At 39.2% G+C, this 60,948-nt stretch overlaps 1 protein-coding gene across 4 annotated transcripts; it reads right to left on the bottom strand.

Moving 5' to 3' along the window:
- Window positions 1-1,521: 1,521 nt before the first annotated feature.
- LOC124118705 (trichohyalin-like) lies at window positions 1,522-19,354 on the bottom strand. Of its 4 annotated transcripts, none has more exons than XM_048394927.1 (10): window positions 19,162-19,354; window positions 12,060-13,160; window positions 10,026-10,100; window positions 9,591-9,625; window positions 8,723-9,412; window positions 8,602-8,626; window positions 8,229-8,263; window positions 7,616-7,649; window positions 5,762-5,893; window positions 1,522-3,309 (listed from the first exon to the last, which is right to left on the bottom strand). In XM_048394927.1, exons 2-10 carry the CDS (start codon window positions 13,036-13,038, stop codon window positions 3,269-3,271), a joined length of 2,046 nt encoding a protein of 681 aa, XP_048250884.1. In that variant the 5' UTR covers window positions 13,039-13,160; window positions 19,162-19,354; the 3' UTR covers window positions 1,522-3,268. The 4 variants fall into 4 exon arrangements, with proteins under 4 accessions (XP_048250884.1, XP_048250886.1, XP_048250883.1 ...); XM_048394929.1 differs by lacking the exon at window positions 19,162-19,354 and adding an exon at window positions 18,687-18,790 and having other exon boundaries at window positions 8,915-9,412; XM_048394926.1 differs by lacking the exon at window positions 19,162-19,354 and adding an exon at window positions 18,687-18,789.
- Window positions 19,355-60,948: the final 41,594 nt, after the last annotated feature.

The raw sequence follows: 60,948 nt of genomic DNA, 5'->3' as shown, positions 1-60,948 counted from the left end.
CCAACCAGCCAACCAATTACGTAGAGTGATGCTCATGATATCAGTCATCATTCAGCGGAATGTCTCCTCCAGGCTGTATTATTTACAAACCGACGTCACACACACACACTTTGTCATTGAAAACTCAAAGCCTCCAAAGATTATAGTAACTGCCAAAAAAGTGAAGGAAATATCATAATAGAAGACTGTGATTCTGCACAGTGGAATTTGATAAGTCATTGAGTATGCACAACATTAAGTCAACAATCTACACATTATGTCAACTGCAGCAAGAAATTGAAGGTTACTACTAATCAGTTGATCAAGAGTTCATAAAACAAGTGATTCTGCATTAGGGAATTTGATAACTCAGTAACTATGCTTGCTGAAAAAGGTGACTATGCCTGTCGTAAAAGGCGACTAACGGGATCCGGTTGTCAGGCTCGCTGACTTGGTTGATACATGTCATCGATCCCAATTGCGTGGATGGATGATCATGATATCAATCACTGGATTGTCTGGTCAAGATTCGATTATTTATACAGACCACCGTCATATAGCTGGAGTATTGCTGACTGCGGCGTTAAACAACAAACCAGCCAACCAACAAACCTTGAATATAGTTGAACGTCAGGCAAATTCTGTTCAAAACACTATGAACATATTTTATTAGGAGAAGCTATATGAACGATCAGCTCGCCATGGAACTAAAATAAACTCAACATTCTGTAAAATACACCACAAAATAAATTATAAGTGAATACAATCAGAAATTGAATCTGTAACTGTTTCTTGTTATTCCTTGGTAAGCTAACTCCGTGACATTAATGCTTCATATTTCATTAATCAAATATAATATGAACAGAAAGCAAATACATATCAAAGTGATTTTAACGACATATTGCTCAACTGATAAAAAATAATTGTCTTGAGTTTGCCATGTCAAGTTTTGGAGTGACGAAGCATTAAAACATGGTGAATGCATAACACTGCATTAAGATGTTTTACTTTCATCGAATTGTTCAACAGATTGTCGAAATATTCCTGTGAAGTTTTAATATACGACTTGTACACCACTCATTCCGGCTTCAGATTAAAAAGGCCTAGAGCCATCTGATGCTTTTATAACGAGGAACATAATGTACCTTGTGGCCACTGGGGCCACTTGAGGGGTGAATGTGGCCATGCTATCTGTATTATTATGTGGTTGGTTTGTGGTTTAACGCCGCACTCAGCAATATTCCAGCTGTATGACGGCGGTCTGTTAATAATCGAATCTGGTTCAGACAATCCAGTGTGTGATATCATAAGCATCGATCCACACAATTGGGATCGATGACATGCATCAACCAAGTCAGCGAGCCTGACCAGCTGATCCCGTTAGTCGCCTATACAACAAGTTCAGTCGCCTTTACGGCAAGTATTGGTTGCTGAAGAACATATGTGTCGCTGTGGCATCCAGGGGGTTTACACTCTGAAAAACGATAACGTTGACATAACAAGTGATACTGTAACTGATAATAAAATACAAAAAAACTCGCAGACGAGGACGAGTTCGTTTATTGTTATTAATGATTACACGGTCCTGTGGTTCAATACAGACGTAGGTGAACATTCGACTGAAGCACGAGCAACTATGAATGATTTACACTAATGAAAGTAGCCAATCACTGGCCTGAAATTCGATATCACAAATATGTTTCAAATTGGTTTCTCACCCACAGGTGTGTAAGAAAAGTCTATTCTACTCAACGTGAGTTTGGATATCACTTCGCAAAAACAGATCGGTTCAATTTAGTACATCTGTTCAAGTTATCCCAGCATAGTCTGAATGTAGCTTTATTCCTCAGGGGGCTGTCGGGTAGCCTAGTGGGTAAAGTGCTCCCTCGTCACACCGAAGACCCGGGTTCGATTCCCGACATTGGTACAATGTGTGAAACCCATTTCTGATGTCATCCGCCGTGATACTGCTGGAATATTGCTAAAAGCGGCGTAAAACCAAACTCACTCACTCTATTCCTGTTCATGTTAACTAAGACATCATATTTATTGCAATTTGAAGAAAAACTTTACATGACCAATAACAAATTAACCTGTCGAATGGTTAGCTACATATGCAGGTTTATTACGATATATGATCATATGTCCTCGTTGTCAACCCCTCGGTTTAGTCAATATCATGTGGCGATGAGCCCTGATAACATTGCCAGGTGCAAAACTGGAAGGTCTTCCTTTCTATACAGAAACAAGATGTGGTAAATGCAAGAGGGCATATTTTAGTTATCGCCCCGGGGCGAAATCCTGACATCTTGGCTTATCGTGGAAGGTGTGTCGCTGGACCATTTGATTGAAAACAAATGAAAACAACAAGAAACATGTTACCTCACAACTTCAAAGATCAATAACGTGTAAGGGGTATTGTTGATTGTATGGCTGTTGATTTTCACCGCAGTCTGACCACACGACCCACCAAGTCGCCTCTTACGACAAGCATCGGTTGCTGGGGACCTGCTCTCACCCACCATTCCCACGGGGATATGGAGATTAAACTGAGCTTAATAATGTTCAGCAAATATACCCAGCCCATATTACACAATTAAAATTGTGATAAGAAATAACTGGTGCATTGCCACATAAAACTCTAATAGCATATAAATAGATGCTAGTCAAGTGCAATAGTTATTCATGATTGGCGGGAATAAGTTCTTATACAGCATGTCAAAAAGTATAAATAACGATCACACTTGTTCATCTGAGGAACAGAAATGTTGGAGAATGAACCAACGAGTTTAACGATACTTTTAGCAACATTCCCGCGGTTGGCATTTTCATTTTACAAAATGGCCATGTTTGGATTCAAGGCCATGTTTGTATGTCGAGTACAAACTTTAAACACAAGGCAACCCAGACGCCTGATAGAGATTTGCAGTGATGGCGATAATCAACAGACTTTACGGTGCATAAAGACACCTTCAATGTAACATTCACAACTAACCAAACAACATTCTAGGAAGGTTGCCTTTTTAAGTAGAAGTATGTCTGAAACATGTAGCGAATGAAGCATGTACTTTGAAAAGTATAAAACCCATTTGATGATTCCTTTCTAAAAATGACCTTTGAAGTAACATGGATTATATTGAAATGTTCTGAACACGTCTGTCCGTCTTTTCATGTCAAGTCTTTGCGCCAAGGTAGCTAGCTACACGCATTGTAACTGATGTCTGTCTGGAGAATCCTGTCTGTAACCTTGGGTTGTCGTTCACACTGCTTCTTCTGTTTATTTCCTGTTCTACAGTCCATTAAAGAATTGTTGGATGTTCTCCATTAGACCTTAAATAAAGCAAAGTTGTGTGTGAAAGTAACAGAAACAAATGTTGACACACTGGTGATCATAATACTCCAAACGGGACACCTGTTTCCAAGATGAAACAGGACAGTTTCATGCACCAATCTGGTGTCAATAACTGTTAAAACTGAGTGTTCGGAAGGTATTAGAAATGAGTGTTCCGAAGTCAACTCAAACACATATCTACCTGTATACAGTAGCATCAATACTTACCCGTCCCCTTTGTTACTGAGTGTTCCAAAGGTAACTAGAACACATATATGTATACTATGTCATCAATACTTACCCGTCCCCTTTGTTACTGAATGTTACAAAGGTAACTAGAACACATATCCGTATACACTAACATCAATACTTACCCGTCCCCGTTGTGACCGAGTGTTCCAAAGGTAACTAGAACATATATCTGTATACCCTGATATCAATACTTACCTATCCCCTTTGTTACCGAGTGTCCAAAAGGTAACTAGAACACATATCTGTATACACTGACATCAATACTTACCCGTCCTCGTTGTTACCGTGTTTTCCAAAGGTAACTAGAACACATATATGTATACACTGACATCATTACTTGCCCGTCCTCGTTGTTACTGAATGTTCCAAAGGTAACAAGAACACATATATGTTTACACTGACATCAATAATTACCCGACCCCTTTGTTACTGAATGTTCCAAAGATAACTGGAACACACATATGTATATACTGACGTCAATACTTACCTATTCCCGTTCTTACCGAGTGTTCCAAAGGTAACTAGAGCACATATATGTATATTCTGACGTCAATAATTGCCCGTCCCCTTTGTTACTGAATGTTACAAAGGTAACTAGAACACATATATGTATACACTGGCATCAGTACTTACCCGTCCCCATTGTTACCGAGTGTTCCAAAGGTAACAAGAACACATATTTGTATACACTGACATCAATACTGACCCGTCCCCGTTGTTACAGAGTGTTCCAAAGGTAGCTAGAACACATATATGTATACACTGACGTCAATACTGACCCATCCTCGTTGTTACCGAGTGTTCCAAAGGTAGCTAGAACACATATATGTATATACTGACGTCAATAATTACCCGTCCCCTTTGTTACTGAATGTTCCAAAGGTAACCAGAACACGTATCTGTATACACTGATGTCAATACTTACGTATCCCCGTTGTTACTGAATGTTCCAAAGGTAAATAGAAGACATATCTGTATACACTGACATCAATACTTACCCGTCCCCGTTGTCTCAGAGTGTTCCATAGGTAACTAAAACACATATCTGTATACACTGACATCATTACTTGCCCGTTCTCGTTGTTACTGAATGTTCCAAAGGTAACTTGAACACATATCTGTATACACTGACATCAATACTTACCCGTCCGCGTTGTAACCGTGTGTTTCAAAGGTAGGTAAATAACATATCTGTATACACTGGCATCAATACTTACCCGTCCCCATTGTTACCAAGTGTTCCAAAGGTAACTAGAACACATATCTGTATACACTGACATCAATACTTACCCGTCCCCGTTGTTACCGAGTGTTACAAAGGTAACTAGAACACATATCTGTATACACTGACATCAATACTTACCCGTCCGCGTTGTAACCGTGTGTTCCAAAGGTAGGTAAATACCATATCTGTATACACTGACATCAATACTTACCCGTCCCCTTTGTTACTGAATGCTCTAAAGGTAACAAGAACACATATATGTATACACTGACATCAATACGTACCCGTCCCCGTTGTTACCGAATGTTCCAAAGGTAACTAGCACACATATCTGTATACACTGACATCAATACTTACCCGTCCGCGTTGTTACCGAATGTTCCAAAGGTAACTAGCACACATATCTGTATACACTGACATCAATACGTACCCGTCCCCGTTGTTACCGAGCGTTACAAAGGTGTCTAGAACACATATATGTACATACTGACGTCAATAATTACCCGTCCCCTTTGTTACTGAATGTTCCAAAGGTAACTAGAACACATACCTGTAAACAGTGACATCGATACTTACCCGTCCCCGTTGTTACAGAGTGTTCGAAAGGTAACTAGAACACATATCTGTATAAACTGGTATCAATATTTACCTGTCTCTGTTTTACTGAATGTTCAAAAGGCAACTAGAGCATATATATATGTATACACTGGCATCAATAATTACCCGTTACCGTTGTTACTGAGTTGGGGCGGTCGGCTAGCCTTGTGGTTAAAGCGTTCGCTCGTCACGCCAAAGACCCGGGTTCGATTCCCGACATGAGTACAATGTGTAAAGCCCATTTCCGGTGTCCCCCGCCGTGATATTGCTGGAATATTGCTAAAAGCGACGTAAAACCATACTCATTCACTCACCCTTACTGTGTTTTCCAAGGGTACGTAGAAGACGTATCGGTACACATTGACATAAGTATTTACCATTCCCTCTCCTGGCGGGTTGAGGATTAGGGTTGACATACACCAATCTCGGGGCAGCTGGAACTACCACCATCCCACCAGCAGCCATGTGAGGATTGACGACGACTTGATTGGGCTGCCCTCTGTATGCAGCTACAACAGACAGATGGTGATAGGGTTATCGTAATAGGCGACAGTCATGTCAAATGCTATTCCCTATGTTCCCTATTTTATGTGCACAGTTGACTTGCCGATGCATGTGGTTTTGACGGGAGCTCTCTGAGGAGGCAGGGCGCTTTCACCTTTTTGCGAACACCTGGTATCTTCACGATTTGTTTATGATTCATAAACACATGCTCATTGTTTGGGCGGAACCATACATTCGACTCTGCTTTTAGCGGAGATGTCTTCTGCGTTTTGAAATTGTTTTGTTTATTTACATGACAGAGCCCACGTTTACCTTACTATATTGTATAGCACACATATATAGAAAACAATTACATTAGTGCAATATCAATCACTGGATTGACTGGTCCAGAAACCCCTGTCATATAGCTGGAATATTGCTGAGTGCAAGGTTAAGCAACAAACCAACCAACCAACCAACCAACATTAGTGCAAGGACACACTATGTAAATATCTGACATTGACTAAAACCTACATGTAACTATCTCCACTGTCTTTGATGCTTATTTACATAACAGTGAATGATTTGAATATACCATCAATAAATGTATGTATAAAATATGTTGAGAGAACAATATCACATTGCATGGATTGATTGAAGAATGCAAGTGAATAAACCGTAACCAGTTACATGATATTTTATGTTCATTAAACATTGGTGGTGTTTCAAATAGCGTCAAATACTTTCACGTTAGAGTTTACACTGTAAATGATAGATTTTGATAAGGGCGATTTTTCTCATGGACTAAGATCCGAATTTTCTGCCTTGTTTCGTATGATTTAGCGTGATCTTGGCTTTGTCGGAAGTAGCCCACATACAAACCCACATCGCTGGTTGACCCAAGTAGATAGATCGTGCATACGAAGTGTTCCTGAAGTTTATGTCAATGCCAAACCTATTCCACGAGAAGTGATCCTTTTCGAACACCTTATCCCATATGGAATCTGTCCCGTTGGATAATCTTGAGTGGTTATTCTCATCCACTGGGAATTTATATTACCATGTCAGCCAAAAGACCTTGCTTACGTTGGTCAAAAACATATTTATATTCAATAAAGAAGACAGAAATCGTAATGGCAATTCCATAGTAAACGAAGAGCACTGGCAACCTGTCCGTCTAAGAGGCTGCAGTTCTATGAGTTGTGTCAATGTTCGAAATGGTTCGATCTCTGGTAGTCAATTTAGAGATCCTTCCACGGGGAATTGTTGGCGGTTGTGACTGTACACTAAGTCTTTGTGCAAATCGTTCAGCAAACGGTCCGAGGTATATACGATTTTACACCTTTTTCCAGGGCACTTCACAATACAACTTAACATATAAAGAGAACTATGTGTCTGTTAATTGTAATATTCATGTGTTCATGTGTCACTGGTAGCATTATTTGGCTATTTTAGGTGACAAAGATCTCACCTGGTGAATATACTCCTGAACGTTGTGTTCCTCATAATAAAGAAGTTGACGTCCATACATTCTCTTCCGTGTGTGAACTACTTCTAAATGCCTCTCAAAGACTATATGCTGTGTTATGAATGTAGGAGGTTAAATCGTACATTGGTGATGAGATGCTAGGAACTTAAGATAATCAATGTTTCTGATCATGTTGTGTTTGCAGTGGACTGTGTTATTTGTACTTATGGCTTCGTACTGTAGATCATTATTTATCTTTCCGAATTTCTACAATACATACCATTTTGTCTTTGTTCATTGCCTATTCTCTGCACCTGTAAGTATAAGAGCAAGATGACACATTTCTGCACATTTGGGAAATGTGCACTTGAATATGCACCTTAGACCTAACTTTCGGGGGCGGTGGGGTAGCCTAGTGGTTAAAGCGTTCGCTCATCACGCCGAGGACCCGGGTTCGATTCCCCACATGGGTACAATGTGTGAAGCCCATTCCAGGTGTCCCCCGCCGTGATATTGCTGGAATATTGCTTAAAGCGGCGTAAAAGCATAGGAAAGGTAGTCAAACATTCTTCGCGGGGACGATACAAGACAGTTGTTAGATTTTCGGAGAATCGTTCGTGTTTGGAAAATCTGAAGTAACATTATATTTTCAAAAATGTTGTTGTTTTTTACAATTTATCCAGCTTTCAATCATCACGCCAAACCCACCTGATTCTCCCTGCCCGTCCTTGGTTTTACATACGAAAGATGTTTTATTAGAAACACAATCACCATACAACGCTTGCCATGTCAGTTTAGAGTTATATCTTTACCATTTGTCACAAACATTATAAATATATAAGACTGTCACGAAGACGGTTCATCATTTCAATAGAAATCATGACTTTATTTACCTCAAACTGCATCTGTTCTCGTTCTCTTTGTTCCCCTGAAAACAAAAGAACATTAAGATTTAGATATTGAATTTATCTTTAAGTGATTGTATTTGTAATTATTATAACTCAGATATAAAACACTACCAATGGCACATATGCTGAACTGAGTTTATATTATTTACAAGTTGAACTATCACATAAAGAGTGCTATATAGAACACTATCAATGGCGTTTATTCTGAATTGAGTTTATATTATTTAAAAAGTTGAAATATCACATAAATAGTGCTATGTAACAATCACAAAAATCAAAAAGAACTGTAAATGTAAAATAAAATAGTTGGGTCACGTTTGATGTCCTCATGTACTATCTACTCTACTGTTCTACTTACTTTGCAGTTGTTCCTCCATGGCTGCCTGTTTTTCCTGCATGAGTCGTCGTTTTTCTTGTTCCTCCATGGCTGCCTGTTTTTCCTCCATGTGTCGTCGTGTTTCTTGTTCCTCCATGTCTGCCTGTCTTTCCTGCACGAGTCGTCGTGTTTCTTGTTCCTCCATGGCTGCCTGTTTTTCCTCCATGAGTCGTCGTGTTTCTTGTTCCTCCATGGCTGCCTGTTTTTCCTCCATGAGTCGTCGAGTTTCTTGTTCCTCCATGTCTGCCTGTCTTTCCTGCATGAGTCGTCGTGTTTCTTGTTCCTCCATGTCTGCCTGTCTTTCCTGCATGCGTCGTCGTGTTTCTTGTTCCTCCATGTCTGCCTGTTTTTCCTCCATGAGTCGTCGTGTTTCTTGTTCCTCCATGGCTGCCTGTTTTTCCTCCATGAGTCGTCGAGTTTCTTGTTCCTCCATGTCTGCCTGTCTTTCCTGCATGAGTCGTCGTGTTTCTTGTTCCTCCATGTCTGCCTGTCTTTCCTGCATGAGTCGTCGTGTTTCTTGTTCCTCCATGTCTGCCTGTCTTTCCTGCATGCGTCGTCGTGTTTCTTGTTCCTCCATGTCTGCCTGTTTTTCCTCCATGAGTCGTCGTGTTTCTTGTTCCTCCATGGCTGCCTGTTTTTCCTGCATGAGTCGTCGTGTTTCTTGTTCCTCCATGTCTGCCTGTTTTTCCTCAATGAGTCGTCGTGTTTCTTGTTCCTCCATGTCAGCCTGTTTTTCCTCAATGAGTCGTCGTGTTTCTTCCTCCCTCTCAGACTGCTCCTTCACTTCCTGTATCTGCCATGTAATGTTCTCAGTGTTAACATTGTTATATTATGTTTTATTTGAAGATTGTTCTTTGCTCTACAAACGACTGAAGGAATAAGGGTATTTGCCTTTTACACTAAGTTTTTTTTATATTGTTTATATTGATTCAGGAAATGATGCCAGAAAAATGTGACTCCCCCAAAAATACCTTTTTCTGCATTTCTTGATTTTCAGTTTCTTCATCTGAAATGAAATATGCAATCAAGAAGAAAATGTTGACGGTAGCTTTAAAGTTGTTGTTACTATGGAAATACATGGAGTATCGTAAACTGTGGTTGTCAAATCGTACACATTAAAAGAGGCAGCTTGGTAACTAAGATTAAAGCATTCGCTCGTCAAGCCGAATGTCAAGGTTTTCCACTCAGGTAAAATGTGTGAATCCCATTTCTTGTGTCCCCTGACAAGCTTGATTATTGACAAAAGCAGGTTAATACCTTAATCACTCACTCACATTCTGAAAAGTTGTTAACATAAGTGAATGACGTTTTTCGCTACATTTTGAAACTTCCACAGCAGGTATGTGTTTCTCCAATGTTTTGTTTGCTTCACATTTTGTACGATATTGTATACATTTACTCCGTACCTGGCTCCTTAACAGGGTTTCCAGCCACAGATCCAGCCTCATCCTTGTAGCAATCTGCATCATCGCCCTTGTTGTCTGAGAAATAAGTTTCATGTGATATGACCAAATCTTTTGTGTTTATGTAGGTAAATGTATTTAGCTTACTTTGCTTAGATCCGCTCCATAAAGGCAAAGATTATAACGGGATCGGGTGATCAGGTTTGCTGACATGGTTGATGCATGTCATCTAAAATGCGTAGATCGATGTTGATGATGTCAGTTAATGGAACGTCTGTCCCAGACTCGATTTTTTACAGACCTCAGAAATCTCCCCGTCAACAGTCTGCGCCCTTTGTGATCAGCCTCCCCTAATTTGGAACAGTTAGCCCTAAAATCCAGAGACTCTTAAAGAAACAGGTCAACATTGATGTAGATTTTAAGAGAAGTCATACCATTCAGAACACAATAATAGCGATAGGGTAACCACTATCCAGCCACAAGCTAGAACCATCAGAAGCAGTGTACCACATTCTGGGTAATTGTGGACAAGCTTACATAGGAGAAACATCCAGGCCCCTCAATACCCGAATTAAAGAAAATCAAAGCTCAGTCTCCACAAATGACTCTAAATGAGCTCTATCAGACCACACCCGTGACAACCCAAGCCACCGCATTCAGTGGGATAAAGTCAAGGCCCTCACCACTAATCTGAAAGACTACAAAATCAGAAAACTACAAGAAGCCATCAACATCAAAAGACTCCAACCGTCAATCAACCGTGACGAAGGCTATTACATTCCCCGGCGTACAATCAACTCATCAAAGACCCCAATCAGCCATTATCCTGTTGATTTATGCCCCTGATATATAACTACATATGATGTCTACTCTCCTGTATAAACATTGCATCCTACCTGTATATATACTTATCACCCACACTCTGTATATCACTTGCTTGATAACGGTGTTAGAACCTACATCAAAACTTCGCTCTCAATTGAAATAAAGAAGTTGTTCATTCATAAATTATTATCCTTACTTAGTACTCCAACTTCTAACTGCCTATCAAAGTACTAGTCTTGTTTGATTTATGGAAGGTTAGTCAATCAGGGAACTGTAGTCCTAGTCTTGTTTGGTTTATTGAAGGTTAGTCAATCAGGGGACTGTATTGCTAGTCTTGTTTGATTTATGGAAGGTTAGTCAATCAGGGAACTGTAGTCCTAGTCTTGTTTGGTTTATGGAAGGTTAGTCAATCAGGGAACTGTAGTCCTAGTCTTGTTTGGTTTATGGAAGGTTAGTCAATCAGGGTAGAGGGTCTTATTATTGTTTGGTTTATGGAAGGTTAGTCAATCAGGAACTGTAGTCCTAGTATTGTTTGGTTTATGGAAGGTTAGTAAATCAGGGAACTGTAGTCCTAGTCTTGTTTGGTTTATGGAAGGTTAGTCAATCAGGGTAGAGGGTCTTATTATTGTTTGGTTTATGGAAGGTTAGTCAATCAGGAACTGTAGTCCTAGTATTGTTTGGTTTATGGAAGGTTAGTAAATCAGGGAACTGTAGTCCTAGTCTTGTTTGGTTTATGGAAGGTTAGTCAATCAGGGTAGAGGGTCTTATTATTGTTTGGTTTATGGAAGGTTAGTCAATCAGGAACTGTAGTCCTAGTATTGTTTGGTTTATGGAAGGTTAGTCAATCAGGGAACTGTTGTCCTAGTCTTGTTTGGTTTATGGAAGGTTAGTCAATCAGGGAACAGTAGTCCTAGTCTTGTTTGGTTTATGGAAGGTTAGTCAATCAGGAACTGTTGTCCTAGTCTTGTTTGGTTTATGTAGTAGAATCATCAGCAATTTGTTGATAATACAATATATACGAAATTTACAGATTAACAGTATATTAACATACACCAGCCATATTGGTAAATGTAATGGATTCTATGTGGATCTTTGCAATTACATATTTCTCTTAGTGTCAGGTACATTATTCACAGAGCAAGCAAGTCATATGTTTACAGATGTTTGTATATATAACCATAAAAAGGCTTCATAGATTCAGTATGCGTTTACCTTTGTCTATGGGGTCATCTGGTTTTCGGAGATCAATGATGCAGTCTTTGATGATCTGCACAGCGCCATCTTGCTGTTCTCCGGAATTGTCTCTCTGTCTGATGTTCAGGTCGAGGAACTGAAGGCTTCCACCGAAGCCACCATCAGAGTAGATTTTAGAATTTTCGATGGTTTGTTCATTTTCCATGCCTCCGTGTACTTCCCCAACAACGGTAGCGTCCTTGACAGCACCACCTGCAACTCCAGTGACTTCCTTCAGTTTGTCATCTGCATCGGTGTCATCTCCGTCAGGCTGGCTTCTGCCGCCTGTGATACAGATGTCGCTATCAATCAAGGTCTGTTTGTTGCGCATTCCGCCTTTTACCACGCCAACTACAGTCGAGTTGTCAACATCTCCCCCAGTAACGCCTGAAATGTGCTCCACTCCAACATCAGAAGAATCAACATCTTCATCGGATGAAATACCCGTTACCTGCTTCATGCTGTCCTCTTTATCCACGCTGTCATCTCCACCTGTGACGCCTGTGATGTGTACATCATTGACAACGTTTGTCACGTGCTGCATATGGTCCTCTTCATTCACGCTGTCATCTCCGCCTGTGGCACCTGTGACGTGTACATCATTGACAAAGTTTGTCACGGGTTGCATTTTGTCAACTTCATCCAAGCTTTCATCTCCGCCAGGTACGGCTTTATTGTGTGCTCCATCGACATCGGCAGAATCATCATCAACTGAGACCAGTTCATCCCTGTCCCTTTTCTCCATGACTCCAGGATAACTGTCGGCGGGCTGAGCAGCACCATCAGTTCCAGACCTGCCAGAACCAGATGCCCTCCTCTCCCGCATCAGATTTCTAGAAGCTGTCATACTTTCTGCATGTTCCAAAGCGAAACCTTCAATGTCGCAATTGTGACGTTCACCTCTTATCCGCTCAAAATAATCTATATTCTCCTGCACCGTGTACACTTTATCTTCCATTGTTGATCCTTTATGGTTAAGGTTGCTGAGATATAAGGCTTTCAATGTACCTCACCCTTTTGCATATGCGTCGCTCCAGGTAGTTTGTTGACCGCCTTGTGATATAGGTTCCTTCGCGATGTCTGTCAAAATAAAAGGGTACGCATGAGTATTGTCAGTGTACTTTTGTTACATAGAATAAGTTTAGGTTTATGAAAGTAACCATTACAGGCACAATGTAGTTGATGTTCCATCACCTGGAACAAAGCGACAAGATCCTTTTCGTAATCAGCAGTCTTTGAGAACTTTGTACGACTCTGCCTATATCATAAGCATGTGTGTGCATGACGGGACCTAGATTGTAAAACTGCCCCCGCGTTTGCAAAAAGAACATATATATTTATTAATCGCCCTCGCATGGCAGGAGTACTGCTGTGTGGCATCAGGCAACAAACAAACACTTATTTTTTTATGCAGACTGTGTGAGTGGCGGGAGCTTCCTGTTGGAGAGGACATGTTTACCCGCGAACACCTGATGCCATCACTGATCACTAGTAGCCCATTCATGTAATGTCCATTGCTGCATTATCTTTTACCCTCATGGAATCCAAAAATGTATTCTCTGGCGTTAACGTTATAGAATTATGAATCACTACCAAATGGTGATGATACCAGGTGTTTACAAAAATGGTGAGCGTATCCTGCCCTGCTGGTGGCACACATGTATGAAAGCACGTCAGTATGTTCCGTCAATAAGACCACCGACCTTTACAGCTGAGTACCTGGTGATGAATTGTTTGACAGGCATTACTCAGAAGTTGACGGATGACTTACTTACTTACTTTCTTATAATGGAGATTTTACGTGCGCTTTCCGACTGCAGCGTATTTCGCACACGGGCCCGGCCGGGCCATTTAATGTGTTTCCGAAAAGGGGATAAAGTTGTTTGGCAATCCAGTAGGGTTTTTTGTGGTTGTTTATATAGAATTTTGGACATTTTGAGATTTGGAAAAAAAATGCCAAGAGTGTTTGGGGGGCGAACAAAGAAGACACAATTTATGGATAACAACTTCTTTAATGCTGTAAATGCAACGTTTCGGTATAGATCCTGATACCGTTGTCAAGCATCCGATCCGCCTGCTATGAACTCATTAAGCAATAATCACCACACCTATCCAAACATATCCTGTTTAATTGGCTTCATGTCCCATTGGCTTCGAGCTGTGTGTTCTCTGTCCATCATGTTGTTACAGTTTTATCCTTCTGTTGTCATTACTTACTCATGTTATCCCACTTATGTATGCAATGACTGAGTGAGTGAGTGAGTGAGTGAGTGAGTGAGTGAGTGAGTGAGTGAGTGAGTGAGTGAGTGAGTGAGTGAGTGAGTGAGTTGGGTTTAACGCCGCTTTTAACAATATTCCAGTTATATCGCGGCCTACCAGCTTAATGTGGGAGTAAAGCCCGAAGTGATGCAGGTCTGAGACGTTAACCACTTCGGTGAAACCCACGTGCAAGGGTATGGTGCTGACAAACCTAGAAACATAATCGGAGTAAACCGGGATTCGAGCCCACAATCGTAGGTTTCTCTCGTGCACAAGGCACGCAACTCTGCACAGCGAATCACGGCGCCTTAGACGACTGGGCCACCCGCGCCCCCACTTGGTCTTGGCACATGCTCTCTAATACTATGACAGGAACCCGTCCTGGATTAAACAGTAGACAACAAAATTATCACACTTGAGAGGAGTAAACCCTTGCCAATTGTTTTTGTCTCAGTCTGGATAATCATACTCCGTTTATAACGAACACTCCTATAACGAACTGACGTATATAACTAACTGTTTTAGGGTCCCGTCCATTTGCTGAAAACATGTTGTATCTATGCCTGTAACGAACTGGTTATAACGAATTAACGTGGATTAGTGGCAGAGCCTCCACCCAGAGAGTTGAAGGCCTCGGCCTCGTCATACCAAAAGACGGTAATAGATGTTACTTGCTGTTACCCTGTCGGCATTGTTATTTGCCAGCATGCGTATCGCAATACCGTGCTGTAGGTTGAAAAATATATTCAGATGTTTTTAAGTGAACAAGACTAAGCCCTCAGCTAATTTGATACATCTGGACGGTACATGCCTGCTTTTTCCCTGAGTGTAAAACTCAGACTGATGGCTTATCACCTCAAAGGTCGCCTATAGCGTGTGTTGATAATCACAACAGACAATGCCCGTCAAACGCGACAGAGTATTTTTCCTTTGTTTAGTCACGAACTGTTCACACCAGATCTTACCCTAAGGCCACAGTATACACGGGAACTGTATTGCTGACTAGTAGGGCAGAGCGACAGTTTGGTTACACGTGGACACGCCAATACAACTGCACTGCTATGTTAGTTACTATTGTAGCTAAAATCAGCGTTAGAAATTGGCACTAATCCTGTAGTCCTTACCAAACTGCCCAATAGTAAAGGTATCTTAAGGACTAGTAGAAATTGGCCCATTTTAAGTGTTTTACTATATGTTATCGTTATAAGGACAAAGCTGCTTGTTTCTTACCCTGTAAAATGGATGTATTTTGTTATCAACGTGACGTGACCTAACAACCTGTGGATAGTCACAACGGCACTACAATGTTCCCGTTCTCCAGGCTATGTGTTGATGGCATGTGGTATCTCTCCTACCCATGCTGGATCACACATTGGTCGTGTTAGAGTGAGTGAGTGAGTGAGTATGGTTTTACGCCGCTTTTAGCAATATTCCAGCAATATTACGGCAGGGGACACCAGAAATAGGCTTCACACATTGTACCCATGTCTGGAATCGGGTTTGGGCGTGACTAGCGAACGCTTTAACCAATGGGCTACTCGACCGCCCCTGGTCGTGTTACCAGCTTACCGGTGAACCACACTTCTACACAGGACATAACACAGTTCTTTGACAGCGTCACGCCTGAGACAGCGACAAGATTAATACAGAACACCTTGCATAACCTTGAATAACCTAAGCGTTGAACTGTAAGTGTGTTCCACATGTGATGTGTCAATAATGCAACAGTGATATACATTGAGTGTAATGCATACACAACACTGACTGTGATGTGTCAATGGTGCAACAGTGATAGACATGGAGTGTAAAACATACACACCACTGACTGTGATGTGTCAGTGATGCAACAGTGATAGACAAGGAGTGTATAATATACACAACACTGACTGTGATGTGTCAGTGACGCAACAGTGATAGACATGGAGTGTATAACATACACAACACTGACTGTGATGTGTCAGTGATGCAACAGTGATAGACATGGAGTGTATAACATACACAACACTGACTGTGATGTATCAATGATGCAACAGTGATAGACATGGAGTGTATAACATACACAACACTGACTGTGATGTGTCAATGATGCAACAGTGATAGACATGGAGTGTAAAACATACACAACACTGACTGCGATGTGTCAATGATGCAACAGTGATAGACATGGAGTGTAAAACATACACAACACTGACTGTGATGTGTCAATGATGCAACAGTGATAGACATGGAGTGTATAACATACACAACACTGACTGTGATGTGTCAATGATGCAACAGTGATAGACATGGAGTGTATAACATACACAACACTGACTGTGATGTGTCAGTGATGCAACAGTGATAGACATGGAGTGTAAAACATACACAACACTGACTGTGATGTGTCAATGATGCAACAGTGACAGACATGGAGTGTATAACATACACAACACTGACTGTGATGTGTCAATGATGCAACAGTGATAGACATGGAGTGTAAAACATACACAACACTGACTGTGATGTGTCAATGATGCAACAGTGATAGACATGGAGTGTATAACATACACACCACTGACTGTGATGTGTCAGTGATGCAACAGTGATAGACATGGAGTGTAAAACATACACACCACTGACTGTGATGTGTCAGTGATGCAACAGTGATAGACATGGAGTGTATAACATACACAACACTGACTGTGATGTGTCAGTGATGCAACAGTGATATACATGGAGTGTAAAACATACACACCACTGACTGTGATGTGTCAGTGATGCAACAGTGATAGACATGGAGTGTATAACATACACAACACTGACTGTGATGTGTCAGTGATGCAACAGTGATAGACATGGAGTGTATAACATACACAACACTGACTGTGATGTGTCAGTGATGCAACAGTGATAGACATGGAGTGTATAACATACACACCACTGACTGTGATGTGTCAGTGATGCAACAGTGATAGACATGGAGTGTAAAACATACACACCACTGACTGTGATGTGTCAGTGATGCAACAGTGATAGACATGGAGTGTATAACATACACAACACTGACTGTGATGTGTCAGTGATGCAACAGTGATATACATGGAGTGTAAAACATACACACCACTGACTGTGATGTGTCAGTGATGCAACAGTGATAGACATGGAGTGTATAACATACACAACACTGACTGTGATGTGTCAGTGATGCAACAGTGATAGACATGGAGTGTATAACATACACAACACTGACTGTGATGTGTCAGTGATGCAACAGTGATAGACATGGAGTGTATAACATACACAACACTGACTGTGATGTGTCAGTGATGCAACAGTGATAGACATGGAGTGTAAAACATACATGACACTGACTGTGATGTGTCAGTGATGCAACAGTGATAGACATGGAGTGTATAACATACACAACACTGACTGTGATGTGTCAGTGATGCAACAGTGATAGACATGGAGTGTAAAACATACACAACACTGACTGTGATGTGTCAGTGATGCAACAGTGATAGACATGGAGTGTATAACATACACACCACTGACTGTACACTGCTCATAGATTTGAATCAGAAATTGTCAGGATCCATAATAATGTCCATGTATTTACTACGTTATCAAACCTGTTTCACAACGAGTAAGCTCCGTGACCATTTCGGGTACGAAATGGTCTTCAGAAACTGTCGTAAGAGGCGGCTAACGGGATAGGGTAGTCAGTTTTGCTGACTTAGCTGATGCAAGTCATCGTATCCCAGTTGCGTAGGTCGATGCTCATAATGTCAATCACTTGATTGTCTGGTCCAGATTCGATCATTTACAGAATGCCTTTATATAACTGGAATATTGCTGTCGACTGTAAACAACAAACACACAAACAATGAATAATTCCACACAATGAATCAAACGAGTACTTGAAATGACAACAATATCAATACTAATACATGAGTGGTTGGTTGGTTTGTTGTTTAACACCGCACTCAGCAATATTCCAGCTATATGACGGCGGTCTGTACATAATGGAGTCTGGACCAGACAACCCAGTGATTAATATCATGAGAATCGATCCACGCACTTTGGAAAGATGACAGCGACTCTGACCACCCGATCCCGTTAGTCGCCTCTTACGACAAGCAAAGTCGATTATTACGGCAAGCATGGGTTGCTGAAGACCTACTCTACCCCGGATCTTCACGGCAAGCATGGGTTGCTGAAGACCTACTCTCCCCCGGATCTTCACGGCAAGCATGGGTTGCTGAAGACCTATTCTACCTCGGATCTTCACGGGTCAATATCAGACTTAGTGAGTAACACATGACTAACGCAAATAATCAAAAGCAAATTAATGGTACAAATACATACTGCGTAGGCTCCGACTGACACTGTCCTCGAGTAGTGACACTTGTCTGCAGACTGAACTGATCAATACACGGCTTGACAGTCTATACGGGTGGGTCTTAGCGCGGATATCATATTTAACCAAACATAACGTTCAGGAAGGTCGGACACGCCAGAATACACACCCGGAATTGTGCTGCTGTACAGAGGAACTGGCAACAATGTAAGGTGTTGATTCCCGAACTGAAACAATGTGTTAACCCAGAAATCTGTACTTAAAGGAACTTCGCGTGAAACCAACAAACAAACAACAAGTGGTATACGATTAACAAATGTATGACAAAATTAAGTAGGTTTACAAATGAACATAAATTAGTGCACATCAATTGCAATGCCAGTAAACAATAGAGTGGTAGTATTATATTGAATGGCAATATATTATATGATGGCAAAGGTCAGTATCAAATACAAAAATACAGTGATAAAAATATATATTCACCAAGCAGCAACAGTTGTCTAGCTTCCGTGATGATGAGCGATCTTCACACGAAAGCCGGTGCGGACGCGATGAAAATGCGTGTGTGACAAACTGACGACAGAGATGATGTGTGTGATATACGCAAACACGCAACTGTTCCCCCATGTACAATCCATCTCGCTTCCACAACACCACAGATATCCCACACCATTTCACGATATACCTGAAGTTTACACACCTACCAGTATCTAAATATAGTAAATTCCCGACGACTGCTTAGATTGAATGACACTACATTCCTGACGACTAATCACTGCGACAACTGTCAGTCGCTATACAAGCGAGAACATGCTAAAGGATAATTATAATCAAAACAGTAAGGTACACATTTGCATAAACCCATTTAATATCGTTTGCGTCATTGCCATACAGTTTCACTCCCAATACTTTTCTCTTATCGAATTGTCGTCTACACACCCCAAGGAGCGGTGTGTCAAATGTGATCCCTGTAATATAAGTGACTGTTCAATCTACAGGTTGGTCATTCTTATTCAAGTTGCCCTCTCCGCGTTGACAATTGGCACTGTGAACGTGATGTCTACAGTTAGACTTTTAAGCGTGGTTCGTATTTTCATTCCTTGTCAATAACATGTTGGACACTGCTAAATTTGATATGCAAGGAAGTTGTGTTTTAACTTGATCCAGGATATATATTGCATAGAATGACCTGTATTTGTCCTGGTTGATTTACTTCTCGGTTGGTATGAGGGACTTCAATATACATGCTAATATTAAACACTCTGTCTACCCTGTCTATTGAATTGTGCATTTCCTTATGCACTGGCAAGTATATCAGGTTATGCGTCAACATTTTCCTCAGTCTCATACTATTCAAATAGTAACCTAATTGTGTGTATTTTCCTGAAATAGCATATGAGTCGGAACCTGGATCAGTGGCACAATAGTTTGGGTTGTTTGTTAGTTCTGAAGTTTGTGACTTTTCCATCATCAAAAGCCAAAAAATGCTATTCATTTCAAGAGAAGATGGAACTGGGTCGATTCCGACGCTCACCCACTCCACCACTGGAACGTAAATGTCGTTGTTGTGACTTGAATACTCCCGAAGATGAATGGCATGTCCTGACAACGTGTCCGTTACATTCGGATAACCGGTATCGCCTTTGGAATCAAGCAGATATTTAACCCTGCATTTACAACTCGACCTCTTTTGATCAGATTGTATTTCTGATGCAGTGAAACCTGTTATTTAAAGTTCTGGCCGCTTCAGTAGAGATCCATGTTTTAACATAGACAAAATAGTATAATAGCTTAATAGTATAATTACTTACTTACACACCAATCACTACCACCCTAACCCCTACAACCCACCACGCAACACCCATTACCCATAACCCACTACACACAACCTACTACCAACCTAGCTCCTACCAACGACCACAAACCACCACCACCCACCACACGTACTCCTCTCACCCATGACCTATCACCCAACACCAAACACACACCCACCAACACCATCTTCACTCCAACCACACATCATCAACCACATACAATACACCACAAACCACACATCATCAACCACACACCATATACCACACATCATCAACCACACACCATACACCACACACCACACACCACACATCATCAACCACACACCATATACCACACATCATCAACCACACACCATGCACCACACACCACACATCATCAACCACACACCATATACCACACATCATCAACCACACACCACACACCAAACATCATCAACCACACACCATATACCACACATCATCAACCACACACCATATACCACACACCACACATCATCAACCACACACCATATACCACACATCATCAACCACACACCATACACCACACACCACACATCATCAACCACACACCATATACCACATATCATCAACCACACACCATACACCACACACCACACATCATCAACCACACACCATATACCACACATCATCAACCACACACCATACACCACACACCACACATCATCAACCACACACCATATACCACACATCATCAACCACACACCATACACCACACACCACACATCATCAACCACACATCATATACCACACATCATCAACCACACACCATACACCACACACCACACATCATCAACCACACACCATATACCACACATCATCAACCACACACCACACACCACACATCATCAACCACACACCATACACCACACACCACACATCATCAACCACACACCATATACCACACATCATCAACCACACACCATACACCACACACCACACATCATCAACCACACACCATACACCACACACCACACATCCCCAACGAGACACCAGTCATCCCACACCACAAAAAAACCACCACATATCTCCCACCACACACCACACACCATACCACACACCACACATCACACAACACCATTCTCCCATCACACACCACACATCACACAGCACCATTCTCCCATCACACACCACACATCATCCACTACACACCACACACCACCACACACAATCACACATCCACCCACTACACACCACACTCCACCACACACCAACTCCCATATTGACTGATGCCTCTCCTAAAAAGTATATGAATGTTCGCAATTTTTTGTTTTCTTCAAATTAAAAATGTTGGAACTTTTAATGCAGTGTACTCAAAATCATATTCATACTTTGCAGCCTATCGCCATCTGGACTTCAGGAGGTTCACATGTTGGATGTGTGTATATGTTTCGCACGGTGAACGGAATAAACACCTGAGTCGACGCCAATAATAGTAATGAATAAAAAACACCACCTTTGTGATTACTAGCATGTCCACACATCCATTTCCGTTCGGTCCTGATGGAATCATTAAGGAACCCATTAACTGAAACGTGGAATTTCCTTTTGATATAAAGATTGACTCCGTAGCCAAAGCTATACACTTGTAAACACCAGAGGCTGGAGCCACTTTGGCATTGCTCGATATGAAGGGAACGTTAAATGCATTCCCGTTGCCATGTAGTCTTGTTGGTAGTTGTTTGTCACTGAATCTGTATGCAAAGATATGAAAAGACACTTGAGACAGTGTAATAAATATATATATTTTTCTGTTTGATGTGAAGACTGACTACGTTGCCAAAGCTATACACTTGTAAACTTGGAGCTACCTTGGCATTGCTCGATATAAAGATAAAGTTAAATACATCTCCGTTATCATGTATTGTTGATAGTTGTTTGTCATTCAGAATCTGTATGCAAAGATATATAGACACTTGAGACAGTTTAATAAGGTTTTTTTTCTAGATGAGGTGGTCATTATTGAAGAATATCAGGTCAGCTATATACATGAAGCTTAAGTTAAACTTTTTAGCCAACTATGTCTACATTTTTGTTCATGTTCTTACCATATCAAAAAGAGGAGGAGAGGTTTGTTTTCTTGCGTCTTACATCTGAACCAGGTACCATAGGGTCACCATGTGTTTATATTGACCTTTGACTTAATTCAATAGAACATGTTCAGAACGGTCCTATGTGCGGAAGTGTGAAGGAGAGTATAATAATCCACCTGAGACACAATAGTGAAGTTTCCAGTTATATAAATATACACAGTTGTAGTAATGCTAAATCGTACAACCTCAACTCAGGTGTTATGAGTGCTGCAATGTTTGGAATCCCAATTGTGACTGTGAAAACTCCCCAACACCGCGGCATCACCTACAGGGCCAGAAGGGATGTGCTCCTGACTTCACAGCACATCTGGGTACGCTCCCAATATCAGTCAACAGATTGGGAGGTACCAAACGGAGTCGGACAACTTGGTACTTGGCATGGAGGGGTGAGATTTCGTTAGCAAGGTCGCATAATTGGCATGTTTTTCCCTGAATGTTGTCAATGATATTAGTGCCAAAACACAGAGAATTCATTGGATTTATCGAAAAGGACAATATCAGGTGTGTTGGCCTGGATGCGTCTGAAGTTGTATATTGGCCTGTTTCAGAATTCATTAATTATCATTTTCCATAACGCCTTCTACATATTGTGTGACAAAGGACGGACGATTGAGTCCAAACCGCAATCATGGCGAAGAGTCACGCCATCGTGCGATTGAATAAACTGTGTTTGTGTCAAATAAACTGGGCATCTAATGACAATGTCTTTGTCTCCATAAGTTAATTGCATATATTCATGTTTACATTTTGAGGCAAAATCACAAATTGACGATTTCGAACCCATCAAAGAACTTTCAGCAGAATATGATAAGTTACCATGACAGCAGCTAATCCCATTCTTCTTCTTATATGGATTAATGAATCCCAGATATTGAATCTATTCTGTTTGTTTTCATATAGAACATAGCGCTGATCTTCACTCTCGACGTAGAAACTCCGTTTGAAGGACTGTCATTCATTGTCTGACACAAGGCCTTCGTGAATAATTTAAGTGTCAAAATAACAGAAACCCCAATGAAAAGCTGGTTTTGGTTACTGATTTCAGACAGACCCTGCTTAATCCATAGCTTTACCAGTTTGGCCTCCAAGGACATATTTGCTCTCTCGGACGTATTCCAGTATGAATGCACTACAATTGACATTTGTTTTAAGTCAGTTAATTTTCAATACTGACGGTTGCTCTAAGATGACTTTCTACAGGAGGTCTGAGATGGATGATCTGGTGTTTGCCGGGAGCCTGATAGAAGAGGTCAACCAGGTGGACAAGAGGGCTGAGTGTTTCTCTCGGTGTCAGAGGCGAGTGCGGTGTAACCTGGTCTTGTACAACCCGCTCACCAGGACGTGTAGGCTACACTCTGAAAGCTTTAACTCGGACATTGATAGCACAGTTATAACTGGATGGCAGTACAATGGGAGTGAGTATCAATGCGTAATTAGAGAATGATCAACGGTGAACAAAGAATTACAGATTCTGTGCCTGGGTGAATGAATGAAGTAAGCCTCAAAGTCTTTTGAAAGACACTCACATAATCCATTCACAGGTGACGTTTATTCCGTTATTCTCTGTTGCCAGTGGGTCATATCATGTACGAAGTATTGTCGTTTCTGAAAATAAAATAGGAAAAGACTTTAAGATCTGCTATTCAATCTATACACTCCATTTCTTTCACCCATATCGTGCTCGATAGTGACAGGATAATATCGTGAATGTGACTCGAAAATGGCGCGATATTACCGCGAATGTGGTTAGTAAATGGAGTGAAAGTGGCGCGTTGATGGCGCAAAGTATCTCGTTAGAGGGGCAAAAGTGGCGATCTGATGACTGGATAGCAGTGCGATAGCGGTACAATATTTAACACTTAAATAAACAATAGTGTGTTGCATCCTCTATATCGAATGCGCAGATGCTCAGTCTGGCGTGGATATTTTTCAAACATGTTCACAACCGTTTTATTTGTGTTTCTTATGTGAACTAGAAACGTGTAGCAGGATATATTACATTTCAAAAGTTCCTTCACACAGTTTCTCAAAATAGTTGGTGAATGTGGCTTGAAAGTATTGCAAAGGTGGCTCGAAAGTGGCGCGATAATACCGGGAAAGTGGCAAGAAAACGTTACGAGGGTAGCGCGTAAAGGACGCGAGGTATCACGTCAGTGGCGCAAACGTGGCGCGATAGTGATGCGACAGTGTGGTGCTACAGTGTGACAGAGTGATAGTGACGCAAGAGTGGCGCCAAAATGAAGTGACAGTGGCATGCTAGTGACGCCATGGTGGCATGACAGTGGCATGCTAGTGACGCGATGATGGCATGACAGTGCCATGCTAGTGACGCGATGGTGGCATGACAGTGGCATGCTAGTGGCGCGATGGTGGCATGATAGTGGCATGATAGTGACGCGATGGTGGCATGACAGTGCCATGCTAGTGACGCGATGGTGGCATGACAGTGGCATGCTAGTGGCGCGATGGTGGCATGACAGTGGCATGCTAGTGACGCGATGGTGGCATGACAGTGCCATGCTAGTGACGCGATGGTGGCATGACAGTGGCATGCTAGTGACGCGATGGTGGCATGACAGTGGCTTGATAGTGATGCGATGGTGGCATGACAGTGGCTTGATAGTGGCGCGATGGTGGCATGACAGTGGCTTGATAGTGATGCGATGGTGGCATGACAGTGGCTTGATAGTGACGCGATGGTGGCATGACAGTGGCTTGATAGTGATGCGATGGTGGCATGACAGTGGCATGCTAGTGGCGCGATGGTGGCATGACAGTTTTGTGATAATGATGCGATGGTGGCATGACAGTGCCATGTTATTGACGCAATTGTGGCATGACAGTGTCATGATAGTGACGCGATGGTGGCATGACAGTGGCATGATAGTGACGCGATGGTGGCATGACAGTGCCATGCTAGTGACGCGATGGTGACATGACAGTGTTGTGATAGTGACGCGATGGTGGCGTGATAGTGGCGTCATGTTGTGACTAAATACTTTAGATATATTTTCATATCGGATGCGGGGATATAGCCATATACTCTGTGTAACATGGAGCAATGTTTAGCACTTTCAAAGCATTTTGTGACACAACAATCCATAATATGCACGTGTTCTGTATTTTAACTGGTGACAACAAGCATTTCAGCTCCATATAAATGAATATGTTGAATTTGAGCATCCACAAAACTCTATTTTCTAGGTGATGAAACATTTTTATTAAATCTCGTTCATCTTTTTTCTACGTAGACAATACTTTTATCTTTGTTTATGATATTGTAATTTATGTAGACAATACTTTCATCTCTGTATATGATATTATAATCTTCGTAGACATTACTTTCATCTTCGTAAATGATACTATAATCTACGGAGACAATACTTTCATCTTTGTATATGAAATTATAAAATATGTAGACAATACTTTCATCTTCGTATATTATATTAATATCTACAAAGACAATACTTTCATCTTCGTATATGATATTATAATCTACATAGACAATATTTTCATCTCTGTATATGATATTATAATCTACGTAGACAATACTGTCCTATTCGTATATGATATTATAATCTACATAGACAATGGTTTCATCTTCGTATATGAAATTATTAGCTACGTAGACAATACTTTCATCTTCGTATATGATATTATAATCTACGTAGACAATACTTTCATATTCGTATATGATACTATAATTTACGTAGACAAAACTTTCATCTTCGTATATGATACTATAATTGACGTAGACAATACTTTCATCTTCGTATATGATATTATAATCTACTTTGACAATGGTTTCATCTTCGTATATGAAATTATTAGCTACGTAGACAATACTTTCATCTTCGTATATGACATTATAATTTACGTAGACAATACTTTCATCTTCGTACATGAGATTATAATCTACGATGAAGTAAGTTCACTTGATATCGAATAATAATTGTAACAATATTTTCTAGAGGTAGTCGACAATAGTTCTGGATCAGTTGTATATAAACTCTGGCTTAATTAATCATGACAGCAGCCCTTGACTTCTTATCTTGACATGTCTTTATTGAAGTTCTATTTAAACATTAAATAATATAAATCTATATTGAAATATGTAGACGTTGCTGAAGAAGGACACACACAAGTCTCTTATGAACAAACTGATAGACATTTTTTTCGGTACTTAAGGCCACAGTTGACATTTGTGTTTTATTTGTACGACTCCCGTGATACACATGATATACAAACGATTATCTGACAGAGATATGTTTCAACAGTATGGCAGAGTGGTTGGATTTTAAAAGACTGATCATTAACATACTGTTTTTATGCATTGTGTTAAACTTCGCAATATGCTTTTCTCTGAGGTGCTCATTTAACATGAAGTTCATCCTGCATTAGAAATAAACATTGTATTTAGCGAGCCCTGTAGTTTCGCCAGATTCCCGATAGTTAATTCTGACTCGATCGTCGAATGATAAGCGCAAGGCCATATTTGTTTTTTAACACTGTAAGTAGTCCCTACTTGACCTTTGATATTTGCATCTCTATCTGCAATTGACGCAAACGGATATCGTTTTATCCGTTGGCTTTATCCTGTCGAAAAAACTACCCATCATATGATAAAACATGTTATCTCTATCTACAAAATCTAAACCTTTTCTGAATTTTAATTGCACACTAATAGCGCCCCCATGTTTACACAACTATTTGGAATATAAAGCTGGCAATATAAATAAATTAATGAACAGTTTGGGTGGAAACTGGCTTGACATTCAAAAAGAAGATTAATCACATCCAACCAAAATCTGAGACGCTTTTCTTTAATAAAAGTAAACAGCTCTCCCGTTAAATTTTAAGCAGAAATGCCTCTGTGAGTACTGAAATCAGACCTTACACCCGATTTGTACAATTATAATATCATCCCAACGTTCCACGACACTGGTAACACTCAAGTATTCGTAATTTTATTGAATAATAATTTCAAATATGATATAAGAATTTTGCCCGATAATCTAATAATTTAAGGGGTATTCCATTTTCACCGGAAAATTTACCAGCTTTCAGATTTTAAAATGCACACTCAATCGCTTTTCTCTGATATTTCACCTGATCATAGATCGTCTGTAAATGGTAACGCGTTACAATCTTTACATGACTGGGAATTTACAAACTGTGTTAAAAATAAATCAAAGGGTCTGGTTTCCAAGTTATTAAAAGCAGCGCTAAGTATATTTTTAAAACATGTGAACCAGGTATCTGGTGATACGTTGTAACTGGATGTATTACCTTGTATCGCCCTTTTTAATGTATTCTAGAAACGTTTACAGTCTCCAGGTTTATCTGCCATCCTTATATCATCACAGACTGACATCGTATGCATTCCTCGTATTTTTACAGCACTTTTTCAACTCAGATTTCGCCTTACGATAAATGTGCAAATTAACATCACACTCATTTCTTCTAAATTTGTTCACCAACCTTCTTGATTCTAGATTAGTACAGCCCGATACGATACCAGGGCTGTTACATGTCACCCTTTGTAGGTACAGCAACATTTACTCCTGCATATTTACCACAGTGAAGTAAAATATCAATACATTTGCATACAGCAATATCAATATCACTTCTATTAATATCGGAAAATACATTGAACTTTTCGGCACTAGTATTGCTGCATAAATAGTTTGGATAGTTGATTGTTATTCGGGGAGCCTGTAACTAACAGTATGATCTATTAACGATTTAGTAGTTAGGTTATTATTGGGTAGACAAGCTGACGGTAGAGTGTTCGTCAGAATACATAGCACTGGCAAACGATTTCTGAGGAAACGACATAGCTATTATATTTGTAATAATATCAATAGAAATGATGAAATAGTCAAAACACTGCACCCAGAATGTGATACACAGGTCAAATTTGCCTATGAAGCTGATTTAAATATTCCATTAACGCTATGGATGCAAGGTTATTTTTATACATATCTAGTCAATTAAAGCCATCGTTGTTTATGACTTTATATAAACATTGTCGGGGGAAAGAGAAGTCACCAGCTTATTAATCCTAGTCAATAGATAAATAAAAAAACATCATTGTATGTTTGGCATGTGGAAGACATTTCCAAATTTGACGCATTAGTGACAACAAATAATGTTCAATGCAATTCGCGATTTTGACTTGTGCCATGTCTTCCCGTGTTTTTAAGGTGACTAGTCTTCGCATGTGTTTGTGACGGATGCCATCGTTTGGGCAGGATACACACACCGTTTCATGATCATGATATAGTCGGAATTGTAGAATCGATTTCTATTGGATATGGAAAGTGTTTTGTCGCTTTATTTATATAATATAGCTGATTCTTTAGTCCTGGCATTGGAATCTCCAGATAAAATAGATTCGCATGAATCGTCATAATCATAAAGTTAATAAGTTGCCGTTGGAGCATGTCAATTCCACTCTCGCAGACTGCATGAGTTCTATCTGGATCTGTGTGACTTTAAGTTTCAGGTGGAATGGTCCATGGACCTTTTTATTCTGACGATCAACCGTAAACTGCATGAGTTCTATCTTGATCTGTGTAACTTTCAGTTTCAGGTGGAATGGTCCATGGACCTTTTTATTCTGACGATCAACCGTAAACTGCATGAGTTCTATCTAGATCTGTGTAACTTTCAGTGTCGGGTGGAATGGTCCATGGACCTCTTGAAACACAGATGGCATGCGTTCCCTTAGGATTGAATTCATGTTATTTTACTGCAGTTGTATTTACTTTGCCATGTACTTGAAGTCTGTATAAGCTGGTTATCTCCGCTTTCTGTCATCCTCAGATCCAGGAAATGTTGATGCCTCATGATGATACTGTAAATTATTTCTTCGTCCCCAGTTTCCTGTGCCAACTACACACTTGAAAATGCACGTGAAGATGTTGACATCTTCAACACTGACCCTAAAGATGTCTGCAACACCAACACCATTGCCTTGGACGACAACACATCTTCCTGTTATGCCGTTGCATCATGGGAAGTTGTACCAGTCAAGTGTGTGTCATGTTACATAGCCATGGCAATACCGTCCTTGGTAGGTTTATATAGATGTGTATTCTTTTATCGATATTGGCGACGTTGGTTAATAGAACAAGGTAGAATTCTTTTCAGATATACCTTTTTTGGTCCTAAATGTGAATATCCCACTCAGACACAGTACACTGACTCCGAGCCGACCAGTCCTTGTTTTAGCCCCTTAATACCGAGCCCCGGACAAGGTTACAACAAGTACCATCTTTTAACGTCTTTTGGTATGACGCGGCCGGGGATCGAACCCCGGAAATTCCTCTCTCCGGGCGGACGCTCTACCACTAGACCACGGAGGCGGTCATCTCGTAGGGGATCTATCAAAGACACAAACATATCTGAGGCTATGCCCACTCTGTATCATGTTTACAATGTTATGACGACGTCAGAGTGTGCGAAAGGTTTAGCGTTATGCACTATTTTATTGGATATAAAACAAGTATTACAGCTTATGATCAGGTGCAAGTACTTATGCCGTGGCGATTCTAAGCGGGACAATAGGTACAGCAACCAATACTTGTTGTTAGCGTACAACCCGGTGACAGGAGTGATAACATGTCATTATATCACAACTGTGTTGATTGATGCAAATGATGTCGATCACTGGATCGTCTGGTCATAGCCAGGATCCTCTTTTTACACAGTGTTGACTCGAAAGGTGTTGTATTAGTTACAATGTACCGGCAGTCTCTACACATTTGTTCATATTGAAAGTATGTCCCGATGCAAATGTATAAGAAATAAACAATTATTTTAATATCCTTTTTTTGATAACAGGTACCAGCCAAGTCATATACAGAACTACTGCCATTTGCCCTTACTGCGGGAATGAAGCTTCGGCTTGATGTGTCTGGACACACGACTTTACAGTAAGGAGAAACATATTTACCTGTTACACATGGCAGATGTGTTCAGTAGGTTCACAGTGATAGGAAGATGCTGACCTTTGTTTTTATATTTCTGAAAATAATGTACATATGCATGTTTGAGTGAGTGAGTGAGTGAGTGAGTCAGTGAGTGAGTCAGTGAATCAGTGAGTCAGTGAGTGAGGTAGTGAGGTAGTGAGTGAGTCAGTGAGTGCCATAGTATGGTTCTAAGGCGATTTCTGGCAATATTCAAGTAACATCACGGCGGGGACACCAGAAATGGGCTTTTACACATTGTACCCATGTGGAGAATCGAACCCGGGTCTTCAGCGTGACGAGCGAACGCTTTAAACCACTCAGCTTCCCCACCGACCTTCATGTACGTTTCAAGGTGAAATAGCTGGCATATTGGTTCATAGCATGAAACAAGTGATTAACACACCTCGACCAAATTGGATATTACGTTTATTTAGAGCAGCCTTAATAAGACAAATAAAAACCATGACCTAGTGGATTAGGGATTACCTAACTTTTATAGCTGTCTCGCATTTGTGACATGAAAACTGTCAGCCACCACGACCCCACCCCAACCCCCACCCCCTCACTTATGAGCAGCAGAATTTCTGCACTGCCCGTCGCAAAGCAGGAACATTGCTGTGTGACGACAGGCTATAAATACTTACTTTTTTCATACAAATTATGTGAATTGCGGGTTCTACCGGTAGGGCAGGACATGTTTGGCTTTTCCGCGAACACCTGGTGTCATCACCGATTTCAGTGGTCCATTCAATTCAACAGCTATGTTGACCTTTACGCCAAGTTTTAATCTGGTGCGGCGTGTAATCTGGTTATCGTCTTGCATTGGCGCCATTCTAGTTACATTAACAGTATAGGTGCAAACTGTGTCTGTATGTACCGTGTTCGTTACAGGAACGATGTCTATATTCATGACCACAACATGGACACTGTGTACCTGTTGTCTTTGATGGAGTTTTGTCCCATCTCGAGCTGTCTTTAATACAAAACAAGGAGATGTTTTTGGCACAGAGGAAGATGTGCTTGATAATTCAGTCCATGATATCAGCAACTACGTCATTATAGTCCACATCAGTGAGTCTGCCTTCATGGTGAGTTGGTTGTTAGGAAACATGTGGCTTTGTATGCAAGTTACAGAACTTTGAGGAGAAATCAGATGCATACACATTGTTAGTTACAATGTGCCTTCACACTTTTTTTGTACGAAAACGAACGACGAGCATAAAGAAAAATATAACACAACTTCAAACCTACCGCCCACTTCATAGTCAGACGTGTGTGTACGTTTATGTTGGTCTTCATAGTGAGACGTGTGTGTGTAGATTAATGTTTTCTTCACAGTGTTACATGAGTTTGTAGTTTAATGTTGGTCTTCATAGTGTGACATGTTCGTGCAGTGTATTGTTGGTCTTCATAGTGTTACGTGTGTGTGTAGATTAATGATGGTGTTCATAGTGTTACATGTGTGTGTAGTTTAATGTTGTTCTTCATAGTGTTACATGTGTGTGTAGTTTAATGTTGTTCTTCATAGTGTGACGTGTGTGTGTAGTTTAATGTTGTTCTTCACTGTGTTACATGTGTATGTAGTTTAATGATGGTGTTCATAGTGTTACATGTGTGTGTGTAGTTTAATGTTGTCTTCACTGTGTTACATGTGTATGTAGTTTAATGATGGTGTTCATAGTGTTACATGTGTGTGTGTAGTTTAATGTTGTCTTCACTGTGTTACATGTGTATGTAGTTTAATGATGGTGTTCATAGTGTTACATGTGTGTGTAGTTTAATGTTGTTTTCATAGTGTGACATGTGTTTAGTTTAATGTTTGTCTTCATAGTGTGACATGTGTGTAGTTAAGTGTTGGTCTTCATAGTGTGACATGTTTGTATAGTTTAATGTTGATCTTCATAGCGTGACATGTTTGTGTAGTTTACTGTTGTCTTCATAGTGTGACATGTGAACGTGTAGTTTATTGTTGTCTTCATAGCGTGACATGTTTGCATAGTTTACTGTTGTTTTCATAGTATGACATGTGCACGTGTAGTTTATTGTTGTCTTCATTGTGTGACATGTTTGTGTAGTTTATTGTTGTCTTCATAGTGTGACATGTTTGAGTAGTTTATTGTTGTCTTCATCGTGTGAAATGTGTGTGGATTGCTTTTGCACACGGAAACTCAAGTTTGTTAAAGCATGTATTTATGTTAAACATACATACATAATTTCATTTGAATATAAAAATAACACCTTACTCAGCAATATTCATGTAATGTCTGTTCATGAAGACCATAATTATATAATAACCACTGTACCTCCCATATTAGACCCCGTTGTTAAGTTGGTTGGTTGGTTTGTTGCTTAACGCCGCAATATTCCAGCTATATTACGGCGTTCTGTAAATAATCGAATTTGGACCAGATAATCCAGTTATTAATATCATGAGCAACCGTTCACGTAATTGGGATCGATGACATGCATCAACCATGTCAGCGAGCCTGACCACCTGATCCCATTAGTCACCTCCTTACGACAACCATAGTTGCCTTTTACGGCAAGCATGGGTTGCTGAAGACCTATTCTATCCCGGATCTTCACGGGTCCACTGTTACGAGGCGGTCAGCAATATCATAGCAATAACACGACAGGGGACAGTGACATTGGGCTACACACACTTTTCACATAATTATAGCATCTAAATATAATTACTTCCTCACCGCTGCTAACAATAAATACTACTACATTCCTGACAACTAATCATTTTTTTAAATACAATGCAATAAGCTTCTATCAACTCAACTGAAGCATTGAAACAATGTACTGCAGTTACAATCATTGTTTAGCAATACATTACACTGCCATATAACAACATCAGTACATTTGGCCTTTACTGTTTATGTATACTATATTTACTAATTTGTTTTGCTGATCAACAGTTACTGTACAGCAGCAAGTTGGTATTGATATGTAATGTCACATCAAATCAACAATCATCCAAAGATAAGGAGTGCTGGATTTAGTTGAATGTAACAAAACGACATTTTGTACACCTATGTTGTTAAAGCTGACGTGTGTACAACAATCGTTAGCTGACAGAAAGATAATTTGTCACAAAATGGAAGCAAATACCACTTGAGGTGTACTGGGAAAACAATCTTAGACATGCTTGACACCCTCGCTAATAACATCTATGTAACATTTGGGGGTTAAACATTTCGGCAAGAAATTTATTTATACCAAATAATGGAGAAACATGGTGTGTTGTTCATCTTTACAAACAATATGTGACTCAGAAATAAAAATATGTTCTGTTTTCAGTGTCATATTGATGTTGTTTATTATTATTTGTGTACACTTATCATGTAGTTAAAGATGACGTGTTTGTTCAACCCTCGTTACCTGGCAGAAGGGAGATTTGTCAAAAATGAAAGCAAATACCGGCTGAAGTGTACTGGCAAAACAATATGTGACATGCTGGTTTTCATCATTGATAGCATGTATGTCAAATATAGGGGTAAGATATTTCAGGACGAAGTTGGCATCGTCATGGGCTCCAACTGTGCTCCACCTCTTGCTGATCTGTTTCTGATATGCATATGAATCGGAAATTCGGATTGGTAAAGTACAAACGAATCGAAATGGCCAAGAAGTTCATCTTGAGCTTGATGTTAAGATATCGATGATTTGATATCGTTCAATAACCACCATACAGCTTATTCCTTTCCACCTCAACAAGAAATGAAGAACACAGTGAGACCGCCTCGTCTCTTTCATGTTCAGATCTAAGCATGCCCATGCGTGAGAGGGTGCGCACGTGTTTTGTACTCTCTCCCACATTAGAACAGACATTGAGACATGGCCGGCTTGGATGGATATGTTTAAGACTAGGTGACTTGGGGTTTAATGTCGCGTCCAGGATTATTGCTATAGCGTAGTGCATGCACGCGTGTGTGTGCGTGGCTGCTTGTACTTGTCCAGACTAATGCCGATTTTATAGTGCCAGCCCAATGAGAAAACATGCCGCAGTTTAACATGTATACCCCTCCCAGTCACAGTATACTGACACCGAGACGATCAGTCCGTGTTTTAACCCTTTTAATGCCGAGCGCCAGACAGGGTAACAGCAACCAGTGTCATATTTGAACGTAGATTGGTCAAAGGCATCAAAATAAGCACCTATACTCGTGAAATATTTGCCCAGTACAGGGTAAGCTTTAAGTGTTTCAACAATTCCGACGATATATGAAGGACCCGAAAGATGGAGCAATATTTATAGAAATGACGATTTTATGGCGCTTGTTGGGATTGCGCAAAGAAGACTCGGTGATGAGACTGTTCAGGGGAGATAACAGGTGCGGTGTACTCCGATATGGCAAACCTGTCATCGATGATGTCTACTAGTACAACAAGTCCTCAGACAAAATTTAATGTGTAGGGAAAACGTCGAATCCAGCATATTCGCCAATAACCACAGCGAAACGGACTTCAGCTAGGACGATGTATCCTTCCATCGCCCACGACGTCAGGCTAACCGGAAGTGGACCCGAATGTCAACATTGAGTCGACTGACTGAGACAGTTATCACGAGGAGACATACGGATGTGACTGTGGCACTACGATCTGTGAGAAAACAAACAGTAACAGTCCTAAGGTAAAATATATTTGCAGTAAACAAGGACATAATGAGATATTATCACGTGTTGGTCGCAGTGTTGAGGAACTTGGTTCATGGTGTTGGAATCTAGCAGGACTCAGGAAACACAAGGACTTTGGCCTAAAGTTATATATACTCTCTTTATGCCTGTAAATGTAGGCCAACGGCTCATGTTTACAGTCGATATACTGCATATTTACATGTTTAGAAAATAGTTGACAAGAGAAGTATTGTAACATTACATATTTATATAAAATAGTTGACAAGAGAGAAGACTTGTAACATTACGTTTTTATATAAAATAGTTGACAAGAGAGAAGACTTGTAACATTACATTTTTTATATAAAATAGTTGTCAAGACAAGAATTGTAACATTACATATTTATATAAAATAGCAATCATAACATCCAATATATTAAATATATTGTATTTGTTTGTTGTTTAACACCGAACACAGCAATTTTCCAGCCATATGACGACAGTCTAATCTAGTCTGGACCAGACAATCCAATGAATGATATCTTTGCAATTGAGTTATACTATGACATACATCAACCGAATCAGAGAGCCTGACCACCAGATCCCGATAGTTGCCTCTTACGACAAGCATGGTTTGCTGCAGAGCAACTATAAACCGGAACTTCACGGGGGCATTTGCTATGTGCTGTCGCATCACACTAATGTATAACTGCATTGCATCCGTAGCTTGAGAAACTGTGACACCCCACATTTTAGACATGTGATATAACATCACACTAATGCATTTGTTATGTCCATGTATGGGAGAGAAAACTCAAACTAAGTAACGGATCAGTCGATTCTTCCATATCACCATAGTTAATCTATCATTGCAAAACAAACTAAATACTTATGTATCAGGTGGTCCTTATCTTCTTTTAAGTAGTAAACTTCAATTTGTTTATAGTGAATACTACATTGATAGATCAGCTGCTAATTTGTACGTTTTGCCGAAGACTCCAAGCGGTACTCTGTCAAACTCGGATGTCATTTATGCCTCAATGGTGACAGATTGCATCACGTAAGTAGTGTTCGGTATCTAAAATGTGCAATGTTAACGTCTATCTGATCCAAGTTTCCTGTCTCGTACATCTACATCTTTCAGCACACACCTTGTGTCATGTTATACTATTTAATTGTACTTTTCTGTGTATATGTGTATTAACTTCCGACACATCTTTCCGGAATGTGTATGTATTGTATTGCAAACCACCAATCATATTAGTACAGAACAGATAATGAAGTCAGCAATCTTCACTTCGAAGGTTTCTCGCTGGAAGCCTGTCGGCGGTACGGATTTGACCTGGACAACGGACACAGCATTGGTTTCAAGAATATGCAGATTTAAACACTGGTATTCGTTTACATTTACCATGTTTACAAATCATCAATCGATACAAGAATTAAATCTAAGCATCATCACATATGCAGTCACATATGTGCAATGTATTTGTTTGTGTTTGTGTGCTTGTTGTTTGTTTAACGCTCAGACAGTCCAGTGCTTGACATGAGCATCGATTAACGCAACTGAGATACGCCAGTCGTCAACCAGATCAGCGGGCCTGACCACCCGATCCCCATGACAACCAGAAGGTTTGGCGTCTGACCTCAGATGAGAAGGTTAAACATATATTGACTTTGATAATAATTCAAACCTTGAATTGTAAGTAAAACCTAACACTAAAAAATCATGACATACCTTTAGTAGGACGTGTGTTTCAGGTGGTTATGGAATCCACTGCTCTGGTGACTGTCGGTCTGTGACGGTCTCTATGTCTGAGATACATCACACCTGTGGAGGAATCGCAATCGTAGGTAAGGCAAGTGGCAGCCGGACTGTGGAAAGCAATGGTGAAACAAACTGAAGGAGCTATTATATGTTTAGAGTCCGTAGGTTCATATCCATGGTCTCTGAAATACCTTTTTGGTGCTGCGAGAAAAAGTCTTGAGGCCAGGAGATAATAACATGGATATATTTTCTTAACAACATACATTCAAAGATAAGATGACTCAAGTTTCCGATGAGATACAGCTTCAAAACGATCCTAGCTGAGATTAATCCTAACAAATTATGTTAAAAAAAATATATCTTAAGTTTACGATAGGATACAGTTTTAAAATGATCTTAGTTAAGATGTATCTGTATAACTAAGATTAGTTTAGAAACTCTCTTACTTAAGATTAATCTCAACAAACGTTGATATGTTAAGTTATGATAATATTTTCTCTTAAATGTATTTTTTCTATCTACATAATCTTCATGATACATTATTATTGTTGTTTAACGAACCCTAAGATAAACAAGTACATATGGCATTACGGCATAGGGCATTAATCATGTGATTAATACTCTAACAACAGCGAGGTATTAATTGTGTAGTTCTTGTGGCTCTTTCTGTTTTAACAAACAGGTGGTGACCGGAAAACACTGGCACCTTCTGGTAACCTGATAGAAGACAACCACATCTGGCAGTATGCACGTGTAGGGGCCGTGGGTTACAACGCCATCAGTCCTGGAGGGGTGGGGATATCCATGCGCTACAACCACATCCACGACTGCCAGTACACGGGCATCAGATGGACGGTAAAGCAAATACTGGCTTAGAGATAATATCAGGGCAACGCGTGTTTCATTTCTGTTACGAGAAATATCAAAAGAGAATTACATCAGAATATTTCTGGGTATGTGTCAAATATTAAATATTGCCAATTCATTTGTTGGAGTATAAATGACGTTGCAAATAAAATAATTAACCTTGGCATATTAAGCACAAACATGAAGATCCGTGTAATAATTTGTCTTCAGCAACCCATACTTGTCATAAATGGTTGTTGCGTGTCATCCTATACCAATTGTGTAGATTGATGCTCATGATGTCAATCATTTGATTGTCTGGTCCAGACATGATTACTTAGAGACTAACGTCATATATATGGAATATTGCTGAGTGTGTCATTAAACAACGACCGGACAAAACAAATCTCAAACGACTTATTTTCATTGAGCTACGACCAAGACAGGGCTTCTATGTGTGCAGGGTATATAATGCCCAGGATTACTGAACGGGTCGATATGATCCATTGAATCATTAATATGTCAACTGACGAGAAAGCTATTTCTGCTGTCTCCAGGGCAAGGACCACGTGATGGAATACAACCGCTTGCATCACCTGTGTGCCAACTCCAGTGACTGCGGAGCTCTACACGCCGGGCGAGACTGCACCATTTTATTCGTAATAACCTTATTAAACATTAGGTATTGAAAAGGACAAAAAATAAAAATACGTACAGAAAATAAAAGAAAGCATGTTTGATTGTGTAACATAACACAGAGTCGAATCGGGCACTCAGAATGGTTGGCTTCAATATTTGACAAGGTAACATGTTGAACTAGGCTCTCAGAATGACTGGGACTTAAGGTTGACAAGGTAACATATTGGTCTAGGCACTCAGAATGACTGTATTCAAGGTCGACAACGTAACATGATGGACTAGGCACTCAGAATGACTGTACTCAAGGTCGACAAGGTAACATGATGGACTAGGCTCTCAGAATGACTGTATTCAAGGTCGACAACGTAACATGATGGACTAGGCACTCAGAATGACTGTACTCAAGGTCGACAAGGTAACATGATGGACTAGGCTCTCAGAATGACTGTATTCAAGGTCGACAAGGTAACATGATGGAATAGGCACTCAGAATGACTGTACTCAAGGTTGACAAGGTACCATGCTGAACTAGGCACTCAGAATGACTGTACTCAAGGTTGACAAGGTAACATGTTGGACTAGGCTGAAATGTTCACTAAGGTGTTTTAGCTAGATTATGTTTAGTTGACAACTTGCACACTAAATCTTTTCCATGACTCTCGATACTGTCGAGGCAGTGGCGGCGTATTGGAGATGATTGAAAGCAGCATTGTGGATGTTGATTCAAATGTCAACCAAAGATTGGCCAAACTGAGCTAGCGTTACCGGCTGGTTCTGGTCTTCAAGCTCATCCCAGACAGGTTCTATGAGAGTGTCATGCAACCAACAAACCCGCAAACATCAAAATTGTTTGTCAAATTGACCTTAACGTCAAGGAGATATCTTCATGAATAAGTATTGAAAGATGCATTATTTAATTGCAGATTTAAAATATTTTTATTGCACTTTATATGAAGCACAGTTTATTTTCCGTAGGTTGACGATTTTTACACTTACGCTGCACATATCATTAACGTGTTTGTCTGATTCCACTTATCAGTGAATTATATTATGAAATTATAGCTAAGGGTAAACATGATATTCAAATGTTCCCAAATTAATAGACATGTGTATGCTTCTTTTTGCCGATAATGTAATTTTACTATCAGATTATGTTGTTGGACTACAAAAAGAAATTTAAGAATGTTACACCTAAGAGAGGCAATAATCAGTTGAAAATGATAAAACAAATATTGTCAATTTAAGAAGAGGGTCAGGGGGCACTGAATGAAAGATGTTTTCTTCGATGGTAACTGTGTTTATGTTCTGAGTCATAATACATATCTTGGTGTAATGTTTACCCATACAATGAACTTCAAGAAAAGTGTCTTCTACTTAACATCACATGCAAAGAAGGCCTTAATCGCAGAGAGTAGGATCATTTACACCAAATATATATTTTTGAATTATCCAACCAATCGTGTTATATGGATCAGAAATATGGGGAATTTCAGCGATACGATTGTCTCGAAAAGTTACATCTTTTAGCCTTTACACTATGGCGAGTGTGGAAGACATCCTTTATACATCAACTCAAATTAGATGCTTGAAATACTGGTTTCATATTCTCATTATGCTTTTACATTTCGATTTTATGGGCTAAGTAACATGGGTATCACATACTAGAAACCTTTTGTTTTATCAAGGCTATGGCTTTGTATGATTAAACCACACGTACGGTGATTCTGAACTCTTTTTGAAACAATTTCCTGAACAATACATTCATTTGTTGTTGTTTTTTTAGAAATGGCATACCACTTTAACATGACTTGTATATAACTTTTAAGGGTCTAATTTTCCAAAAAAAATTATCTACATTAACATTTATTCAATTAAGGAATGGATTTATAGATCTAATGATAAATGAAGGAAGAAAAATGTCCACTGAAAAGTCGATGAGGTTATGTTATTCCCATTATGTCATTCAGCTAGAGAAAATAAAATGCATGTTACTTTTTGTATGTCCTTATTATCGTGATCTAAGAAACACGTTTATACCAGATCGCTACCTGTGGAATTATCCTGTACCTGCTTTTATTTCCCTTCTTTCATCAAAAGATGCTGCTGTCATATTAAAACTAGCTTTATGTGATGCAATGCAGTTTGCCTCAGAAACAACTTGTTAAACATGAGTATATATCCAAATATGTAAAACTACATATTTGTAACTTTTTTATATATCGGCCAAAGGCCTTAAATGCAATAAATATCTTTGACTTTGATACGTTTATTAAATTAACAGTACATGACCGATCAAACGTAATATGTGTGTGGGTAATTAAATGTTTTTCCTCAAAACACATTCAAATTAAAGTTACATCATGTAGACAAATTATACAAAACCCCAATATTCTTAACTTTGAATATTCTCAATGTTTAAGAATTCATATAAGCTATTTTATTAAAATGAAGCAAAAAATGGTAACAGTTTATGAAAAATGAACGAAATCAATTTTCAAAAAATAACTTAACTGGATACTGTACATTTGATACTGCATTGAAAAATGTTTACCTGTATTGTTTCACCTAGAAAACAAAAATATGATATAAAATAGTATATCAATTGCCCATTCGAGCAAACAAATCACAATTGCGATTCTTAAATATGATGTGGTACATCTAAAAATAAACAAACATACCTTCTCACTGTAAGGTATTTGCCTTCATATTTAAAAACATACATTGTTCAATTGATTTTCTTTTTGAACATGATATATGATCAGAAAAGACATTCAAGGGTAGTTGTGATAATAATAATAATAATAACTGGTTATGCTGAGGTCGAAAATAACATGCCCATCATGATGCCCGTGGCGTACGGCGTGTCAAATTTCATTATGAAACATGGAGACATGACTGAGTAATTGACAGAAGTGACATTGTCAGTGTTGTTGCCCTCTGGCATCAGTGTGACATGTATCATGCCATAGAAACAGTTAAGAATATATTAAGCACATGGTTCCGTAATGCAACCAGTTTTGATCAGAAACAACATGTATTTGGGAAGGCATCCTCGTTACAAGTTCACACCTGTGTAAATCTCTGTTAAAGTTGAATCCATAGCATCTGTGTTCAGAAAGGCACGTGACTGCACATGATGTAAGACTCGAGCCCGTGATGTCTGTGCCAGAATTTGGGCCAACGTTCATGTACCCCCTGATTGTTTGGATGTTGGTGGATTTAGTTGTAGATTTAGCTTCTGAAAAAAATGACAACTCTGTGGATCAGAAACTTTCTTTTAAAGGATACGTTAAGACACGTGTTGCGCAGATGCTTAAAATATTTGTTTGTTTGTTTGTTTTGTTGTTTAACGCCGCACTCAGCAATAGTCAAGCTATATGAAATAATATCCTTAATAATGAATTAATGTCCTTGTCTGGACCAGACAATCAAGTGACTGAGCATCAATCCACGCAATTTTGATACTATGACATGCATCGCCTCTTGCGACAAGCATAGTCGCCTTTTATGGCCACCTTCACGGGTATCTCGATTTGCATTAATCATATCTGTTTTCAGAGGAAACTTTTTTTTGCACAGATGACTGCTGTAAACAATGTTATAAACCCCTCTATTGACACTGTTGACTATATTTTAACCTTGTGGTGACTCACTCGTTACAATATACATGTATGTGATGTGCTTGGAACGGTGTATCAACCGGTAATCAATAAGTGAAGGGAGTATTTTTTCCACTGGGATGTGGCAGGTATATTTTGACACAATTACGTATTCACTCACCTGCAATACACCGGTCACCACGAACCTGAACTTCACAGATCGTCAGGTGAGCATTGAAGATGGGCAACCGTTGGATCTTGACGAATCTAGCAACTACTGGCTCATCACAGGGCAGAGTTTTCATGGCCCCTAGGGCTCCCCTCTTCTCTGTACAGATTATGGGGGCCATCCTGGGATAATGTTGGGGGTCTTTTCTGAACGCTACGATCGCCAAGTCTCTGAAACGATGAACTAAAACGCAAATGAATGATTTCAAAAGTACACAGGGAATTTTGGAAAATAGTGGTTGCAGTTTGCTTACGGGTTTAATAGCGTCCAAATAAAGAGACAACCTTACCCTATCTTTGTTCGTTTTAGTCACAACCATTCTTTTTGTGTCAGTGCCTGGGCAGCTGATTAAATATGCTACATTTGTAATGCACATATCAAATTAGACTTTAAATAGTTTCAAAAGACAGAGGTAAATGTTTAAAAGAAATTTGAAATTTTACACTGTCCATCGCTTCTACGCTGTATGGTGACAGCCGTGATTTTGTACATGTCCAGGAAGTCCACCATCCACCACATCGGTGACACGTTGCTTGTGAAACAGCTACCATGAAGCCGACTACCATCAAGGTTACCGTCGACGGCATTAGACGACAAGGAAAACTTGTCGAAGTTGTCGCTGCTGTATGTTGGCATGTTCAGAGCAATATTCGTAATCTGTAAAACTGTGTGTAAACATGTTATTTCGCCTATCATATAAGTTTTGGAAAACTGTAGACAGTGTATGAAGATGACAAACCAAAGATCATAAGCAGGATGTATGTGAGATTCGAACCCACGAACAAATAACAACTTGGGCCCCCGTGCGCCACAAATCACAAGTGATTGCTGTTTCACACCGCTGTCGGCACTACTCATTACTTCAATGTCAGGCAATGGTTAGTGTTAGTCGTTACGATTATGATGTTGACCATTGGGAAACAAGATGTTGTAATTGTCAATATTCTTGAGAACAGAAGATGAATGCTTCTTTCTGTTGGTATACACGCTTTAACAAGACAGCAGAGGATATATATTTGGGAGATAAACCTACTGTGTTTTGAAATTTGATGTAGTCCCACTGTAGAATAGATACATCTTATTTTAATTTTGAACCAAACGCTTTAGCTGTAGCCTGGTTTATATATACATTACCTAATCTACTGATACATTATTTGTTTTGATGTTGACATCGTTTGATGCACATCTTAACTGTAATATTTTCCTATGATATGTAAAAAGAAGTAACTTGTTCTCTTGGCGATATGGCTGCAATATTCCCGATGTGATGTTAACTTTTTACTCACTCACTCACTCACTCACTCACGCTTTGTAGGACACTTCATCCACATCTAGTCTACGAATAGCTCTGTCGTTTTCGTTTTTTCTGACTATGTAATTCAGTGATGTCAAGCAAAATTGGGTGTGGCACGATTTATTTTTAATTGCTCGAAGACAGGACCGAAAAAATAATCATTTTTAGACTGTTGAGTATTACAGACTGGAGCCTTCGGCTGTAAAAATGGAACATTCACCTGGTATTCTTGAAAATATACATGTTGCTCCGGATCCATCGACAGTGGCACTGGCAGTTTCTTTGCCATCTTTGGATCCACCTATGAATATAGATATGTAAGTATTGTATGACGTTCTTGACTGATTATATTCATCTTGATACTATAAAGGTTTTGTTTTGATTTCTTTAGTTGGTCAACGTCTGGTCCACCCGTGTATTTACTAACTTCCAAGGAGTAGAAGGCAGAAAGGAGATGCATTGTCAAGTTCAATATTTGCACTATAATTACTTCTTATTCCAACAAATGGAACAAGAGATAACCTCTTATTGTAAAGATCCCCAGAAAGGGGATTTTTGTTCAATTCTGTACACCACAATCCCAAGTGACAAACGTAATTTAATCATCCATTGGCTAAGGGTAAGGCACCCAAAATAAAAGGTACAATTCTTATACCAACAGGCGGAATGAGAGATTACACCCCTTTGCAAAGATCGTCAGAAAGGGGATTTAACACATTGGGGTAGACTCATTAGAATATATATTTTATGTTTAGCGGTTTAAGAGATTATCCGAAAGAAATTATCTTTTTATGTTGAAACATTAATAATCGTCCAGTCAATGATTTTATTGAGACAACGTTGCAACTGCCTCTCAATCGAGTGCACATTTTTACATCGACATGACACATTAAAATCTACAAATAATGACCTATCAACAGGGTCATTTATAGCTCGAGATAGATTCAATCTGGATACTAAACAACGTTACCAGTAGTGTATTATGTAGACATAGGCAATCCCATCTTGTGTGGATCTTTTTTTTTAAATTCCATGTTCCAAGGTAGTATAATATGTTTTTTTCTGAATACAAAAAAATTGACACAGTATTTTGGGAGTGATATATTGCCGGGTCCAGCTACTGTACCACCAAATCCGTGTCTCTAATATTAACCACAATCCTTTATACAATAAAGCAATGATGTTCTTTCAATTCACAGAATGTCTTTGAGACAAGTGGAATTAAGACCATTTTGATTCTGAAAAACTCGAGGATTTGCTTAAATTTATGAAATCACAGAAATGAGCCAAGTCCAATTCATTTTAATTCAAGTTTCTGGAAACTCCATTATAGTTGTGGGTGATACGATGAAAGCAATATCTTAAAGTTGTGGGAGCATCTATGATTAAACAAAACACAGGGAAATGTTTACGTTTTTAAAGAACAAACAAGCCATGGTTTTCTGTCGTTCTCTTCACAAGTGAAATGGAACAAGGAGTATGAGAAGATTTGGGGAAATAAGCACTGCTTATTCCGTTCTTACAGAGGTTACTGCAGAGGTGTTGCAATAATATTTTCTAAAACATTCACTGTACCATCAATAATGATAGATCACAAGCAAACGGTAGCCTACTTACTCTAGAACTGACTATAAACGAATATAAACTTGCACAGTATATGGCCCAAATTCTAAAGCTTGATCCCTTGATAGTGATCACATCATTCTATGCGGTGATTCGAATGTCATACCAAAATAATCCTAAAAAAAGAGAACAAATCCTAAAAATGAAAGAGGGTCTTGACCTCACTGATCCTAGAGAGCAAGTAAACCATTTTAAAAATGATACACATGGCGACGACCAAACGCACTTTAACAAGCAGGTCCTGAATATTTTTGATCTTTCTCACAACTCCAACTTTTGTCAGAGAAGAAATTGAACCAACCTTTAATTGAAATTCCTCGATATCAATACTTTTAAACTATCTGACTTACAGCATGGTAAAGAATTTTCGAAATTTAACAATTTGGTTTTAAGAGATTGTGATCATGTTAATCTCGTAAAAAGTGTTAAAACAACAGATCAATATTGAACCAATGATCAAGAATGTATTGGCAATTTTACTGCCGATGTGACGGTAAATATTAACTCACTTACTCACTCACTCACTATAATTAGCGAGTCACTTCTTTAGGAAACTATCATTTTAATGAATAGGGGAAAATCATTCTACAGTCATCAGGCAAAAAGAAAGAATGTGAAACAAACGAAAAACATATACAAGAAAACCCTAATAAATTAGCCATTAAGTGAGATAAGGACATCGAGAAGAAACCAAAAGACATGTTAACGGAAAGTGATATTATAAATACAGAGTTGGAGGACATTTACAACATAAAACCTCAAGGTTTACGGGTATGCCCCAAACAAACATACTTCCATCCCTAAGGGTGAAAAAAAAAGGTCATCCTTAAAAATGATGTCCATATCATTTCTTTCAATACTGTATAAACTTGGATAAAAGGCAATCTCACATATAAATAAAACACTGCTTAATATACAAATAAGTGAGGACCAAACGGGTTTATATCTGGGAGATATATTGGCGAAATTTCAAGACAAACATATTATCTATTTGAATTCACTGACAAATATCAAATTCCAGGACTATTCTTGCTTGTGGACTTTGAAATAGCCTGCGACACTGTCGATTGGCTATTTATTCAAGAAGCATTAGACTTTTTAGATTCAATTAAAAGTTGGATCAACACTTTTTACAATGGTAAACAATCGCGAGTATTGGTAAATGGATATAGTACATATATATTTGTTTAAATATCTACATGATGTCGTCAGGGAGATCCCCTGCCTCAATACATATTTATTCATTGTAAAGATATAAGGTCAATATTGATACGAAATTATCCACATATCCAGTATTTGGAATCGATCTTCAAGATCTGATCGAAGCCAACTATAAAAGTAAGCTTTAGGGGCGTGTAAGATCAATGGCAATATGGTCAATCTGAAATCTAGCGCCCCTTTGAAAAAATACAATGTTAAAATCATTTGTTTTCAGCAATATATGACCCACCTGACCCACAAACGACGTTTCAAGTTCATGAAATAGAAAAAGTTTAATTCTATCTGAAAATATAGATAAGGGGGAATAAAATGCCAACAAATAAAAAAAATAATGCAACCTTAAAAGGTATCGATGGCATGCAGAGCAGTTGGACAGTTTTCAAAATGGTGGCTATTCTTTCGCAGGAGACTGGTATAATGATAACATTAAAATAGAAAATGAATGTATTTGGTATAAGGATTGGAACGAAAAAGGGGTAACTATATCAATGATCTAATTGATGAACTTGGACATTTTTCTTTGTATTGAAATTTTTGTCATCCTCGTATTCACTCACCTGCAGTGCAGAGGTCACCACGAACCTGAACTTCACAGATCGTCAGGTGACCATTGAAGATTGGCAACCGTTGGATCTTGACGAATCTAGCCACTACTGGCTCATCACAGGGCAGGGTATCCATGGCCCCTAGGGCTCCCCTCTTCTCTGTACAGATTATGGGGGCCATCCAGGGATAGTGCCGGGGGTCTTCCCTGAACGCTACGATCGCCAAGTCTCTGAAACGATGAACTAAAACGCAAATTAATTATTTCAAAAGTACACAGGGAAGTTTGGAATATAATGGTTGCAGTTTGCTTACGGGTATCAATAGCGTCCAAATGAAGAGACCCTATCTTTGTTCGTTATAGTCACAACCATCCTTGTGATGCTGTTTAAATATTCTACATTTGTAATTAACATATCAAATTTGACTTTAAAGTGTTTCAAAAAACAGAGGTAAGTGTTTAATAGAAATTTGAATTTTTACACTGTCCATCGCTTCTTCGCTGTATGGTGACAGTCCTGATCTTGTACATGTCCAGGAGGTCAACCATCCACCACATCGGTGACCAGTTGCTTGTAAAACAGCTACCACTGAGCCGGTTAGCATCAAGGTTGCCGTCGACGGCATTAGACGACAAGGAAAGCTTGTCGAAATTGTCGCTGCTGTATGTTGGCTTGTTCAGAGCAATATTCGTAATCTGTGAAACTGTGGGTAAATAGTTAAATGTTATAATGCCTATTGTGTTAGTTATTGGAAACTGTATCATGATGTGTGCGCCTCTCTGTGTACTTCTATATATGATTTGTCATTGTTGTTCAACTCATATTGCCATGTGCTTACGTTGCAGTTTCAAAAGCGTATATGTTTGCCAAAAAAACCGTCAGAATGTTCTTATCAAGAGCCCGGTAACATGGGAAAACTAAAGCGACAAAATCCTTACCAAATTCAAAATACATCGCTGCTGAAAGCAGAGTCAATTGTACGATTCCGACTTGAACATGTGTTTTTGAATCACTATCAAATAGTGATGATACCAGGTGAGCGTATTCTGAGCCACCAGTCAAAAACACATGAAAAGGCAAGTCCGTTGTTCACCTGAACAAGAGACACGGGAACATAATGCAAGGTGTAAGGATCTTCACGTTCTATGGGGGAGACAACGCCGTGTGCGAAGGCAAAGATATAGCTATGTTGCAGTTTGACAACTTCAGAGAAGAAGATACTTAAATTTAAATTATGGATTCGAACGCCTTGCACAAATTCAAAGCTAGGATCGTAGGTTTCAGGTTTAGGCAGGCCTAAGGGACACAAAAAAGCTCAACACTAATGCATGATTGAAATGGGTAGTTTAATTTAGGAAGTATTGGCAGTATGAAAAGGAGAATAATCACGAAATTTCGGGTTAACCTATTTAATTTCCAATAATTTATAATTAACGTAAACTGTCATGGCATGGTTGTTTCAAATGTCAATGTCGCTTCAAAGGTTATTAACTCATGACGACTTAAAATTTACCATACAAGTATCATTTAATTTACAGAACACATGCTGTGATTTAGTAAGAGGTTTATATTATGAAAGACATCCTTTTGAACTGAAACTTTTAAATATTTATGCAATGTGATGTAAAACTCAAGACTTTCAAGCAGAACAGGTCTATCTGTGAGCAGAACATATACAGAATGGAGGATCATCACCTTTCAATACATATGCATATTCATATCTGCTCTGACCATCTTCGTAAACTTATCTCCTCTAGACTGGCAACCAAAGTGTAACCAATAGTTGTTTATTATTTTCATTTAATAATACCTACTTGGGTGTCCACTTCTTTTGCATTAGATTGCAGATAATAACAGACATATAATCATTGTATTGGATGAGAAATGTAAAACAAATATTGAGCGCAGACTTTGTCGCAACATCGGCCATCGTATTACCAATGCTTCCAACTTCCCTTGGTAACAAAAAATGAAAACGATGTAGCATTGGTGCATAGCAAGACTAGTATGTAATTCAGTCAATATTTATTTATGATACTGATAAAACCAAAGGCCTATATAGTACATAGTCTGTGGCGTGTTAGAAATGCATGCAATTTCTTTGTTCCACAGCATGATAAATAAATCCAAGTATATTTCTTATCGTTTCTGTACAATCACATGTCATAAGTTAACTGAAGTTGATAACATCTGGATTTAAGTGAGTTGGAATTTAACGTCGAATCAGCACTATTTCATCCATACATTCAACAAAACAATTAATAAAACATTTGAGCATTACAATGTCATCTATACAGTATTAAAACACGGGCTGTAGGCAGCCAGTAACGATAGCTAGGCCACGTCGCTGGGAATCATGGGGACTTAATTTGCGTCCTGCATGATACCTCAACAGGATTTACGTCATCACTTTAGCTACCGGTGGTTGTGCACAATGCTAGCCAATATGAAAAAAGAAATACTGATGAGTAGGCTGTTGATGATAGTTACATCGATAAGGATAGGATTACGTGTCACACAGGGGGACAATCATTTTACAGTTGTTTAACCTCCTGGAGAGAGCCGTCAGTAATGTCAGTTGATAATGGCATCGCACCACGTTTAAAAACAAGCATTTAATACATGTTTAATATTTATTATAGAGACCTATTTCTTTCAAGTAATTTATGATGAGAGGCCAGTTACGCGGGAAAAGAGATGATGTGAATCTCTTGCGAATGCAAAGTCCACACGATCAAGCAATATATGCTCGACGGTGAACCTTTTATCACAAAGGATACACTTCGGAGGTTCGTCCTCATCTGGCCATTCGTGTCTGTCTATTTAAATATTTCAAGTTTTATCCATAATGGATCTTTATAATCTAAGTTTCCATTTAATCATAGGCTTTTTAAATACATATAATTAATTGATCAATTTTGATGTAGTTTGTAAGTGTATAATTATTAACCGAGATTGATTCTGGCTGTGCCCTCAAAGGTCATTGAAGAAGCATACAATAATTGTCAAAACCAAGTCATTCACAGTTTTTTATTCTTATCGTAAGTTTTACTCGTGGAATATTTGTGAATTATGATTCGTGGCTCAAATTGACTACAGTGTCTGTCTATTTCAATATTTCAAGTCTTATCCATAATGGATCTTTATAATCTAAGTTTCCATTTAATCATAGATTTTTCTAAATACGTAGAATTAATTGATCAATTTTGATGTATTTTGGTAGTATATAATTATTAACCAAGATTGATTTTGGCTGTGCCCTCAGGGCATTAAAGTAGCATACAATTATTGTCAAGACCAAGCCATTCACAGTTTTTTATTCCTATCGTAAGTTTTACTCTTGGAATATTTGTGTATTGTAATTGGTGGCTAAAACTGACTACAGTCGTCAGCAGCTGAAACGATTGTGTAAATCCTGCTGGGGAACCGTGCAGGTAGCAGAAATATCGTAAGTCCCCCACGGTCCCTAGTATGGTGGCCTAACTTTGGTTGCTGGCGATCTGTAATCCGTCTTTTATCATGTATTGTTGAATCATAGGCTTTTCTTTTAATTGTTCTCTACTAGTTCTACTTTTAAACCGTGATAGTTTAGTTACTATACTGTCCGTCGATGACAGGTTTTTATTCGTCTAAATTGAAGTATTTTTAATGTTCTCGTCAGATTATGGCTGAAATATTGCTGATGTGACATTAAATATTGACTCACTTACAACACATGTCTGTCCATCAATCTGGTTTATTTGAAACGACAAAACAACTCTTGAAAATGATAGTGTATAGTGGCTGCAGTGGGGACATGTTTTCTCGGAATTTACTCAAGTTACGTGAATCGCTACGAGTGATGACCTCTGCCAATCCTTCCTCACATGGAATCGTAGTAGTTCATGCAAAGTTCACTAAAATCTCTCTTCTAAAGAACAATGGAGATTTGAAAACCCCAGAATGATTATTAGGAGACACATGTCAAGACTGAGTTAAACACACTATGTCCTATTTTTAATTCTTGAGTTATACCCCTTTCCTCCATGTGCATTCGGGGGCACTGGTGGAAACCTATCATTGTGGGTTCGAATCATGGTTCATCCAGATTTTGTTTCTAGATTTGTCAATTTGAAAATTTGAAAATTAATGATGAGTTGGGTACCATGTAAACCTAGGCTGTGGTAATGGCCGAAATACGTCTCTTTACTGATGGCATACACCAGTGTTACGACGTACACATTGTGCGCCTGCGGGGAATTGAACCGGGTCTTTAGACTGACAAGCTTAACCACAAGGCTACCCCACCCCTATGGAACTCTGAACTAGGCAAACGGGTTGTTACGATTAAAATTGTAATATAAGGGTAAATTGTAATACTTGCAGCAAATTGTAATAATGTTGACGTAAACATTAGTCATTTTGAGGTCACAATACACTTTATACACTTTGTTAGACACGTCATCCACATACAGTCTGAGAAAAGCCTCTTCTTCTTTGTTTACCCTAGCTATATAATTCAGTGATATTCATTAAAACTTTAGAGTCTGAAACAGTCTGTTTCAACGGTTCATTGATATAGCTGATGGAGACTTTAATTCGACTGTACAATGGAACATTTACCTGGTATTCTTGATGTAGTTCTGGCTCCAACGACATTGCCATCCTTAGATCCACCTGTAAATATAGATATGTAACTATGAGGTTCTTGACTGATTATGTTCTTCTTGATACTGTAAACGATTTGTTTCTGGTTTCTTTATTTGGTCGATGTCCAGTCCGTGTATTTACTAACTCCCACGCAGGAGAAGGCGGAAAGGAGATATATTAGCAAGTTCAATATTTGCACCATAAATAATTATTATTCCAAAAGGTGAAATAAGAGATGACTTCTTATTGTAAAGATCCTCAACAAGGGGACTTTTGTTCAATTCTGTACACCACAATCATAATAAATAAACTTAATTCTTTCATCCATTGGCTGATATGCTACTAAGTGTGGTGACCATAGATTCAGTTCCACATATTTATCTTCAGACTTTCAGGACGATGTGTCAGACATGGCAGAAAATGCCATGTGTTTACTGGAAAGACAATATGTGAAATGCTTGACGTCCTCATTTATAACATCTACATCTACAATGTGATGGTAAGACATTTTGTCAAGAAGTAGGCAATAATGTGATCCCACTCACTGCATATGAATCGGGATCTCTGCTCGGATTTGCGAATACAACTCAAGTTAATTTGGCTTAGAAGTTAAACACTTCTAGAGTGTGCGAAAGTAACAGGATAACCAGAAATGCCGCAAATAAATGACGTTTCTGAAAGTAACATTGGGACAAAGCTATGCCTATGCATGAATACCTGACTAAGCAAAATATTTGCGATGAGCTCCGGCGGCTGAAGCTGTGCACGTAAACCTGGTGAGTCAACTGTGTGAAGACACAAATATTTAAATAAATGGTCACAATAATAATGTATTATTTCTCGGCTAATGCAGTTTTGTCTTTAATTGATTAATCACCGTTTTATAACCTCCATGGTTCCAGTCTCTTGCAAATAGCGTTACTAACAACAAAAAACAGTCCCGATATTTGTGCTTGTCAAACACAAGATCCTTTGCCGTTCAACAGCCTCATTAATAAGAAGCGTCATAAATACTTTAATAATTATACAGTGGATGATACTATTACATGAATAATTTAATGGTCGAGAGCATACTTTCTATTATCGTGGATCAGTCTATCGCAAGTCTTTAACATTTATTTGATTATTTATCTGTAGTGATAGCAACGTTTTCATCTATCATTCACTGACATCCCAATATATATATTTTTGTGTGTAGGCTGATAGAGCCCACTATTGTTATGTTGTCGTCTTGACAGGAGTGCGTGGTTTGACCTCAACTGTTGTCAAGTTCTGTGTACTGGTCATAACAGATGCGTAAGATTTGAACAATTCAATAACACCAATCTTCAATCTTCCTTTCAAAAATGGGATGGATGAGATGGGAAGTTCTGCTTGAAATGAACTATCACGTATATCTTTAATGTTTCGCTATTGGAATTAGAATGCAACACACAAGATCAAACTTGAATGCCATAATGCAAGGTGTAGATTGTGTGAGGGCAAAGCAACAGCAAGATTTTAATTTGTCAATTTCAGAGAAAAAGATATTTACAATTTAATAATGAATTCTTGCACAAATTCAAACCCAGAATAATAGTGAGTGAGTGAGTGAGTGAGTTAATATTTAACGTCACATCGGCAATATTTCAGCCATATCGTGACGAGAAGTACATTAATAATACATATATTTATACAATATAAAAAGCTGTCAACGAAGGACAGTACAATAACTAGAATATCACAGAATCTATTTAAAACTAGTTGAGAATATATAAAAGTCATAAATATCAGAGAACACAATATAAAAATGGGCTAGAGATCGCCAGCAACTGAAGATAGATCACCATGCTAGGGTCCATGGGGACTTACAGTACCTTTGCTTCCTGCATGGACCCCGGCAGGATTTATATCATCCCTTCAGTCACTGGCGACAGTGTACCAATTAAGCCAAACTAAAATGACGAATATTCTACGATTAAAAACCTGGCATGCAGAAAAATACTTTGAATGATATGGGACTTACATACCCTCTTAGGGGGACAATAATTTTACGCTACTTCAACCCCCCTCGAGGGTACAGCCACTAACAATCTCAGTTATGAATATTGCACTACCAATCTTTAAAACAATACAACAATTACATCAAAATTTATGTATAAGTTCTATTTCTTTTAAAAAACATAGTATTAAATGAGAGTTAACTTTACTAAAAAGGTCCTTCACTGTTTTTACACTGAAATATTTATCCCTTGTGATGGAAAAATCAATACAGTCAAGCAGGACATGCTTGACCGTGATTCTTTCATCACAAGGGATACAAAACGGAGGATCCTCACCCTTTAATATATACTCATGTGTATATCTCGAGTGGCCAATACGACATCGCCGCATAATAACCTCTTCAAATCTGGACTGACAGCCCAAGAAGGTGTAACCAATATTGGGTTTAATTACGTGTAATTTATTGATACCTACTTGGGTGTCCCACTTCTTTTGCATCAGATCACGGATGTAAGATCTAATTATAGGTTTATAATCACTGTATGGTAAAAGAAGTGGTGTCACAGATTTGTCGAGTGCTGCTTTTGCAGCAGCATCAGCCAGTGTGTTACCAACAATCCCAACATGGCTTGGTAACCAACAAAAGACGATGTCATATTGGCCAGTCGCAAGATCATTAAATAATTCAAGAATTTCAATTAAAAATGGATGTTTACATGACATATTTTTAATAGCCTGAAGGCACGAAAGTGAGTCTGAAAATATAATGAATTCTTTATATTTGGATTTGGTCTGGATATATTTTAGTGCAGTTAAAATGGCGTGTGCTTCTGCTGTGAATATGGAACTATTATCGGGTAATCGTGAAGATACTGTTCTGGATCCAATGATGGTGGCACTAGCAACTGCGCCACCATCCTTGGATCCATCGGTAAATATAGATTTATAAGTGTCATAATTGTTTCGTAATTGATTGTATTCTTGTTTATAAATAAGTGGATTTGTATCAGATTTCTTAAGTCTAGTTAACGTGAGGTCTACATTTGGCCGTACCATTTGCCAAGGAGGCGATGAAAAAAGTTGTGTGGGAGCTATATCCTGAAAGTTAATGTTCGCAGCAGAAACGACAGATTTAATTCTTATTCCTAGGGGTGGAACAAGAGATGTTTTCTTATTGTAAATATCTTCGTAAAGAGGGTTAAATACGCAATTAAAAGCTGGATTTGACTGATTGGAATATAATTTAGTGATGTATTGTAAAGATAGTTTCAGACGGCGTTGTTTAAGAGAAGGCTCATCCGCCTCAACAGACAGACTTGGAATAGGAGAAGTGCGAAAGGCTCCAAGGCAAAGCCTCAGTCCTTGGTGATGGATAGTATCAAGTTTTTTTAAATTACTTTTACAGGCTCCACCATAAACGATGGAGCCATAATCAAGTTTGGAACGGATCAGTGACCTGTATAAGTGTAGGAGTGTTGTCTGATCCCCTCCCCACTTGGAATTTGATACTACTTTCAATAAATCAAGCGCCTTCAGGCATTTAGCTTTAAGTGATTTAATGTGTGGTAAGAAAGTTAAATGGCTATCAAAGATGAGTCCCAAGAATTTGGCCTCCTTTACAACTTTGATAGGGGTGCCATTCAAAAATAATTCAGGGTCTTTATGCGGCTTATATTTTCTGCAGAAGTGTATACAGTTCGTTTTAGACATAGAAAATTTGAACCCGTTTTCGAGAGACCACTTATGAATTTTATTGAGACAGATTTGTAATTGCCTTTCTATGGTATGCATATTTTTACCACAACAAGATGCATTAAAATCATCCACGAACAGTGAACCATCCACTGAATTACTTAAAACCTTGGACAGACTATTAATTTTAATACTAAACAAGGTGACAGACAAAATACTGCCTTGTGGGACACCCTGATCCTGATTATAATGGTCAGACAGGGTGGAACCCACTCGGACTTGAAATTGTCTGTCTGTTAAAAATTGTGATATAAAATGAGGCAACCTGCCTCTTAAACCAAAATCATGTAAATCCTTAAGAATGCCATGCTTCCAAGTAGTATCGTATGCTTTCTCAAGATCAAAGAAAACTGATACTACGTGTTGCTTATTTACAATAGCATTTTTAACAAAGGATTCTAATCGTACCAAATGGTCGATAGTACTTCGATTTTTTCGGAAACCACATTGAATATTGGTAAGAAGATTGTTGGTTTCCAAATACCATACTAATCTATTATTTACTATTCGTTCCATGGTTTTGCAAACACAACTGGTTAACGATATAGGGCGGTAATTTGAGGGATCAGTATGATCCCGGCCAGGTTTTGGTATCGGTACCACAATGGCATTATGCCATGAAGGAGGAAAATTCCCTGATGTCCATATGTGGTCAAATATATCTAAAAGCGTCTCAAGACATGATTCGGGCAAATGCTTGAGTAACTGATAATGGATATTATCATCCCCTGCAGCAGTATCATGAGCTTGCTCAAGAGCAGTATGTAGCTCATGCAATGAAAATACTTCATTGTAGTCTTCACCATTATTTGAATCGAAATTAACCTTTTTCTTTTCCTGTTGTTTCTGATATCTCTGAAACTCGGGAACATAATTTGATGATGAAGAATTTTTGGCAAGAGTCTCGCCAAGTTTATTTACAATGGCAGATTTATCAGTTATTAATTTGTCACCGTCTTTAAGATGGTGTACAGACGATTTAGAACCTTTACCTTTTATTTTTTTAACCATGTTCCACACCTTGGACATGGGTGTGCGTGAATTAATTCTGGAGACATAATTCCTCCAAGATTGACGCTTATTATGTTTATAAGCACGTCGTGCCTTGGCACTAGTTATTTTAACAGTATTCAAGTTATGTACTGTAGGATGTTTACGGAAATATTTTTCCGCTTTCTTCCTACACTTTCTTGCTTGTTTGCATTCATTGGTAAACCATGGTTTACGAATGTGAGGATTTGCAGAGGACTTCGGAATTGTTTGGTCAGCAATGTCATTGAGTTGACTCGAAAACAACTGGATGGGATCTGGTACATTAGTGAAATGATCCGGTTTTAATTTTTCAGCACATAATGTTTCATACAAGGACCAATTTGCCTTTGTAAAATTCCACCGTGACGAAGGTGGGTCATCATTCGGTGTCATTGCTTGTAGTACAGTAGGAAAGTGATCACTTCCACAAAGGTCATCATGTACAGACCATTTGAACTCATTGTAAATATTTGAATCAGTGACGGACAGATCGAGTGCAGAGTAAGTTCCTGTGGCAGGATGTAAATAGGTGCTGGAATCGTCATTAAATAAACATAAATTATTATCAGATAGAAAATCCTCAATAACTTTCCCCTTATTGTTTGTAGTTGTACCTCCCCATAAAGGGTTGTGCCCATTTAAATCGCCCATGATGATGCACGGCCTAGGGAGCTGATCATACAAATGCTGAAGATCAGACAGTCGAAGTGTAGACGAAGGTGGAATATATAAAGAGCACAAAGTGAATGCAATGTGCAAGGTAAGGCGGATAGCAACAGCTTGAAGATTTGTATTTAAAGGAACATCACTATGTATGATGTCATGCCTGACTAAAATAGTAGAGCCTCCAGTGGCTTTGTCACCCGGAGGAGAAAAAGAATGATGACAATTATACTGCCTCAGATCAAATGTATCCGTATGTTTAAGATATGTCTCTTGGAGACATATAGCTGACGGCTTAAAATCTTGAACTAGTACTTGTATCTCATTAAAATTCTTACGAAGTCCTCTGCAATTCCATTGTATAAAGTTGTGAGAGCAACTCATGGAGGCTCAATTGGAGAACGGGAACGGGGTGAAGGTCCCATACGCTGTAACGACAACGATGGAGACACTTCCATATCGAGAGGTTCAAAGGTGTTGTGAACCTCGACAGGGATTGTTGAAGGCGCCTTCAGATGTTTCAGGGTCCTTAATTCCTTTTTTTTCATTTGTTTTCTCTCTTTCCTTGTTAAAAGGTGAGGTTCAAGCTCAGTCTCAGACTCAGGGTGTGGTTGAATCTCAGGCTTAGGCTCTGGTTCAGGTTCAGGCTCCAGAGAGGGAAGGGTGAATTGGCTATCAGTCTGAGTTTCAGACGATGATGTTAATTCCTCTGTAGTGGAACATAACATTGTCTGTTGATCCGAGACCCAGGAAATATCTGTTTGACAAGCATGATCAACAGTTTGCTTAGGAGAGGAGACTATGGCAGAGTAAGATCTGGATTGTAAACTGTTATGAGGTTGTTCCTTTACCAATTTCTTTGCATCAGAAAAGGAAATATTGTTTGTGTATTTGATTTTTATTATCTTTGTTTCTCTTTCAAAGACTGGACACTGTTTGGAGGAGGATATGTGCTCACCGTTGCAGTTCGCACATCTGATGTCACCTGTGCAATCAGAGCTGTCATGATTCTTACTGCAACGGGAGCAGACTGCAGAGCCACGACAGGACTTGGCGCCATGACCAAACTGTTGGCACTTGAAACATCGCAGGGGATGTGGTATATACACATCCACGCCGATGTTAAAATAACCAGCTTTGATTGAGGTTGGGAGCCTCGAAAGAGCAAATGTAAATAAATAAGTGTTAGTGTTTACAACACTATCATGATCTTTTCGTGTAAAGCGTTTTACAGCTGTAACACCTTGAGATTTTAGTTCCTCAGCAATCTCCCCTTCTGACATGTCAGACAGGCATTTCGCTCGGTCGCGGACAATGCCCCTGCATGAATTCAAAGATTTATGGATAGATACTGTAACTGCAGTATTGGCAAAATGATGAGCATTCAACAAATTTATGGATTGTTGTCTCTTGGAGCATTCTATCAAGAGAGAACCAGATCGAAGACGAGTGACGTTTTGAACGTCACCACAAATTCCTTGAATAGCCTTTGAAACTACAAAAGGGTTGATCTTGAGAGGTAGACCATCAATGCCTTCAACAACTAGAAATCTTGGCCATGAGTCACTGTTGGTTGCAGAAGATTCATCATCAGAAGATGAAATGTTATCTATGTCAACATGTCTTCTCTTGTTTTTGCTACGAGAACCAGTGTTTTGTGGGGTATCCATAATGAGAGAAAAAAGTTTCAACACCCCTGCTCCCCACCCACCATGGAGTGCTACAAAGAGCGATGTTTTCCTGCACCGGATCTCCAACATGCAAACATCAGGGATACAGAGGTGGTATACTCCAGTAAGAACAACATGAATAGCTGCATTTGTCTAACAAATAAAATGCCAGGCTGGTCCGGCCCATGACAAGAAATTTAAGACATACAGAACTCAGAGGTCGAAAGTACCAGATTGGCCCATGAGCCACCGCCTTCTGGCGTGAGACTCTAGGCAAAGTATTCAATCCAAAATTGAGAATACACACAAGTTATGGACGGCCAAGACCAAAATATACATTAAAATACAACACACGTGTGCATATACAATATTACGCACAGGGCCTGGCATGACCAGCCGATTGATAAGACCGGGCCCATCTTACCACCCGTCTAGGCGAAGTAAGGGTCGAAGTAGTGTGTTGGGCAAAGGAACACAGTTCCAGGAACCAGTGCCCTCAACTACCAGACTCCCGTCCTCCGCCGACACAGGGACGCAACCCACGGCAAACAGGTTGCCCATTTTAGTCGCCTCATACGACCAGCAATGGGAGGCTGTGGAAATATTCTGCCCCGGTTCCACACGGGGGAAGAGCGATTAGCGTTACCCAGCACTCACCACGAGGAGGTTGCTCTTCACGAGTGCCCCCAGAATAATAGGTTTCTGTCACTCCTAAGGGGCGAAACTCTGCACAGTGAAGTGCTGTGTCTCTATCCGACCGTGACACCAATGCTAAAATTAACGGCTGTTTGTCAGGAATAGAATCGGGACCAGACAAGTAAGAGTCACTCGGTCCATAAATATGCTTGTTACGACAAGCACAACTTGCGTCGATCGTTGCATTGTATTTTCATATGGCCTTCATAAAGCTGGACCATTGACACGTTGAACAGCAAATATGAAGTGAAACGGTTCCTTTTCTATACCCGTGAAGATCCGGGATAGAATAGGTCTTCAGCAACCCATTCTTGCCGTAACAGGCGACTAGGCTTGTCGTAAGAGGCGACTAACGGGATCAGGTGGTCAAGCTCGCTGACTTGACTGAAGCATGTCATCAATCCCAATTGCGTGGATCGATGCTCATGATATCAATCACTGGATTGTCTGGTCCAGACTCGATTATTTACAGACCGCCGTCATATAGGTTGAATATTGTTGGGTGTGGCGTTAAACAACAAACCTTCCAAACCAAATCTACTCACTGTCAAAGGCGTTTAACAGCAAAATCCAAACTGCCTTTAGACAAATAAGTTGCATGTTTCGATGGAGAAGCATGACCACGGAACAGGGTCGTCCACTGAACACACCTCGTGTCTTGCCGCTGGAGGGATTTCAAGAAGATGGCGAGGTATATATACTGCCTGGGTCTACGTGCGTATTGCCCATTAATAATTAACTGCTGCTTCGAATGTATATTACTCCTATGTATAACAGAAGGAGAAGAAACCAATCAACAAATTACAAACAGATGCAATTACACACAGGTACTTCTTAATATAATTTGTCATTGTTGCCACTGGGAACCACAATGGATATGATACTTTATATATTTCCATTTACATTCCGGATAAATAGCCCACATCAAATTATTAATAAGTTTGAAACATTTTGAGTGTTTGTTATTAATTTTATACTTGTCAAACATTCACACATATATATCACGGAGAAAGGGGGGAGGGGGAGTTATCGTGATTTGATAAAAAAAAATTCAGCTTCAGCTTAAAAAACATTTTTTTTATTTTTATTTAAAACTAAGAGTCTGATTTTTCTCACCTTTAGCGGTGTATTATTTGTGGCAGACAGTTTTGAAGCATAAACTTTTTTAAAGAAGTTTCGGTGACACTATATACTGAACCGCAAAAGAAACGTCACCACGGATAGATATATGAGAAACCTTAATAGTCAAAACACTGTAAACATACTTTGAGACATATTACAAAGATGAGACTTGCAAAACTGATCATCAAGGTTAAAATTAAGTGTCAAATGTTCTTAAAGTGAAACACACAACACTAGTCAGTTTCGTGCGCCCACCATGTGCATTGATGATTGCCGTGCAACGTCGATACATGGGATGAGGCGGTTGATGAAGGCCATAGGCACTTGAGCCCACACTCTGAGGAGGCCACCTTCATATAACTGAAATATAGGGGAGTACAACAACAGCAGTCCGGTGTGGGTTTATAGTGATCACAAGGCGGACTCTCTGCCCATG

Source organism: Haliotis rufescens, unplaced genomic scaffold (genome assembly GCF_023055435.1).
Source record: "Haliotis rufescens isolate VD_foot unplaced genomic scaffold, xgHalRufe1.0.p SCAF_134, whole genome shotgun sequence".
Taxonomy (NCBI): Eukaryota; Metazoa; Mollusca; class Gastropoda; order Lepetellida; family Haliotidae; genus Haliotis; species Haliotis rufescens.
Note: the sequence above shows the minus strand (reverse complement) of the source record. Positions and strands in the feature narration are given on the sequence as shown.

Coding starts and splice junctions, on each gene's coding strand:
- LOC124118705 (XM_048394927.1), bottom strand. CDS start 13,038: ATGGAAGATAAAGTGTACACGGTGCAGGAGAATATAGATTATTTTGAG. Junction 8,264..8,601: donor CATGGAGGAACAACTGCAAA/GTAAGTAGAACA, acceptor TTTTGTTTTCAG/GGGAACAAAGAGAACGAGAA. Junction 3,310..5,761: donor ACCCGCCAGGAGAGGGAATG/GTAAATACTTAT, acceptor GCTTTATTTAAG/GTCTAATGGAGAACATCCAA.